At 38.2% G+C, this 72,089-nt stretch overlaps 3 protein-coding genes across 5 annotated transcripts in view; 1 reads left to right on the plus strand and 2 right to left on the minus strand.

Moving 5' to 3' along the window:
- Nucleotides 1-18,510: 18,510 nt before the first annotated feature.
- On the plus strand, nt 18,511-41,610 carry LOC137388811 (poly [ADP-ribose] polymerase 2-like). Its single transcript, XM_068075263.1, has 12 exons — nt 18,511-18,677; nt 31,375-31,471; nt 31,575-31,646; nt 31,976-32,060; nt 32,148-32,286; nt 32,714-32,777; nt 33,356-33,487; nt 34,254-34,372; nt 35,758-35,857; nt 36,227-36,335; nt 40,714-40,828; nt 41,166-41,610. Exons 1-12 carry the CDS (start codon nt 18,511-18,513, stop codon nt 41,317-41,319), a joined length of 1,353 nt encoding a protein of 450 aa, XP_067931364.1. The 3' UTR covers nt 41,320-41,610.
- Nucleotides 41,611-46,421: 4,811 nt separating this feature from the next.
- On the minus strand, nt 46,422-56,638 carry LOC137388868 (frizzled-5-like). Its single transcript, XM_068075340.1, has 4 exons — nt 56,401-56,638; nt 55,083-55,700; nt 51,952-52,086; nt 46,422-47,878 (listed from the first exon to the last, which is right to left on the minus strand). The coding sequence occupies exons 2-4, from the start codon at nt 55,630-55,632 to the stop codon at nt 46,746-46,748; spliced, it is 1,818 nt and encodes a 605-aa protein (XP_067931441.1). The 5' UTR covers nt 55,633-55,700; nt 56,401-56,638; the 3' UTR covers nt 46,422-46,745.
- A 15,409-nt stretch (nt 56,639-72,047) lies between these two features.
- The window catches only part of LOC137387711 (G-protein coupled receptor 157-like), a 14,567-nt gene continuing 14,525 nt past the window's right edge, over nt 72,048-72,089 (minus strand). For all 3 annotated transcript variants that reach the window (XM_068074207.1, XM_068074205.1, XM_068074206.1), the window contains one exon: nt 72,048-72,089. This exon is cut by the window's right edge and continues 1,341 nt beyond it. The gene's annotated coding sequence lies outside the window, so the exon portion shown is untranslated.

Genomic DNA, 72,089 nt, shown 5'->3' on the forward strand with positions numbered 1-72,089 from the left:
AGTGCAGTGCATCCAATATTTGCTGGTGGCCTAGCCCTGATGTGAATTTTCTGCTAATAAATGGCTCCAGTGATTGTTTTTATGAGGTAAGGAAGACAATCCAGCTCATGGAACTAGGAGTAGTAGTTGTAGAAGTTTTAGTGGAATCAGTTGCATGCATGAAATACTAAATACCATCATCCTTTACGTTGCATTTATGTTAGGATGTAGGAGTTGACCATGGACCAAGAGCCTCAACACCGCAATTAGATAATTCTAGCAGTCATGACGAGAACATGGCAGATATTAGTAAGGTGGATGAATCTAGTGAAAGATCAGAAAATGGTACGTTTTACATAAAATGTTTGTTCCAATTGTGTGACTTATGGTAGCACCTCCGTGATAGTTTCTTATATCAGTTTCAAATTATAATACAGGTGATGGTGATTGCAGGCGTGGTGGAAGCCGTGGTAGAAGCCTTGGTAGAGGTTGTGGTAAAGGTCGTGGTAGGTATTGTGGAAGTGGGGCTCTTGGTGGTGGGCAAGGTGGAAGGAGAGGGCATGGTCAAATAAGTGCAGATAGAACTCACGGCGGCGCTGGAGCTCCCCAAACTCAACAAGGTACACACACATTGTATGATTGCTCACCTATAATGGTTTTCATGTATAATGTGTATAATGTTTGACTATGAATGCATTATTACACAGCAGTTGTGTTAGTAATTTTCGCTTTTGATTTAGGTGGATGGCAATGGCAGAAAAATACTCCCCAGCAGAACCGCGAAATGCTATTTAGTGGCACTCCTCGTCTGAAAGTTTGTTTGCCTCAAGATGCATCACTTCTAGATTATATCAAGCTGTTTTGACTGATGAAATTATCAATTTGATCCTAGTAGAAACAAACCAATTTGGAAACTCCAAACACCAGAACTGGCAGCATATCAACATGAATGATCTTCAAAGATTCTTTGCCCTCATCATGCTGACTGGCATAATCAAGAAACCCACAATTCAGTCGAATTTCAGCATTGATCCCAAACTGGCCACACCACTTTCTAACAGCATGATGTCACGAGACCAATTCATAAAAGTCTTGCATGTCCTGCACTTTGTGGATAATTAGTTGGTGCCCGCTAGTCTTATCCATCGCATCTCGCCAATAATTCACGTACTAAATCGTAGATTTGAGACTGTGTATAGTCCTAAAAGGCACATAGCGATTGATGAGACATTGCTGCTGTTTAAAGGTAGCCTGATTCTTAAGCAGTATATACTAAAGAAGAGGGCAAGGTTTTGTATGAAATGCCACGTTTTAGCAGAAAGCGACACTGAATATGTCTGTCTGATATTCACTGTACCAAGGTCGAGATAGAGAAAATGCTCACATTTCATAAGGGGTAGCACACAGAATCATCTTGGATATGATGGACGGGTTTCTCAACAACGGCCATGAACTTTTCACGGAAAACTGGTACACAAGCCCTCAGTTGCTGAAAGAATTGTATGAACGAGGAACGTACGCTTATGGAACTCACCGTTTCATAAAAAGCATGGTCTGAAAGATATTAAAAATTTTACAGCAAATCAACCACTCGATAAAGGCCAGTCACAATACTTCACCTGTTCAGCAGTGCTGACCGACTGCTGGCGAAATGAAAACTTTATTGTATTTGGCTCTAACAAACATTCTGATTTTATTCTTAAAACCCTAGAAAGAAGAACATGGAATGACAGGGAGAAAGTGAAACCTAAGTCGATTATCGACTACAATAAGTACATGGGTGGTGTATATTTGGCAGATCAGTACATCAAATATTATAACATGGATCGTCGTAGTTTAAGGTGGTGCAAAAAGCGTTTTTTTTCATCAATTGTACACTACCACACACAACACATATGTTGTTTACAAGCAGAACACTAGTACAATAATTTCTGCGCTTGATTTTTGGCTCAAATTTGTTGATCTCCTCCTGAATGAAGCTGAACCTGATGCTACATGTACTGGAGGCCAGCGCGGAAGACCGGCACTGATCTGGCTGGTCTAAATGCTTCAAGGCACAAAACAACCAGAAGCACTGATCGAAAACAAGTGGAAACTATATATTGTTGTGCCAAGTGCGACAATATACCCCTGTGCCCAGTGCTATGTTTCCGGCGCTGCCATACTGAACGTGATTTACAATGAATGTTTTTGTGTAAATGTTTTTTATTGTAAAGAGAATATGTGAATAAATAAAAACTAAAATCCTTTAAAACAATCTGCTGTCAGTAATGTTTGGTAAGATGTGATAACTCTGCTAATTGGCCAATTGAAGTTTTTGTACTTATTTTGCTGTATCCTTTGATCTAGTATATATTTTGCTGTGATTTCTTGTGAGCTTACTCATAACATATCTAAGCAGTATCTGACAAAGCCTCACTGTGATGTAACACTTTTGAAAAGCATATCATTCTTGCAAAGTTGGCATACTTGAAGCTCTGTATGAAGCCTCCTGTCTTATCTGTAATTTTGTACAGCGTTAAAAAAGAATTATAGCTCAACAAGCAATACGGTCTGGTGGGAAAATATAACAGCTTTCTAATGCAAAAGACTAAAACACAATTTGACCATCCTAGACTAAGCAATCAGTTTTGATGCACACTTGTCTTGATATCGTCGATTGCATGAAAAATTAATAAAGCAATTAAATAAATTAAATTAAATAAGCATTCATAACTGGATTGGAAAGGGTTAATGGACTGTTAAGTTCTAGCCTCCCTGCTGATGCAGCATAAATACTGTCACAATTGTTAGACATATCAGTTTTATTCTTTATTAGTATTCGTTTATTCGGAGAAATATTATCACTTTCTGATATCATCATCAACTGATGGCAAGCTTGTAGGAGGTTGCAATGATGAATAGAACTTAAGAGTTGCAACTACCACCGAATTTAGTCCCTCTTGTCGAATCCAGCAGGTTGTATCCTGGATAACTTCGGGTTCGAGACACTCCGCTGACTTCAGCGTAGCACAAGTGAGTTAGTTTCAGCTCCCTCTTGTTCATTTCTGGAGGTTGCATTTTAAACCGTTGGGTTGAGCGTTCTCCGTTGGTTTCAGTAGAGCCCTAACAGTCGGTTTCAAGAAGGTATTTGATACGCAAAAACTGAGAGTTGTCCCCGCTCCACACAGTTTTTCTTCATTATGCTTAAACTTATCTTGTTAATAATCTTTTCATTTTGTTAATAACAAAGTAACAAAAAGCCTCTATTTGAAGATAGGCCTATATTATCAAATAAAACGAAAACTGTAAAAGTATCCTGAATACAAGAATACTCTGAGGATCTATTTTAGGGCCTTTACTTTCTAACATGACGGTTAACGACATGTTAGATAAAAATCCAAATGCTTACTCCTATGCAGATGATACAGTAATTATTTCTGCAGCAAGTACTCAGATAGAGTCTCAGATGCTATCAATAGAACAATTTAATAAAATGCAAAACTGGTACCTATCTAATGGGTTATCTCTATGTGTTGAAAAAACACAATTTATTATTTTCTCGAATCGAGCAGTTGATTATAATAGAACTTTGAAGCTATGCAACACTGAAGTCCAAATTGAATACAAAATAAAATTACTTGGGGTCACAATTGATGCAAATTTTGGTTTCAATACGCATTGAAAACTAACAGTGACCAAGGCAAAACAATGCTTATTTCGACTGCTTTTGTCTGTTGAAGATGCTAAATTAATATATACTTCAATAGTCTGAAGTCGTCTTGAATATTGTGCGAATTTGTTTATGTTTCTTGGTAATTGTCATTCAGACCAAATTGAGGCTTGCCAAAATAAAGCGGTGCGAATAATATGCAAAGCACCCAAATCCTTCTCAGTAACTGATGGTCGTCGATTATTAGGCCTACCTACTCTCGCCAGTCAGCGTTCTTTCTTTTACAGGCAGTTGATAGGCAAAGTAGAGGTAGCTACAGTGGCCAGTGCTTTATACAAATATGTTCAACAGGATAGTGAGAGACACCAAATAAGCCTAGGATCACAATGCTCATTAATAACACCATCTATTAATAAGAACTATGGCAGACAATCTTTTAAATATAACGCTATCAAGATTATGAAAGAAGAGATATTAGATCCTGTAAATGAGCTGTCATTTGATATTGATTAACTGGCCATACTGTGACTACTGACCTTTCTATATTTTATTTACTAAGACTGGTATACTAACAACATTGAATTAAAATTATTAAAAACCATCGGTTGTCAATTTACAACCATAACAGACATAAGAATAGTAGAGTATTGTGTCACCCGCGTTAAAAATTTTTAAAAACCGACTACTAATTACTAACTTGGAATCTAACTCTTTCCTCTCATCTCAATCAATTCAGCTTATATATATATATATATATATACACTCGGCTCGATCAACGACCTTATTATCCTCTTATAGAAATCATATTATTGTAGCCATTATCAATTTTATTCTCAATTATCATATTATACCACATTATATTAGCTTTAATTTTCAACTATGAGGTCAACAGAACACTATTTTCTCATAAAAACCTCAAAAAATAATATTCACAAACAAGTAGGTTATACGAAATAAATTGAATGATACTATATATATATATAGTATATATATAGTATTCCAATGTAGTGTGTTAAAGCTGCCAAATAGTGCTCAATGAGTGATCAGAGCTCAAATATAAAATTTATTCATGTAAAACCTTAGATAAAAAACAACTTCTTTACTATTAGTTTCATGTCTGTTACGCAGACATGAAACTAATAGTAATGAAGTTTTTTATCTAAGGTTTTACATGAATAAATTTTATATAGTATATAGTATATATACTATATACAAGTGTTCTTATTAACTATAAACTATATATCTACTATCTATTATAAACTTATCTACGGTGAAATATTAGCACGCGTTGCAAAATTAATGGATATGAATATGCATGAGTACATTGTCTATAAATTTAAATGCGCCTCAGTAGAGGTGGAACGAGACAGGTTTTTTAAACTCGAGACGAGACTCGAGACACTGTCTTGTAAAAATTCGAGACTCGAGACACGAGACAGTAAAATAATGAGCATTTGGTGATGATTTCACTACACAAGTACTAGCTACTTGGTATATATAAAATTAATAAAACTATTATTAAATTGAATTTTCACCTGGTGTAAACGATTTAAATACAACATTTTAATAGTGATATGCATGTAGTTTTTGTAAACAAAAGTGTCACAAACAGCTCTAAAATACCGAAGTTATATATTCTAAGAATTTTGAGCTTGATTGATCATAATTATTATAAACATATTGCTTTGTAAATGTATATTTTTATCATCTAATGAATAGGTCTTACTTTTTAATGTACATGTAATGTGTAATGAAACCGATAGCCGTCGCTCTACAAGGAAATACCGCAACTAAAATAACACACGATAACACTTTCATTCTTATCGTTTCATTAATGTTCAATTTTGTTTGTGTATTAACTGTACTATGTGAATTATATTTAAATCGTACTCATGAAATTATATTAATTACTGTATACATGCACATGTATATTCTTATATTGAGCGAACAAAACGTCATTGTTAACCGAACACGGACTATGGTCGACACGGCCTTTCGTTCGTTTCTCCGTGTCCGGGCAAGTTTTACCCGCGATTGGTAGTATATACGTAAAAAGGCCCGAATTTTATGAAGGGAAGTTGGTGTTTAGACACGATACGATAAAAACGGTATAACTTTAAAGGCAGTTGCCCGCAATCCATTACGATATATGGAGTTGTTGCTACCGCAAGAAGCCATGTTTTAACAACCGTGCGCAGGCGCTTTAGTTCTATTTCCTGTCTCGAGTTTGGCAATAGTTAAGTCGAGACGAGACCGATACGAGACAGGTCGATACTCGAGACGTCTCGTGTCTCGTTCCACCTCTACGCCTCAGCAATGAGGGGTTTATGTCATTGGCCTCAGAGAAACCAAGAAACATTAAATGAACAAATAAAATGGTGTGTAGTCTGAGAATCTTAGCAGATGTATGTTTGATACATAATACAATACAAAACACTACAAATTGTATAATAATGTTTTACATTACCTCACATCAACACGTGGTTCAGGCAACTTTGCAGTTAAAGCACCACCAAATAGATCGACAGATGACATTATATTTTAATGCGTGCATAAGCCTTCAAGGATTTCGTGAAAAACAGAAAAATAAACTAATGGTGTGTGAACTTCTAATCTGTTTTGTTGATAGTATGTACGTACACTTCAAAATTTAGGTAGGCAGACACGTCTACTTCAAAATACACCCGACACTTCGAAATTATAAGAATTAATACCGTTAGCTCCTTTTAGTATTCATATGGCAAAACTGGATTCGCTAATTATAGCCCACAGCATGTAGTGTGGTTGAGTCGAGCTTACCTAATCGCGGCAAGCCAAAGTTGCGCGCATACATTTTATGAAGCTACTTTACGGCTTACTTTACGTGTTTTGATTAGTGAAAGTTAATATCATGCGTTGCACGATTTGGAGTTTTCATAGGTATATATATCTATGGGAGTTTTGTACTAAAAAGAATTTTGGCCGGTCTTCACTTAGGCACGATCTAGCTTGCAATAAACTAAGAAAATGGGTGTGGTTTTTTGTTCGTTTTTATTCCGAGGGAAATTGTAACATTTTATGTATATTCTATGCATCCGCGGCATACCTGCCAACTCTCACGCATTGGGCGTGAGACTCACGCAATCACCCAAAGAAAAAATGAAAATGCGTGAGATTTTTGCCCCAATTTCCACAATTTTATATATACTATCATTGATACATCAATTGCCCCAAAACCAAATCTCACGCATTGCCCCACTCTTGGGTTGGCAGGTCTGATCCGCGGCTTCTAACTCTACTAATCACGTGGCTCTAATTATAATATTATGTGTTAGCTTTATCAGCTTTGTATAATATTATGAGTTAGCTTTATTAGCCTTGTATTATACTGTGTGTTAGCTTTATCAGCTTTGCTTTATCAGCTTTGTTTATAACTACGTGTCTTGTACTGAAACTTTCTCTTCTGGTCTAGACCTGCGAACAATAAACTGCGTTTCAATTCTCCAAGCAATATTCCTTACTTGAGCAACTAAGAACCAACATATTACATGGTGTCAAGAGTCTGCCTACTAGTCAATCATGGACAGTGGACTGAGGAGGCCACAGCAGCTATCATTCGAGGGAAATGTGTCCAAAAACTGGAGGAAATTTGAGCAAGAATATGACATTTATGTCAATGCCATATATAATGACAAACCAGAGGCTGCCAGGGCGTATATGCTGCTCAACTTGGCAGGGCCAGAAGCAATAGAGAGAGAACGGTCGTTCACGTACAATGAAGCTATAACAGAAGATGCGGAGCATGGGATTGTAGCTGTACCTCAAGAAACAAGGGAGCAGGTAGCAACTTTAAAGCGGAAGTTCAGAGAGATCTGCAGGCCGATCACCAATGTAATCCTAGAACGCCATCGTTTTAATGCGCGCAGCCAAAAGGAAGGTGAGCCGTTCCAAACTTTCTTAGCAGACATTAGAACTAAAGCTGCGCAATGTGATTTTGGAGACTTACAAGATGAGTTGTTACGTGACAGAATCGTATCCGGTATTCGTAATGATAATGTACGTAAGCAACTACTCAGAAACAGTGACCTAACACTAGCCAAAGATATACAAACTTGTCAGATATACGAGTCTTCAGAGCAGAACGCAGCCGAGTTCAGTAAACCAATCGTAGACGTAGTAAAACGCAAATCGTATGCGCAACACCTGAGTAACAGTAACACTAACTGTAGTAGTAATAACGCTAAATCATCAACGCGACCCAGAACTGCAAGTAGTCATAACACTTCGTCATGCCGTAACTGTGGGAAACGGCACCCACCGAAACAGTGTCCAGCATATGGTCGTAAATGTAACAATTGTGGTAAACTCAATCACTATGCAAAGCTGTGCAGGTCAGGTGCAAAGCAGCCAAGAACTGTAGAAGAACTCACAGAATCGTGTCACGAAGAGTTCCGCATCGAAACAGTATCACTGCCGGGTAACAATCGTGGAGATATACGAACTCATTTTACTGTCAATGACACCACGCTAGAGGTTAAGATTGACACAGGTGCAAAAGTAAATGTAATCTCGCTCGATCAAGTACGCCGTATAGGACTACACAGTAAAATTGACCGATCACGTACTAGCACGCTACTAGGCTTTGGAGGTGCTCAGACAGTAACAGTAGGATCTGTAGTTATACCGCACCCTCAGGTGAAATTGCGATTCGAAGTAGTCGATAGTGACGCCAGATGCCTACTAGGACTTAGTGATAGTATACGATTAGGACTTGTAACACTTAGTCAGGAGGTATTCGAAGTAGAGCAAAAGCCGCAGGCTCCAGCCAAGCTACTAGAAGACTATCCAGAGTTATTTGATGGCAAACTAGGTACACTGCCATGTAACTACAAGATAACGATAGATCCGGAAGTAGCACCAGTCATTCGACCTGTCCGCTCTGTACCAGCGCCTCTACGTGACAAAGTAGAAGCAGCTCTAAACCGACTAGAGGATTGCGGGATTATCACCAAGGTAACCGAACCTACCGACTGGGTATCCGCACTCGTAGTAACCGCCAAGAAGGACAGTAACGACGTACGTATCTGTATCGACCCGGGTGACCTGAACAAGGCTATCAAACGACCTCATCACCCACTTAAGACAATCAAACAGGTAGCAGCAAACATACCTGGAGCTAAGCATTTTACGGTAGTTGACGCGAAAGAAGCTTTCTACCATATACCACTAGAAGAGAGCTCGTCATACCTTACCACGTTTGGTACACCGTTTGGCAGATACCGATATCTGCGTATGCCGATGGGACTCTGCTCGTCCTCAGACGTATATCAGCGCGCTATAGAACAGCTGCTGACCGACTATCCGTGCCAAATAATAATGGATGACATTCTTATAGCTGGTAAGACTGAGGATGAACACGACTCCAACGTCAGGAGAGTAATGACACGACTGCAGGAGATAAACCTCAAACTGTCGCCACGTAAATGCAAGTACAAGACGACAGAAGTCCGATATGTAGGGCACGTACTAACTGATCAGGGACTGAAACCTGACCCTGCTAAGGTCAAGGCAATCACCGACATGCCAAGCCCAACTAATGTAGAAGAACTACAGAGATTCATGGGCATGGTCAAGTATCTCGCCAAGTTTATACCGCACCTGAGTGAGAAGACTGCCGTACTAAATGACCTACTCCGTAAAGACACAGCGTGGACCTGGGAGTCACAGCAGGCACAAGCGCTGAAAGCCATAAAATATGAGATCGCTAATGCAACGACTCTTACCTACTATGACGTCAATAAGCCAGTGACACTTACCTGCGATGCCTCGCAATCTGGGCTGGGGGCAGCCTGTCTTCAGGACAACAGGGTCGTCAGTTTCGCTTCTCGAGCTATGACGGATACCGAGAAACGCTACTCTCAGATAGAAAAAGAACTGCTGGCCGTAAGATTTGCCTGCAACCGATTCAGAGACTATGTATTCAGAGACTTTACCGTAGAAACCGACCATCAGCCGCTCGTATCGATTATGAATAAGCCGTTATCCGCAGCGCCTAAGAGACTTCAGAGTATGTTACTACAGCTGAAGCCATATCGTCTAAACATCATATACAAGAAGGGCAAGACACTATACCTCGCTGATACAATGTCTCGCGCTTATCTACCGGACAATGACAATAACGAACACATAGACTTTGACGTACTCGCAGTAACACCGATAACCGACCAGAAGTATCTCGAGCTACAGCAAGCCACAACCAGTGATCCCGTACTCAGTAAGATAAGTGAACTCATACTGGCTGGATGGCCCAGAAAGGAGGCCAGTGTAGCCGAAGATATCAAGCCGTATTTCGCATTTTGTGATGAACTCGCTGTTGAGAATGGTGTAGTCTACAAAGGTGAGCGTGCTATTGTACCTCAATCGCTTAAAGACGACTATATCCAGCAGCTCTATCGAGGACATATTGGCATCGAAGCAACCAAGCGACGTGCCAACGACATTGTATTCTGGCCAGGCATGAGTAGTGACATCGACAAAGCACTAGCTCTCTGCAGTATATGCCAGACATCTAGAAATCACCAGCCGAGAGAACCGTTACTATCGTATCCTGTACCGTCGCAACCGTGGAGCATCGTAGCCACTGACATGTTCTACTGGAGATCGATTACGTATTTGGTGACTGTAGACTCATACTCAGGCTGGTATGAAATCGACACACTTCGTGACACCTCTGCAGCGACTGTGATTAAGAAACTTAAAGCCCATTTCGCAAGATTTGGTAGACCAGTGACTCTAATATCAGATTGTGGTCAGCCGTACAGCTCAGAGGAGTTCAGAAAGTTCCTGCGAGCGTGGAATATCGAACACGTAAGATCTAGCCCCTACCACGCATCCAGCAATGGTCTGACAGAGAAATCTGTTCAGACAGCCAAACGCCTGCTTGAGAAGACGTTCAAGGAGGGTGGAGACATCTACATGGCTCTACTTAACCAACGCAACACGCCGAGAAAGGATATGGGCTCGCCAGCTCAGAGAAACATATCTCGCCGAACTCGCACACCGATACCGACAGCTGAGACGCCCCTACGACCCACAATCATAGACTCTGAAGCAGTACAACATAAGCTGTCACAAGAGCGTGCTCGTCAGAAATCATACGCTGGTCGCTCTGCTGTTACACTCCCGACACTCACACCAGGTGATACCGTGCGTATGCAGACCGACAAAGGCTTCTGTGACACCACCGCCACTATTGTCGGAACAGCCAACCCCCGATCGTATGTTGTGCAGCAGAACGGCAAAACATACAGATGTAACCGTCGCCACCTGCTACACGTACCGACTCCTGATCTCGCTGATACTGCGGTTCCGCCACCACCTACTATGTCTACTACCTCAGATGACAAGCCAGGTGACCCGCCAGCTCGCTCGACACCCGCCGACTCCGCCGTCGCAACTGACACTCCTGTGACAGTGACTAGATCAGGGCGTGCAGTTGTTAAACCAGTTCGATATCGCGACTAGGGGAAGGATGTAACATTTTATGTATATTCTATGCATCCGCGGCTTCTAACTCTACTAATCACGTGGCTCTAATTATAATATTATGTGTTAGCTTTATCAGCTTTGTATAATATTATGAGTTAGCTTTATTAGCCTTGTATTATACTGTGTGTTAGCTTTATCAGCTTTGTTTATAACTACGTGTCTTGTACTGAAACTTTCTCTTCTGGTCTAGACCTGTGAACAATAAACTGCGTTTCAATTCTCCAAGCAATATTCCTTACTTGAGCAACTAAGAACCAACATATTACAGAAATTCCATTAGTCATGGAACTGCGACCACCGATCTGCCCTCCTACCTATACCTATAAGAGTAAGAATAAATAGAGTCGCTAACGCGCTGGCATGGTTATTGTTCAACTAACAAATTATTAGCGATACAATAAATAATAAAGAAGGCAGACACCACATGCAAAATATATATGTACGAGTATTCATAAAAGTATAAGTTTTAATCCGATAATTGTGGCTCGGTGTTCATCACAGTACAACACTATTTCTACTATTATCGCATTTTATGTATGTCTATTGTTGTGGAAGTCGGCGCTGACTAGCCACTAGCAAGTGGGTTCTGCGTACAAGTTGTCTTATACCGAATAAGTAATAGCTCTCATGCACAACTGTATTTGTTGCAAACAAAGTGTCTGGTGAATAATGGCTTTCATTCACACAAGCTCTTTAAGCGTGAGAAGATAGAACAATTAAATACAATTCACTACAATCAAGCGTAATGCTAAAATGAGTTAAAGAATAAATACTCAAAACAGTTACACTTGCAAATGTAAGAATGTTAAGCAATATATATGTTACCAAAGATATACAAAGCTGCACAAAGGTAGGTTAATGTTACCGCACTGTTCTTAATGCAGATTAAGAACGTAACTCTCAGTCTTTAGTTCTGTCGTTTATACTCTGTATCGCTAGCTCTGTGCTCTTTGTTTCCCGTCTTAACACTGAAGCACCTTGCTTATATAGCGAGGGCTTAGTGTTAATCAACGGGCTTTCCATGCAAGCTGGTGTTGCTGATAGTGATCAAAGACCCATCTTAAAGTAGGTTATAACAGCGTAGACCATGGTTGCTTTTAATTTGAACCGTAATGGGCAAAGATTCATCTCTAACAGCGTACACTACCATGAAACCTCTAATTTAACGTCACCTCCATTTGACCACCACTTCGACATTCCTTGATCTTTACGAACCCATAATAGAAAGTGATTTGTAGAAAAGTGTCCACAAAGTCTGTTTTTCAACTTCAAAGCTTTTCAGTTTTTGTGCTAAAACTTTGAAAGCAACACCAAAGAAATAATTTATAACTGTATCAGGCTATTAGTAGTCTCTTGTTCAACATGGTTTTGGTATGTGAAAACGGCTTCCAGGAACGAGGGTATATGAAGAACTAGTTTTAGGCTGAAAGTTGCGCTTAGCGCCCATCCTACGAAAAGTTCATCCTCATTATTTTTGCGCAATGCAAAGTGGAAAATTTGTGCTCTGGTAAACAATTGGATGCTAATATCGACTAGTTCAGCAATGCAAAAGAAGAATTAAGGTCAGAAGACTTTGTGGAAAGTTCTTAACAGCTAGAACAGTGGTTCTTAACTTTTTTTGCCTCATTTTCCCTTTTCCAAACTTAAAGACAAAAATTCCTCTCACTCCCAACTCCTTCAAATAATGCACTGCAACTACATGTAGATAGTGAACTTTATTTACATATTTAACTTATATACATATATATACATGTATATATGCATTTATTACAGTCATATTTACATGGAATATTAAAAATGAATGTATATTGAAACTCAATTTATCTATCATTGTAAGACGGTCAGTAGACTAGTGCGATTTCTGTGTTTGTTTGGAGCTGGCCAGAATTTTGTTTTTAGGAGTTGTTGTAGATAGGGGACATCGTAGGTCAGTTTCTACTTTCAAACGGTTTCTAGATTTGTTCTTTATGGTTAGCATTGCTGAAAATGCTGGCTCGCAAAGATATGTGGAAGCAAATGGTGTGAGCATCTTGAAAGCTGCCAGGCTTATGTTGGGATACAATCTTTGGGCCTGAACCCAAAAGTGCTCTATTGATAGCTCCTTGAAGTCATCTTTTAATGCAGAGTTGTTTGTCAGCTTCAAGAACTCCTCCTGAAGCTGTTCCGGAATCTCATGGACATCGCGCCTGAAAGGGTTTCGGGTCAGGTTCATCAATTGCTCTGTCCTAGGATCTAACTTTGTTAAATATCTCTCAAACTCTGCTATCAAGCTGTTCATGTGATGCTTTATGTCGGTTAGCAAAGAAGCGGAAGGAGCTTTCTTGTCAACTAATGAATGCCGAACTGGAAATGAAACTCTTACATTCCCAGTAGCCAGTCTTTTCACCCAGAGTTTGAGCTTGTCCTTGAATGCATTGATACTAACAGTGACATTCAACACATTTCTGTCTCTACCTTGCATCTTTGTTTTCACTTCATTGATTGAACCAAATATGTCAACCAGGTAAGCAAGACACTTATGGAAGCCTTCCACCTGCATTGAAGCCAGTAGTTTGTGTTTGTTATGAGCTTTCAAGAACTCATTGACCTCTGCTCGTAGATTGAAGAAACGCAGAAGCATGTTACCCTTTGATAACCATCGAACTTCGGTGTGGAACCATAGTGATGAGTGCACAGCATCTATATCTTTGCATAACTTGTGGAAGATATGTGTTTGCAAGGCAGAGCCTTTGATAAAGTTTACTACTTTAATCACTGAAGAAAGATGTTCTTGCAATCCTTTAGGAAGAGTTTTTGCTGCTAGCGCTTGTCTGTGAATGAAGCAATGGGTACTCAACACTAAAGGATTCTTTTCTTTTACTAACTGTGCAAATCCAGCACGACAGCCAAGCATGGCTGGAGCCCCATCAGTGCAAACTCCAATTAGTTTGCCCCAGTCTAGATGTTCTTTGCTGAAGAAGTCGGAAACCAGGTTCATAACATCAGCAGCTGTGGTGGTCTCTGTTAGAGGACTGCAGAACAGAAATTATTCCTCAATTGTCTCTCTGTGTACATAGCGTGCAAACACCATCAGCTGTGAAATGCTAGCAACATCAGTGGACTCATCAAGTTGAATGGCGAACATGGGAGATGACTTGATCTTTTCAATTACTTGCCTCTTTATGTCCGCAGACATATCATCGATCCTTGATTTCACTGTGCTGTCTGAGAGGGGTAAATCAGCTATCTTTTGAGCGGCTGTGTCTTCGAGAATAGTCTTAGTACACTCCAGCAGAGAAGGTTTAACTAATGTTTCACCAATGGTGTGTGGCTTCTTATCTCTGGTGATATGGTAAGACAGAGCATAGGATGCCTCGGTAATGGTCTGTGCCTGGATATGAAAGCTGCCAGTGGAATCCAGTTTTGCCCGCTTGAGTTCTTTCTCTTGAGCTTCAAATAATGGCTTTGATTTATCCATGTGTTCTGCATGTTTATTTCTTAAGTGTTGCTTAAGTTGATGTGGTTTCATGGAGTCGTTAGTGAGCACTTTCATGCACAAAACACATTGTGGTACTTCGATGCCGCTTTTAATCATACAAGTGAATCCATAGTTAAGGTAAGAATCATCATATGTTCATCTTTTTGTCTTTGACATTTCTAACACCTACAATATGGGATATGCAATCAAAATATTTGAATACGTTCAATATCTACATGAGCAAAACATCATACATCTGTTAGGCTACAGAGCAAATTTTCAAAATGTTATACGTTTATGCAAACCAAATCGGTAACTGAACAATTAATATTGCAGGTATGTATATGCATGTATTGTAGCAATCCTTACCTTTTCCACAGTTTTAGATCTTGGCTTGGTTGAAACTACTGAAATTCATTCACTCCTCGCTGCCCTTTATATAAGAAAAATTGGTGCCACGGAAATCTCCTTTGGCAAACTGCCAAATTCCTCCTAAAATCTCAAAATTCCCTCCTGGGGGGAACTCCCCCCCCTGGTTAAGAACCACTGAGCTAGAAGATGTTCATTCCATCGAATGCAAAAAACAGATCAGAGTTCAACTAGCCGAGCAAACATTTGCAAATATTTCTGTTTCATAAATGTTAACTTTTGATTCTGCATATACTATAAGTGTGATTTGTTTATGTTACATGTTATTGAATATATAGTTGTAGCGTTTGATGAATTATTATTATACAACTTATAAATTTGCAGGTTTATTGCATATTATTTAATAGCATCCTTGTATTTATATAAACTCAGCTTACAATAGCTCGCCACTGATAACACCTTTTCTATTGCACATAAAAAGTCGCTCTTGACTGCAAACTGTAGGAAACATATCACTGAGTGCAATGAGCTTTTAAGCAACATTGTTGAATATAGTCATAAAATGAAAATATGCCTTCAAATTCAGTATGAAATACCAAATTTAAAGCTCCAACAAGTTGCAATGCAGGTCACATGCTATAATATCATCGCAGGTTAATTGAAAGTAATAAATATCAACTGGTAAAGATATTTCTCTCCTCCCCAATGCATACTTATTTAGAGATCTTTGACAAGTTCGAGGTAAGTTAGCAGATTTATTGCATCCAAAAAGGTCAATGTCGCTCCGCTCAAAAAAGAGTGCAAAATATAGGCAGCATTCGCTTTGCCCGAAAAAGTGTTAACGCAATCTTCTTAAAGATGTAGTTGCGTCAAAAATGAAATTAGGACCCATAAAAGGCTAAAACATCAGCTACAATTTGATGCCATTTTTGTCTTTGTAGACCAACCCTGTCCAGAGATATATGCGTTTGAATGAGGCCCTCTTTTAAAAAGCTCACGTTCCAGCGGGTGGCTATTTCGTGACGTCACAAGCTTGTTATCTGAAACGAAACCACAAGCGATAAATATGAGGTCGCTTCGTTAGCCAATCACGAGCGCGAAATTTTTATATAGGCCGTAATAAATTTTATCACTCGTAAAACGCGTTGTCTGTGATCTCGAAGATTCTCATCGCTAGAGAATTCATTATCATCGTTACTGATTCAACGCGTTTCAACAATTACTAAGTTATACATAGTTTTAAAATGGCTTCAAGTTTGAACGACCGCTACTCAGAGTTATCTGAGCAACTTTTAGTAAAAGATTAGAGTAGACAGCCTATGGCCAAAACCTGACAGGCGTCAGCAGCGTTTTGCTGCAGAGGAAGACAGAATGGAGGTAAATTAACTTAGAGTCTTCTATACTTTAGTAAATGTAATATTTTTTATAGTCATAAATACATATACTAATTAATAAAATGATAATTCTTTGCTATTTCCAATCATCGTTTCATAGCTTATCTGCCGTTTTACCTAGCTATAATATTTTTTCGAATTTTCTTTGGTAAATTAGAGTCATGATTACAAATTATTTTCACTCGTAGAAAGTGGGTAAAATCGATTGATCATTGCAAATCTTTAATTTCCAGAACCAAAGCTTCGAATCGTTGGCTTGGCGAACTTGTGCCTTTATTAAATGTTTATTCGTTTTTAAAATTACACTCGCAATCTATTTAACTCCCAATTTGGAAGCTGTCAATAGATACGCTTCAAAATGACATATCTATGAATGACATATATAATGCATCTACTTTGTTTACATTTACTTGTTTTACTGATTACAGAATGTTTATGTCGTCCCACCAGCCGAAGAAGCTTTGTCATTGTGTGGAAACTGCCATAAAGGAGAAAGCGAGACTTGAATGCGTGCTGGATGATGTTTTGTTTGAGTTTGTTGCAGTAGATGAATTTGTCTTATTGTATCAGCTAATACTATGTGAGTGGCCACGACTTGATGAATATTTTTAATAAAAGCTTTATGCCGAGATGAAAATATTTTTGCTTGTAAAAATTATATTATAAAATAATATTGTTGAAGATAATGCAAAACATGATTTGCAGAATATTGTAGTGAATCGGATATGGTATATGGGTGTCCGCAGAACTGGAGAATGTGAGTTCAAATCCAGTTTGCAGCAGACTTCTCATCCTTAAAACTCTATCCTTGTCTATATTCTTTTCAAAGAGGTGGCTTGCTTATTTCAATTATTTAGCATTCGGTAAGAAACTAGTACATAGGCAATAGATAATAGGCGACATAATGTGGGCGGGGCTTATGGGAGGCTGTATATCATTTATATGGGTAGCTGCATAACTGTGCTGATACAAAGACCGCGTTCTACATAAAGTGACTAGACAGAATTACCGTAGACCGGTAGAATTGGTAGTCGGTACCCAAATGTTTACACAACATTTGGAGAAAGTGAGTAGAACAAACTTTCAATTTTCGTTATTTGAGGCCTTTTAAACATTCATAATAATGCATCTGTAGCAGGATTTAAAATTTTATTCTAGCCAACACGAGCAAATAAAAAATAAGATATATGCCAATAGAGCCGTGTAAGACTAGACTTTTATCGCAAATAGCCGATGTGAATACGAGAGATAGAGAGAGGTTGCCAAACGCGTGACATCATTTTTGGCGAGGCTGGGCACGTTTTTGTGGCCTGAGCGTTTTTACGGTGATCAGATTTTTTCGGTTTTAATCTTCAAATATCTTGGCAATGCGATCGCGTAACACAACAAACAACATATCAACTGATAGAGAAAAAAAATGCTTTCTTTTAAGATCAACTTAAATTTTGACGCAACTACATCTTTAAAATTCTGATGATATGTTTAAATAATACAACACTAGCCTCTATTTGAATGCCACCTCTATTTACCCACTGTTATAGGGTAGGAGTTAAAAAATAAGCGCCATGGCATTCAAATAGAAGTTTTATGGTATGCTAGCTCTCAAGTGGGTTTGTAGTAAGCGAGGAACGTTCTTGAAGTAGGCTATGTCAACATAGACTATGGTAGCTCTAAAGTGGGACTGTAACAGAATTAATTTACAATAGCTGTAAATAAGCTGTATTGTAAGCTTCTATAATGGGAATCTACTTCACAATGCACTCAGTATTTGCATAGTATGAATACAAGTGATTTCTGATTTGATGCTCTGCAGGTCAACATGTATTCCTTGACAGGAGCGCAGGATGTAGATGTTGACATGTTTTTAGCATAAGCATGCAGGTGTATCTGTGTTGCTTGGCTGAAGCATGCAGGTTTGCCTGTATTGTTCGGCTGAAGAGTACATGTGTGCCTGTATTGTTTGTCAGTAGCATACGGGTGCGCCTTTATGGTTTGGCAGAAACATGCAGGTACGCCTGTATTTTTTGGCAGAAGTATGCAGGTGTTTCAGCATTGTTTGGCAGTAACACTCAGGTGTGTCTGCATTGTTTGGCAGAAGCATGCAGGTGTGCATGTATTGTTTGTAGACATACATGCAGAATAACAACAACAAGTACTACATAATTCAATTGCTTGAGTCTGACTTATTGGATAAGTACACTGTTTGGTCAAGGTGGGGTCGTGTGGGCAAAGCCGGTCAGACCGCTGTCTATCCGTGTGTGCCAACATTGGAAGAAGCAAAGAGGGTCTTCTGTAACAAGTATGTAATATTTCCTTTCAGGATAGTTTTAGGACAGCTATTTCTGTATGATGATCCTATCAAGGGAGAGTTTAAAATTCACAAGTGTTATGCATTGTTGGTAATGTTTGGCTCATAACTATCTTTAACGTCGTGAGAAAAGAATTGCTATCACTTTTCTCTTTCAAGTCAACCAAACTTCAATAAAATAACTAGAAATTCCACCGTCATACAGCCATGACCAAAGTGATATTGGAAAAAAGAATGGGTACTGATGGTTGAGAAATGCAATATTTGCAGTCAAATGGCACTGCAGTGCAATAGGATAACTGCAATGGTAGCTGTAATGTACTGGGTGTGAGTGCTATTATGTACAACAAACGGCAATAATCAAAGGAAAAGATTATATGTTTATATATCTCCCCCCGCAATAGGAGAAATGCAATATTAGAAGTAAAATGCACTGATATTATTAAAATAACCAGTATTATTAATATAGTAATACAGTAATAATAGAAAACCAATCCACAATTTTGTTTCCATTTCAAAACGTCATAACAACCAATATCAAGAAGTTGTGATATTTATATACCCTAGGACACTTATATTTCGCTAGTATTTAGTTTCGTGAGTAGCACACAGAGTAAAATTTCGCTGCAACTTAATTTCGTGGCTCTGATGAGTGCGAAAATATAGTGGTGTGAAAATAAATGCAGTGGGAAAAACATTACATTCCTCAGGTCCAGTTCACTAATTAGAAAAAAATTCAATTTGGGAATGGTTCGTATTTGTAAACCACAGGTTGAAATGTGTGGGTGAGATCGACAATTCAATTTAATCACTTGCTGCCATTTGTTTCTTAGACTATCAATGACGTCTAGGTCCCTCCTGCCGTGACTTTCACACTCGAATCCCAAGAAGAAGAAAATAGATAGGTAACAACCAACTTCACAACCAAAACTGTATAACCCTTACGCTGCCATAAACGCATTTATGCGTTTTCTAGGGGCCACTGACATAAACGCATTTCCTGACTTTCTCAGCAATTGTCTGGTAACCTGATTTTATTATTTGTTGACCACATAACCCACGGTCTTTAAGTGTTTTATGAAATTGACTGTGTTGTCCGAAGATTTCTCTATAAAATCAGCCTAAAACAACGAAGCAATTTTGAACTTTTGTTTGAGAATTTCTAATCTAAAAACGAACATTTTTCTGTGAGTTCATTAACTACCCCGCGCGAGTCATAAAACAGGTAATTAGTTGTTGATGACATAACAGCCAGTTTAGATTTTCGTGATTATACAGATAATTAAAGTAGAACTTGAAAAGTACTGTATACATATCATGAAGCAATATCGGCAATTTCGGTAAAATGGCTGGCACTAGGCCGGTAGCGAATTTGTACATGATTGGCAGTGAAAGAGATAATGTGGTTGGACCTGATGAGGGTTGATATTGTTTTTGGATGGTAATAGAATTCATCACTGCAATAATTATTCTTCAATTTTACGACTTCACCTACCAGACTTTCATCCTCATCAGTTACAAATTCGGTGACTAAACTGATATTGCTTTGCCATGCTGCTCAGTTGGTGTATTAGCTATAATGAGTTTACCAGAAATTTCCCATTTATCCTAACCACAGACGAAAGTTGCCTGCATTTCTAATATTACGATTTTATTGTGGATATCAATGGGGGTCCTCCCATGTTTTGTGACGATATTGACGACCCGACGACAGGGATATTTAAAAAGTGACAGACGAGACGACCATTTATCAATGTAGGTGACGAGGTGACGATGATTTTGTAAGTATGATTGCTAAAGGTACGGCTGCACGTAACGAATGTTTCGTCGGTTCTGAGTTCTGACCGAAATCACGAAAAACGCAGAATTACGGTAATCGGTCGAAATTCAATGAGTTATTTGAGCTGTGCATGCCCACCGAGTTTGTCGACGAAACGCTTTTAATTAACAGATTAAACAAATTATTAGCGAGCACGATTCTAGCAGCTTTAGCAATTAGTATAGTCCAAGACATATATCGCGACACACAATAAAAATACATAAGTATTTCAACATAGAACACACGATGTAACGGTTTAGGTCGCGCTATTGTTGGTTAACGAGCACGACTCTAGCAAATTTTAAGATATATGTAGTCCGAGAACATAATGCGACACACAAGAAAAATATTACAGAAAGTTACCATAGTAAATACGATGCAACCGACTTGTTTGCGCTAGAGATGTCAACATTTTCTACCACAAAACTTTTGCTGCTAAAAAGGAAATATAATTAAAAAATAAACAATTTGTAGCTATAGCGTCCAAACAATAAATACATTCAATAACGCAATCTAAGCAGTTTCATCGTGTGTACTATGTTGAATTGCACTTATACTTTTATTGTGTGTCATTATACGTCTGTGGGACGTCATCATACGTCTCTCTAATTGCAAAAGCTGCTGGAATCGTGCTCGCTAGCACGATTCTAGCAGCGCAGAATAATTCTGTGTTTCAATCATTTCGTGATTTTGGTTAGAACCAACGGAAATTTTGTTACGTGTAGCCGTACCTTTACTAACTTTTTATTTGTTCATAAATCACCACGGTCAACCGAAACTTAACTAGTTTTGGTTTGAAGCATCTGGCCCAGCATTTAGACTGCCAAAAAAAATTAAAGCAATGAAATGCCACGACATTGACAGCAAATCCGTTTCCAAGTCTGTGACTGACAGTGATTATTAAAGACAATCTCGGTCTATTTTCAGTACAAGAAATATAGCCCTAAAAACCTAACACGGCTGTCACTCTTCGCGGAGTAATCAGCAACGCTCCCAAACATCACTAATAAGTTTGTGAAGTTCGCTGGTTGAGCCATGCTTTTGGTTAGCAGAAGTTCAAACTGAGCGAGTTTCAGATTTTTAACGCAACCCAGTGCCACCAGAATAGATATTTGTATTAAAATAACGAATGTGAAGAAAAAGGTTGATTTGGTTGCCAACTGAAAAAGGTGACAGTGATTTTAAAAGTGACGACAGTGATTTTAAAAGTGACGACAGTGATTTTAAAAGTGACTATTCTGACGACAACTTTGTGTGGTAGGACCCCCATCAATGAACAAAGCTATTTAACTTTGCGTTTTCGCTCGTTCGTTATGACAGTTTAGTTTCGCTCATTAATTTTTCGCGAGAGGATTTCACCGCGAAAACGCGAAAGTTAGATGCCGCGAATACATAAGTGTCCTAGGGTAGATTTAAAAAATTTTATTTAACAAAACTATTTAGAAAAAATAATAACAGTAACGTATTACCCAACATCGGTCACTATATACTTCGATCTTGTAAATTCGAATGCTTGTTCTTATAATTAAATTTTATAAAATCGAATAATTATTCTTGTAATTGAATATTGTAATAATCTCATGAGAATCGTTAGAAAAAATATCATCGTCATTTCCTTTATTTTCACTGCTTTGGACATCAGTTGGAATACCAAAGTATGTAATAAATTCTACTCGACAAGGATAGACAACTCCCAACTCAAGAGCGAGTTCACACAACTTGATGAGTCAATAAACAGACTTGTGGGTGAGCCGATAAACAGACTCGAGGGTGAGCCGATAAGCAGACTCGAGAGTGAGTCGATAAACAGACTCGAGAGTGAGCCGATAAACAGACTCGATGGTGAGCCGATAAACAGACTCGATGGTGAGCCGATGAACAGACTCGATGGTGAGCCGATAAACAGACTCGATGGTGAGCCGATAAACAGACTCGATGGTGAGCCGATGAACAGACTCGAAGGTGAGCCGATAAACAGACTCGATGGTGAGCCGATAAACAGACTCGATGGTGAGCCGATAAACAGACTCGATGGTGAGCCGATAAACAGACTCGATGGTGAGCCGATAAACAGACTCGAGAGTGAGCCGATAAACAGACTCGATGGTGAGCCGATAAACAGACTCGATGGTGAGCCGATAAACAGACTCGATGGTGAGCCGATAAACAGACTCGATGGTGAGCCGATAAACAGACTCGAAGGTGACTTCTCTCAATTGTTACACCCTAGCAAGCCAAGCGCAATAATTCTTGATGTTCGGTCAATAGCATTTATAGTGAAAGCAGCTATGATACGCTGGCTAATATCACAATGCTAAAGGCAGAAACAGTGACAAGAATTTTATACCCTATTTGCTTTTGAAAATCAAACAGAGCTTATTATAAAGAACGCAGTATCTTTATTGGTGTTATATCTCTCAGTACCAAGCAGTAACACAACAACAATGATCAAACTGGCAGGTTATATAGCAATCCCAAGAAAAATCCACAAATTGATTGGCTGCACAGTAATCAGGTCAACCAATTCCACAATAACATATTTCGAATACAAAAACGATAACATTTGTCACTAACTAATCACGCAATACGAGTATTAATAATTTTTTTTGTGTCTGTATAGTAACATGCAAATCTTAGAACAATATGGTAATAAATGGTTAACATAAAAAAATTGCTAGTATCACACATACATACACTCTACATTGAACAAGTGTTAAGCGTGCGCCTTATAAATGACTATTCAAATTTGTCTGAATTGCGATGAACGTAATATAGATCCGTTGAGTTAGCAATTTGAAGCTGCCGGATTATAGGCTTAGAAAAGACGTCATCAACTCTTGCGCATTCTGACGTCTACAATTACGGGTACACACTGATTGACAGCTCATTCGCTTTTACAAGCATGAAGTCGGGTCTAAGACCATTCGCCCATCGGTAGATCCTATCGGGGACGACAGTGACCCTCTCGGGCTACCAGTCAAAATCGATTTTTGAGTGCCAGTAGTCTCACCAACCACCTCAGCCCTTTTTAGGGCTATCATTTCCGTTTTAAGGGTTTTGTTCTGCGACGACAATGGTGGAAACTCGGTGTCGTACTTATCCTCCATTTTTTTTATTACACTGTCCCCTCCTAAGACAGAATTCTGCCCCAGAATAGCTGATAGCTTATCATTGTCTGTTTGCATTCTGTTGAGCCAATAATTTTGTAGATGCATTGGCTTCTTGGTTACCCTAGAAGGTCGCTGCTTTATGTCAGGGTTGGTTGGCTTCACCGACGTTTCCGCGGCAGGGGGTTCGGGCTCAAAACTAGTTGCTACATCTTCTGCACTTCCTCCAAAGCTTGGTCTGCGGGCCCGAGCATTCTCTCCTGGAGGAGCGCTTGTACCGGCTCCCTGGTACAGTTTAATCCGGCCTTCGTGCTGTACAGACAATTTTCCATTTCGCTCCATTTCGTACGTTTGATAGGGCAGAGATTTTGTAATGCGGTAAGGCCCCACATACTTGGGTTGAAGTTTTGTTCCTCTACCTTTTGTCTTAAAGTATGATTTGAGCCAGACTTGATCACCTTTGACAAATTTTGGCTCTTCTTCACTGTCATCCGTCCGAGGTTTGCATTTTTGATGCTGCCGTAGTTTTATGTATGCGGTCTGCATGTCTTTTTGTAATTGTGCAGCATACTCATCCTCTGTAAAATCCAACCCGGTTGGGTAGTTGACCAGGAGGTCATGCGGCAGTCGGACATTTCGCCCTAGCATCAATGAGTTGGGCGCCTCTCCAGTGCTTCGATGTGGCGTAGCCCGTATGACCCGCATGATTTGGGGCACTAGGCGATCCCATTCCTGGTGTTCTGACTCGGCCAGCATAGCCCTCAAGGAATTTCCCAGTGTCCGGTTCAATCTTTCCACTATCGAATTTCCCTGGGGATGATAGGGAGCGCAACGGGTTTTCTTGCAGTTCCATAATTCACAGCAGGCCCTAAATAGAGCTGACTCAAACTGTGCTCCTTGGTCCGTGTGTATTGTTTCAGGGATCCCAAAGTAGCTAAACACTCGCTCATCTAGAACCTTAGCTACTGTTGAGGCCTGCCCATCACGGATTGGAATGGCGTCGTACCATCTGGTGAAATGATCTGCGAGGACTAAAATCTGGGTGTTACCGTCGGTAGTCTCTGGCAGGGGCCCACATAAATCTACCGCAATAACCTGCCAGGGTCTTCCGGCCCCCAGCTTGTTTTGGGGATTAGAGTGTCGGTGGCGTGCTGGTTTTGCTTTCTGACAAGCAACACATCCATTCACCCACTTCCTGACATAACTCGTCATGCCAGGCCAAAACCAATTTTGGCGGATTATGGCCAGGGTCTTATTAAAACCAAGATGGGCAGATTGGTGCGCAGTCTGTGTTACTTCTGCTTGTTTAACACGGGGACATATCACCCTTGAGACTCGTCTACTTTGATAAGGCAACTCTACGTGCAGCACACCAGATTCGTCTAATTTTAGGTGCTCCCATAATTTAACTAGTTTTTCTGCCTGCCATCCCAGGTACCGGTCTGAAGGGGGTTTCTGTTCCCGGACCCCATGATACACATCGCCAATGTGCTCATCCAACTCCTGAGCCTTGGCCAAATCAATTTGCTGTCCCGCTAGATGAGTGGATACTGTATCAATGCGTGCTGGCTGCATTTGGGATGCTTCGGGAACAAGGTAGCGTTGGCATTGCTTGCAATCTTGGCAGAGCTGCCGACTTAGTCCGTCTGCATTATTATGTTTCAGCCCCTTGCGGTGCTTCAAGGTAAATTCGAATTCCGAGAGTACCTCGAACCATCGGGCTAGCTGACCTGTCGGCGTTGAAGCTCGCAGTAACCATGGCAAGCTGGCATGGTCAGTGCGTATCTCAAATCTCCGTCCATATAGTTGCGGACGGAAATGTTTTAGGGCCTTCACAATAGCCAGTAGCTCCAGCCGCGTCACACAATAGTTCGCTTCTTCCGGTGAGTGCATCTTAGAATAGTATGCAATTACTCTCTCTTGACCACCTTGTTCTTGTGCCAGGACCGCTCCAGAAGCCACTTGGCTTGCGTCCGTATCTAGAATGAATGGTTTCGAGTAGTCCGGATAGGCCAGCACCGGCGCAGTTGTCAGATGATTCTTGAGAGTCTGAAAGGCATGCTGACACTCGTTGTCCCAGCAAAATTCTGCTCGGGTAGAACACAACTGGCTGAGTGGTCGAGATAACTCTGCATAATTTGCAATGAACCTGCGGTAATACCCACAAGTGCCCAGAAAGGCCCTGACATCAGACTTATGCTTGGGCAAGGGCCATTCGCTAACAGCTTCAATTTTGGTCGCATCGGTTTCCACCCCATCAGCGCTCACCACATGCCCCAGGTAATGTACCCTCTCCCCGAAAAGCGTGCATTTAGATGGCTTCAGCTTTAATCCGGCAGCCTGGAGTCTGTGAAAGACCTCTTCTAAGCGTTCTAGGTGGGTGTCAAAATCGGCAGAGAACACAATTATGTCATCTAGGTAGATCAACAGTGTGCGCCAATGCAAGCCCCGTAGAACTGTTTCCATTAATCGTTCGAATGTAGATGGTGCTGAGGTAAGGCCAAAAGGAAGAACTTGCCACTCCCAAAGACCGGATCTAGTAGTAAAAGCGGCAGCTTCCTTGGCAGAACTTTCTAGCTCCACTTGCCAATAGCCACTGGCAAGATCTAGAGTACTGAACCACTTGCTACCACCCAAGGCATCCAAGCTATCATCAATTCTAGGGAGAGGGTATGCATCCTTGGTGGTGAGTTCGTTCAGCTTACGGTAGTCCACACAGAAGCGCCAGCTGCCGTCTTTCTTTTTCACCAACACAACTGGGGAGCTCCAAGCGCCATGGCCCTCCTTGACTAGGCCATGTTCCTTGAGCTCTTGCACTTGCTTTTCGATTTCTGCCTCTTGAACCGGGCCATGCCGATAAGGCCTTTGTTTGATGGGTCGTGCATCTCTAACCAAAGGAATGGTATGCTGGACAACAGCTGTCCTTCCGAGATCATACTTGCCTGTACTGAAAATTGACTGATTTTTCTGCAATAATCCCATTGCCCTTTTTACTTGGTTATCGTCCAACCTATGGCACCATTGTTGAAAAGCATTCTCAAAGTCTTCCGGAAGCGCTCCGTTGGTCGGCCCCATGTTTGGGTTATCTTCCACCGCCCCAACTATGGAACAGCTTGCGATGACCTGTCCCGACTTCAGCTCAATTTCCGCCTCTGAATAGTTCATTATGCGTATACAGACATCTTGATTTTTCGGTTGATGTATGGATGAGGCCACTACTAGCCCTGGCAGCCCACCAGTGTGCTCTATACACGCTGCCCCATGCCTCCAAACGCGATTCAACCTAGCTTGAACGAGCTTCTCACTACGGGGTGGAATGGATGTAGTGTATTTGGCCTGGACCTTGACCTGCAAGGGCTCTCCGTTGGCAGCGCAGCAATCGATCTTCTGTCCTTGGCAGACCAGCTGATTGTTCTTGAAATCAATCTGGCAGTTAAAGTTCTTGAAGAAGTCAAAACCCAGCAGGATATGGTTATCTATTTCGGCAATGATGAAGTTCGTTACAAATACTTCATTGCCCAACTTCAATGTGACTTTTGTTGTCCCTTCCAATGGAATTCGTTGGCCATCTGCAAGCACACCCTGGCCTTCAACAGGTAGGGGGTGGGTGAAGGAAGACGGGGGTAGCTGTTGTAGGACTCTTTTAGGAATTATGGATCGGGAACAACCACTATCGAGAAGAAGCGTAAATTTTGTCTTTCCTACCTGAGCCCGAACATAATACGATGTGGCCTCGGAAGGTTGACAGAAACTAACTAGTGTGTCACCCCTTAGGTTTGGTTCAGCTTGTCCGGGGCCTATGACTGCTGAACTGATTCGTTTCCCGCCTTCTTTTGTCTGCAGTCACGAGAAATATGTCCTAAACCCTGGCAATTGTAGCAGCGTATGTCCTTGGTGGTTCGAGGCCTCCGGTTAGCCGCCAGTCCATTTAACAGCTCACGCTGGGAGGTTGCCAACTGTCTTTGTGATTCCACCAATTTCTGGGTTAGTTCCATTTGCATGGAAGCAAATTTATCCAGCATTTCCTTTTGAGAGTTGCGAAACTCTTCAGCCTGCAGCTCTATTTGCTTCTTCAGGTCTTGGACGTCCTCTGTCTCTAACCGGTGGATCCCTACATCGGCAGTTGTCATTGAGCGATATTTATGGATGATATCGACTGCCTCTGCGAGAGAACTTGGTGGTGACAACCGTAATGTCCATGCCAATTGTGGCATTGTTGACACTGCACACAGAACTTCCTGTTTCGCTTGTTGATCCTGTTGATCAGTCGTTAAATTTGGGTACGCCTTTTTCACCAATGTCATTACTTTTTCCCCAAATTTATGAACGCTTTCTTTAGGTTTTAACTTCAACCCCCGCAAAAGAGTATTTGCCATATCTGTAGTGAGTCCATACTGCGATTGTAGCTTATCGTACACTTCCTCACATGAGTCGCCATTAGTTCCCATTGTAGCAGGGCCCTTTAGGGATAGCCGAAGACGCAGCTTCTTCTCAGCATCACTCCATCTATTATGTTTAGCAATGGCTTCATAGCTAGTGATGAATGTGTCTACATCTTCTGTTCCATCAAATGTTGGTGCGGGGATTGGATGATGTGGTGGGAAAGCTGCCTTCATGTGTGGTCGCCCTATTTCTTCCTCATCACCACTGTCACGGTCACGACACCCCCGTTCCATTTCTAGCCTCTCTTTCTCTAACCTTTCCTTCTCTAACCTCTGTCGTCGAGTGCGTGTAGGCATTCTGGGTTCGTCTAGATTGCTCTAGCAGAAATATCCCACCGCTGCCACCAGTGTAATAAATTCTACTCGACAAGGATAGACAACTCCCAACTCAAGAGCGAGTTCACACAACTTGATGAGTCAATAAACAGACTTGTGGGTGAGCCGATAAACAGACTCGAGGGTGAGCCGATAAGCAGACTCGAGAGTGAGTCGATAAACAGACTCGAGAGTGAGCCGATAAACAGACTCGATGGTGAGCCGATAAACAGACTCGATGGTGAGCCGATGAACAGACTCGATGGTGAGCCGATAAACAGACTCGATGGTGAGCCGATAAACAGACTCGATGGTGAGCCGATGAACAGACTCGAAGGTGAGCCGATAAACAGACTCGATGGTGAGCCGATAAACAGACTCGATGGTGAGCCGATAAACAGACTCGATGGTGAGCCGATAAACAGACTCGATGGTGAGCCGATAAACAGACTCGAGAGTGAGCCGATAAACAGACTCGATGGTGAGCCGATAAACAGACTCGATGGTGAGCCGATAAACAGACTCGATGGTGAGCCGATAAACAGACTCGATGGTGAGCCGATAAACAGACTCGAAGGTGACTTCTCTCAATTGTTACACCCTAGCAAGCCAAGCGCAATAATTCTTGATGTTCGGTCAATAGCATTTATAGTGAAAGCAGCTATGATACGCTGGCTAATATCACAATGCTAAAGGCAGAAACAGTGACAAGAATTTTATACCCTATTTGCTTTTGAAAATCAAACAGAGCTTATTATAAAGAACGCAGTATCTTTATTGGTGTTATATCTCTCAGTACCAAGCAGTAACACAACAACAATGATCAAACTGGCAGGTTATATAGCAATCCCAAGAAAAATCCACAAATTGATTGGCTGCACAGTAATCAGGTCAACCAATTCCACAATAACATATTTCGAATACAAAAACGATAACATTTGTCACTAACTAATCACGCAATACGAGTATTAATAATTTTTTTTGTGTCTGTATAGTAACATGCAAATCTTAGAACAATATGGTAATAAATGGTTAACATAAAAAAATTGCTAGTATCACACATACATACACTCTACATTGAACAAGTGTTAAGCGTGCGCCTTATAAATGACTATTCAAATTTGTCTGAATTGCGATGAACGTAATATAGATCCGTTGAGTTAGCAATTTGAAGCTGCCGGATTATAGGCTTAGAAAAGACGTCATCAACTCTTGCGCATTCTGACGTCTACAATTACGGGTACACACTGATTGACAGCTCATTCGCTTTTACAAGCATGAAGTCGGGTCTAAGACCATTCGCCCATCGGTAGATCCTATCGGGGACGACAGTGACCCTCTCGGGCTACCAGTCAAAATCGATTTTTGAGTGCCAGTAGTCTCACCAACCACCTCAGCCCTTTTTAGGGCTATCATTTCCGTTTTAAGGGTTTTGTTCTGCGACGACAATGGTGGAAACTCGGTGTCGTACTTATCCTCCATTTTTTTTATTACAAGTACTCATAAGTGTCCAAAATGTCAGTTACTTTGAAATCGGCAAAAAAGAAACGATTACTTTTCAGTCCTTCTACGTTAATTACAGAAACCTTCGGCAATTGGACAATGCTATAGACTGGAGAAATGTGCATGTTTTCTGTGTGAAATGCACAAGACTTAATGGTTCTATTCTCTGTCGTTTGGCATTTCGTTTGCCGGTCTTAATTTTGATAAAAATAAGGCTTGTCAAGTTTTAATAACGATTTTGGGCTGACTTAATCTGTCTATTTATGTATAATCCGATCAGATGAGTAAGGTTTAGGAAATTTTCTAAAAATAATTTAAACTTGGTAACATATTTAAATATGTTTATATGTGTTTTGTATCGTTATTATATTTAAACGACTTCATTGAAAAATGGTTAAGTTTGTTGATGAGATTTCGGTACAAGGGTTTGCGACGGCCGTTGATGAATAACTTTCGTGAGTTGTGTGCACATGCATTTATCATAAATCTCCCAAACAATCGCTTCGCTTGTGTTTGGTCGTGGGATTATAGCTTTATTCACTTTTTATATATCAGCTCATCACTTTTACATTTCCTCTTAAAATTATTGCATTATATTTGTAAAAGAGGTAACTTCTTGGGTATGTAGATTGTAGAGTGTCATTTTATAAGTTGTTCACATTGACATATCGCTATGGTTTTGTTCAAGATCACGGTTGCTTTCCTATGACTAACAATTATCAATTGTTGTCTACACAGTTTGCTTATAAAAATTTAACAATGGGTTTCTATTTTCATTCAAAGCCGCCTGTCATCCGAGATTACAGTGAACATTTTAGTGGACATTGTAGCAGGGCCTGAAAGAAAGCGTGTATTTTGATTTTAATTGAACTCATAACTATGTCCCCTTTATATGATACGGTAGATGGGAACCCTAAAACATGTGCTATAGCTGATCATAAGAGCAACTGTGGTTCAGTTGTTAGTACGCTGGCATGTAATCATTAGGTCAGTGGTTCAAATCACTGAAGGACTATTGGTGGTGTTAGGTGGGTATACAGCTACAATTGCTCCTGTCCTCAGTCTGTCATCCGTAAACAAACCGGCCCTCTATCCGCTTTCTAGTGTTGGTGAGGAGGGTGGCTAGCATGCTGCAGGACTATAAACAAAACCTGATAAAGGTTGGAGGCGTTCCTGTGTGAGCCAAAGGTCTGCTAGTAAGAGACTGTCTCAATAAAAACACTCAACAGAAGGCAATGACAAACCACTGTTGAAACCTGCTAAGAGCAGTCATGGATACAGGAAGAGTGGAGATCTATGATCGCTTTCATTCTCATAGTGCATGTTATTTAGAGAGAGATAATTTATTACTCCAGCTATGTTTTCTGTTAAATTACGCAGTAGAAGGAAAGAAGAGGTTCTGGAATCCTTTTTTAGTTCCCTCAAATGTTGAAGCAGATGAATTGAAAAAGTAACTTTTTTAACACAATTCTGATGTTCTTACTTTAAATGATTCTTTCTAGGTTCAGAGATAAAACCAAGAATGATTGGTATAAAAGAAAGAATTTCACCAAAGTTTCTGGAAAATATGACTTGCTTGAGATGGACTATGATGCTGGAGTATGTTTTCTTTGCTCATACCTGCAACTTGAGCAATATGGTTGACTCTCTTGAGTGCTCATACCAAATATTAGTATATACACCTGCATATTTATACATACAGGCTGAAGATATGGATACTGATGCTGTAGACAGTGCTAATGTTCCTGATTGCAAACTGGACCAGCGTGTGCAAGTATGCTTGCAGGTTTATGTTGCATTATCTGGTGTAGTTTCTTCTCCAAATGTTTGCCTAACAAGCTTGGTCTTCATTCTCAACATACAATTCATATCTCATTTAAAAATGTGTATTAGTTTTTTTGACAAGCTCAGACCAAAGAAATGCACAAAGTTATGAAGCTAACATGTAGGAGCAGACAACTTACAGTGTGAAACTATCATGTGTGTGCAGTAGTTATGATAGGAACTAGCTAGTTTATATGACTAATTGTTTTATAAGAAACAAGAGTATTTATCTGGCGCTTCTCTGGTTAATCCGATTAGAATCATTATGCTTCTTTACAGGACCTGATAACTCTAATAGCTGACGTAGGGGCCATGGAGGCAGCGGTTGTTGAAATGAAATACGATGCTAAGAAGGCACCTCTTGGTGAGTTCCAACCTTTCTATTGTGCCACCACTCATAGCACTGTTTAACACAGCACAGTCTCACAGCAATCTGACTCGCTGTTGGCAGGCAAACTTACTAAAGCTCAAATCAAGCAAGGTTACAGCGCTCTTAAGGACATAGAGACACTTATCAAGGCTGGCAAGTTTGGCTCTGAGCTTACTGAAGCCTGTGACGCTTTTTACACACAAATTACTCATGACTTTGGGTGAGTCTCTTTCCAGCACTGTTTATAGTAATCCCTCACTTTTAGCAGTCAATCAGGGAGTGCATTAGTTTCCATGATTCATAAGTGAAAATACGCGAAATAGAAGTAACATAGTCATAACATTTTGCTTAATGTTTTTCCAAATATATTACCAGTTAAATTTAAAACTGGCAAGTGGCAGTACACCACAGCAATGGTGGCTGTCTTGTTATGATTAAAAGCGCCGTCGTACGCTTGGTATTAGTAATATATAGTGCACTAGCTGCATTATTCACCTACAGGAACAGATTCACGTGCAGCATAAGGTATATTGAGGTTGTTTTTCAACTCTGTGACAGAAAACGAAGCAAACTAACTCATGCCCTATTGTTATAAGTATTTTTTAATGCATGATGTGTGTAATGTAACCATGATATTGTTTTTTCAGGATGAAACCTCCGGAGAGAATTGTCTCCCTTGGAATTCTCAAAGCAAAGATGGATTTGCTAGAGGTATGTCAATACACGCAACGAGCCATGCAATGTACATAACATCACTAGTAACTGAGTCATGTACCATCACTAGTAACTGAGTCATGTAATGTACCATCACTAGTAACTGAGTCATGTAATGTATCATCACTAGTAACTCAGTCATGTAATGTACCATCACTAGTAACTGAGTCATTTAATGTACCATCACTAGTAACTGAGTCATGTAATGTACCATCACTAGTAACTGAGTCATTTAATGTACCATCACTAGTAACTCAGTCATTTAATGTACCATCACTAGTAACTCAGTCATTTAATGTACCATCACTAGTAACTAAGTCATGTAATGTACCATCACTAGTAACTAAGTGTGTGCTACCTTCTTGTCTGCGCTCACAGAAGGTAAACAATGAATCGCAAATAGATGGATGTAACATTTGGAAGGTTTTCTTGGATAGATACTTTGTTTAAGGATTTTACAAATAAATGAAAAGTGGACAAGTTTTGCCTGCTCTTAGTTGTTTGGCTCATCTACCAAGTTGACTTAGTTAAGTGATAGAAAAGTTAACAAGTATGCGAAGCGTTTGTCTGTCTAGGCGTTTGGAGATATTGAGATTGCCGTGAACGTACTAAAAATGGGAGACTCGAACATTCATCCAGTAGATAGAAAGTACCTGTCACTTGAGTGTGACCTTGAACCAATGGATAAATCTTGCGATATATACAAGGTAATGCTACTTTCACCTCAACAGCTAGCTATATTATACTCCTTATATTAACATATACGTACATTGGGGCGGTATGAATGTTTCTCTCTTTCAGTAGTAAATTATTATTTTCAGCCTTTTACTTGTATTTCATCGTTGATTAGATTATCAGTGCTGTTAACCCTACTGGTTATGCCATATATTAGTGTATAAACATCAGATTAGATGAGACTCAACAACACTGGTCAGCTGTTTAGCATCAGTAGCCAATAGGTGCTGGCCCGCTGTCACGTTTTAGCCAATGGAAAACAGAAATGTATTAAGGGTGCTCCTTAGGCTAAAATCATTGACACAACCAATTGGCTCGATGTAGTGCAATTTTTACTAGTCTTACAGCCAATCAGTTACCTGTATATGCATTCCACTTTCTACTAGCCAATGAGATGGTCGCATTTCTTTTCTACTGGCCAATGAGCAGGTTGCATTCCTTTTCTACTGGCCAATGAGCTGGTCATATAACATTTCTACTAGCCAATGAGCTGGCTGCACTGATCTACTCAATTGTCCAATTTTATTAATGTTCAACGCATTTCATTGATAGACGGCAAATTCTCAAGCCTGCCTAGTCTTGTAAACCGTATGAAGTCTGCTTATAAATATTACATTCTATCTTTCACCTTGCTTATTGAATGTTTTGGTTAAGTTTCTCGGGTAACATTAACAGTTTCAATAGAGTTATCACTCATCACAACTCTTTATTAATCACATGTTTATATGATTTTGTTAGTTACTCAAGAGCTATTTGCTAAACACCCACGGTTCCAAACACAGCCGATATTCCATAGAGTTGTTGGACATATTCCAAATCGACAAAGATCAGCCATCGGGACCAGATGTTGGCAATAAGTTAGTTGTATCTCCAATACTATTAGTTGTATCTCCAATATTGTTAGTTGTATCTCCAATATTGTTAGTTGTATCTCCAATATTGTTAGTTGTATCTCCAATATTATTAGTTGTATTTCCAATATTGTTAGTTGTATCTCCAATATTGTTAGTCGTATCTCCAATATTGTTAGTTGTATCTCCAATATTATTAGTTGTATTTCCAATATTGTTAGTTGTATCTCCAATATTGTTAGTTGTATCTCCAATATTGTTAGTTCTATCTCCGACATTGTTAGTCGTATCTCCAATATTATTAGTTGTATCTCCAATATTGTTAGTTGTATCTCCAATATTATTAGTTGTATTTCCATTATTGTTAGTTGTATCTCCAATATTGTTAGTTGTATCTCCAATATTGTTAGTTGTATCTCCAATATTGTTAGTTGTATCTCCAATATTGTTAGTTGTATCTCCAATATTGTTAGTCGTATTTCCAATATTGTTAGTTGTATTTCCAATATTGTTAGTTGTATCTCCAATATTGTTAGTTGTATCTCCAATATTGTTAGTTGTATCTCCAATATTGTTAGTTGTATCTCCAATATTGTTAGTTCTATCTCCGATATTGTTAGTCGTATCTCCAATATCGTTAGTTGTATCTCCGATATTGTTAGTCGTATCTCCAATATTGTTAGTTGTATCTCCAATATTATTAGTTGTATTTCCAATATTGTTAGTCGTATCTCCAATATTATTAGTCGTATATCCAATATTGTTAGTCGTATCTCCAATATTGTTAGTTGTATCTCCAATATTGTTAGTCGTATCTCCAATATCGTTAGTCGTATCTCCGATATTGTTAGTTGTATCTCCAATATTGTTAGTTGTATTTCCAATATTGTTAGTCGTATCTCCAATATTGTTAGTCGTATCTCCAATATTATTAGTTGTATTTCCAATATTGTTAGTCGTATCTCCAATATCGTTAGTTGTATCTCCGATATTGTTAGTTGTATCTCCAATATTGTTAGTTGTATTTCCAATATTGTTAGTCGTATCTCCAATATTGTTAGTCGTATCTCCAATATGGTAGCCACATTTCCTTACAGAAACTCTGTATCTTTTTCATTTACTATAGGAACACTTTATGTTGGCTATTGTATGTAGATCTGTCATTTTCAGTTTTTGTGATTTCTTATGATTGCTCAACTCTATGTATTACGTGCATGATGACTCATTCATATGTCTATGTATTGCGTGCATGATGACTCATTCATATGGCTATATATTACGAACATAATGACTGATTCATATGTCTATTTATTACGTGCATGATGACTCATTCATATGTCTCTGTGAGCTCATCATTCTCTGTCTAACCTGTACTGGCACAAATTGTGTAGAATGCTGCTCTGGCATGGCTCCAGGCTTACCAACTGGGTTGGAATTCTGGCTAAGGGATTAAGAATTGCACCTCCGGAGGCTCCTGCTACAGGTTACGCGGTGAGTGAATGACGGTTTTGTCGAGGCTGTGACAAAGATTTGTGTTACACTAAGAACCGGGTATAAATAAAGTTGCCATCTTATGCAGGTGTGACTGTTTCATCAACTAAAGGGTCTGGTATATTATAAAGTGTAACCCTTCCGGTAGCTCAGTGTTCAGCTATTTAAAGTTGTTGCAGTCTCCAAGAAGTAGAAGAGATTAATTGGAGCTATGAACAATGATTAATATCTTACCTATCAATGTCTCATTCGCTATCAATGTTAATATCCAATTTTACTTCTAAAATTTACTTATGTAACCCCATCATGTCTGCTGTTCACCTGCTTTTGATAGCCACTACCTTTTTTGCATTTCTTTTTGCTTCATAGTTTGGCAAGGGTGTCTATTTCGCTGATTGTTCCAGTAAAAGTGGTAATTATTGCTTTCCATCAGAAACCAAGAATGTTGGGTTGCTCCTGCTAAATGAGGTTACGCTAGGTAAGTTATAGGTATGTTACTACATGTAGGTAAGTTAAGTGTTCAAAGTCTGACTCGGGGGCCAAATGTGGCTCGTGGTCAATTTTCATCTAGCCTGCAGTCTTCGTCATAAAATCAATAACGTCTGGCCTGCCTGTAGAATTAACCCTTTGAACCCTGCCAGCCGGTTTTCCGGCACTGCATTGGGTCTGTCAGAATCTCTAACGGCCAGTTTTCCGGCATTCACATAATGCAGCTTTGTTTACAAAACTGTTTCTGATCAACAGCGTAATTCAATCAAATTAATTCTTGCACAGGATGTTCGACCAGAAACTTCACTTGCATTTGTGACAGTTTTCAAATATCGCTACCTACTTCCTATGTCTTAATAGCAAATTTTATTAGAATGATATTGCAAAAAAAACGATGCGACTCGTTTTTTGGTAGGACATAAATGATTGTGATGCAAATAAGGAATTTTATGACATTAACTATATTTTGCAGTATATTTTGAGTCATGAAATGATGATGAGCATGTGCTCAATGAATATGATGCTACTGCAAATGTTTTACTAGTTTTTCAATATAATACGAACGTTTATAATTTTTGTGCGTTAATAGTCATGTGGTGCTTGAGGGAGCTCGTAAGAGTTTGTGGGTATACGCCACCGGATGCAGAGAATCAGCCATGTGGCATTCGGGTAAATGGCTTCGTTCAGATAGTTTGTGATTTGTGATCTTCACTTAACCTGCACTCAACCTAATCTTGGACGTCTGCAAATGTCGAGGAGAACTTTACTCTCTGGAATACGTCTTGAACCAGCTAGGCTGACTAAGTCAGAGCTTTTCTCGTTTTGTGGCCAACTTGTCGGTCATTACCCAGTGGCTGGGGGGTTGTGGCCTTATTGCAGCTTTTTGAAGCAGCTGGGATGCAACGGAACTTGGGATGCCCCCGTCGAAAAGGAGGTCGGCGCACTGGCTAGTGATATTTTCGCGAGGGTATGTCGAGAAAACCCTGTTAAGGGTGCGTAGCATGTGAGGCCGAATGGTTCGGTTGTTGTGTGGATGCCCAGGGATGTCAGCTCCCTGAGCCTTGGTGTGGCAGTGAAAGTCGATGACAGCATTGTTAAAAATCTGTCGTGCTGAGGAAGGGGTCAGACCATTTGCACAGCAATGTTGCCGTGTGGGAAGCTGTGGGACCATGTATTAACCTGGCCATCAGATGGGGTGTAAGACTTTCAATTTGGCGGTTGATTCTCTCACAGTTGTCAGTTTAATGTCACATACAAGTGATGGGTGCCATCGTATTTGCACGAAAGGTGCCATGGAGATGCTGGTAAAGTGTCAGCTGGGGGTGATCCATGGCACGATCACCGAGTATCACCAAGCATCACGCACAATGTGCCTTGTTCCTTCAGTAAAGAACAAGGTGGCTAGAATGACAAGGGTGCTCAAGAAGTAGCTTGAGCATCGAGAGATGAGTGAAACTGAGGCTGTTAGCATGTCTGCTGCCATCCTCACCGGCAAGAGTTGTATAGAGTCTCATCGGCAAGGAGGCTATATGGGCGTTGCATTTGCCTCACTATTTGGGCGTTGAAAGAACGCTGTACCTTGCACAGCAAGTCCACAGTGATTTGTGGCTGAAACAGGTTAAGCGCGTCGACGTGGCTCTGAGAAGTGAGAACCCCTTGGAAACAGGCAGCTTGGCCGTCAAGAACTGGTGCCGGGTAGCCATAGACGTGACTCACTATGGCGGTCAGGTGTTTCTGTCCAAGATGGATTCTGCGCCATAGCATTTTGCTGTCCGGTGTCTCTTGCCAAGTGAATCGGCGGCGCACATCGTGGCTCAGTTACGCACTGTTGTAATTGAGCAAGGGCTGTGTGACAAGATGTTAATGAACAATTCTATGGCGTTTAGGTCAGCAACTATCTTGCTGTTTGCTGACGAGTGGGCAATTTTTCTTAGGTTTCTTGCTGCCAACGTCCCGAGTGGCAATGGAGCGGTCAAGAAGAATCACCAGCCAATCAAGAGGATTGCCGAGAGGGGGGAATTAGCCTCGAACAGGCGACATTTTTTTATAACATCACACCTCGCAAGGGTGCTCCCAAGGTTTCAGTACCATGGAATAGTAAGTATCGTTATCAATGGCAAGTGCCTTTTGATGTCAAACTACGTGGGATAGACAAGATCAGAGAAAGCAAATTTGCTGTCGGTGATGAACTGTGGGTGAAACCCTTGCCCCATTTATGTATTAGGCAGTGGGCATCGGGAGTGATAACTCTTGAAAGCACAATTTGTTTGTGGATGGCGTGCCTAGGCATGTTAGGGATGTCTTTAAACGGCGGTTTGGCACTAACCGCAGTAGTGAAAACGGCATCTATAAACAGGTCGTAGACGGCCGGGCTAATATGGACAGATTAGATGGTCCTGTCGTTCCCTCACTGTCTCAGCTGGGCGTGGAGGATGGTCCTCAGACTACCGAGGATAGAGTTCGAAACATGGAGGGTGAGCCTCGGGCTGCTGAGGCTCTGCCCGGGATTTAGATCCTGTTGAGCCTGAGCTTCAGCCAGTGATGCTCAGGCGGTCGCAGTGGGTGCGACGACGTTCTCAGTATTTGGATGACAATGAGAGATAGCTTGTGAGCTTCTTGAGAAGCTGGGGAGATGTGACTTGATAGTGTCGTGGTGCTCGAGGGGAGCTCGTAAGAGTTTGTGGGCATGCGCCAATGGACGTAGGGAATCAGCCATGTGGCATTCTTGTAAAGGGCTTCGTTCGGATAGCTCGTGATTTGCGATCTTCGCTGTGTTTTTACGCTGTGTTACAGTTCAACTATATTCTCTTGTCTGTGTCGGTCTTGGTGACTCTAAAACTCTGTAAATATTAAACTGCCATAGTATAGCAGTTTGGGTCTGCTAGACACCCTGCAAGCTTAATTGGAGAGCGTGGAACTTTACTGATGCTATCCAATATATAACAATAAGAAGCAGCTTGATTTTTTTGTTGATTGACGCTGTTTCTATATTGTATTTTCCTATTAGAGTCAGCAACGTGAAGTCTATAAGAAAATGGTTAACATGTATAAAGCACAAATCATGATGCTAGAATATAAATTGAGACATAAATGATAATTGAAGCAAAGATTATAGCAGCAAAAATCAGATCTCAACAATTTTCCCAAAAGCAGTGACAAGATGAGACATAATCCATTGATAAACAAAATAAAACGAACCTTTTGTTCTCCTTGGCTTGCACTAAGTAAATAGTTGTTGGTGAGTAGACTAATTTAATTAAATGTAACCACTCAATATATGTAAGAGTGAAATAAAATGCTGGTGATCAGCTGAAGATATTGATGCCTACTGACCAGGAGAGCTTACCATCTACCAGAGCTTCAGGGAGAATTCAGTAAACAAAAACAAAACAAAAAACAAGGGTTTTGTCTCATTGGTTATCGAACCTGGGCCGCCAACCCCAGCCAATCTCTAAGCAGAAGGTTCAGATAACTTCCTGCGGAATCATCGTCAAACGATTCTTTTCTATTTTGCAAATGCTGACAAAACACTGCCTGAATCATATTCTGTGGTCAACTGCGCTGTGCTTAGAATTGTTTATGATGATGTGATTATAGCGATATTTGTACTTTGCACCTTGCTGCCAATAACATTTCGTAATGAAAATAAGTTGATAGTGTGATGCGTATGATAGGTATTAGGTGGAAGCGTGATTGCATGCTTGTAAAGTAAACAGGTATGATTGTACACAGCGCAACAGTTTCAGCTGTTGCAAAATTTCAGTGGAATCCGCTACACATAGTGAGATATTGTTTTGTTTCGAATGTAAATTGTACCCTAGAGTACAATTACTTCTGCGCAGCTGTTAAAAAAAGTTAGTGTTATAAAAGTGAAGTGAAGTTAATATTAAATTTCAATTATAATGTCAATGCAAGTTTGATATGCATGTCTTAAATGAACCAAGACACATGCTTAAGATAGCTGAAATAACAATAAAAAAGCAAACATGAAGCACAGATTGGCTCGTTAGACTGTTTAGATGTACACTAGGTAAGTTATACCAGCTAGACTGTTTAGATGTACACTAGGTAAATTATACCAGCTAGACTGTTTAGATATACACTAGGTAAGTTATACTAGCTAGACTGTTTAGATGTATACTAGGTAAGTTATACCAGCTAGACTGTTTAGATGTATACTAGGTAAGTTATACCAGCTAGACTGTTTAGATGTACACTAGGTAAGTTATACCAGCTAGACTGTTTAGATGTTTAAATTCAGTCTGGTGGCCATTCATGAGATTCTGGCTAATCTTTCAAAGGTGCCTGAGGTTTCGCAGCACGACTACCAGGTCAGCATAGTTGGAGGGTTTATTGTTTCTGCGCAGGTCAGCAAAATGAGCTAGCCTCTTCAAACTGTGATGCTGACAAGTTGCCGAAAGGAAAACACTCTGTGAAAGGTTGTGGGAAGATGGCTCCAAACCCGGAGGACAATACTGACCTGTAAGTTCCTCTCATAGGGTGCCACTATTAATTTCCTGCTAAATTGTTACTTAATATATAAAGGAAACATTTAACACCGATAGATCTTTTGTGTTTTAAAAATGCAAAGTGTTTTAAGCAAAGTTCAATAGACACAACACTAGAGGACTATGATAGAAAAATTACCAAATGCTTTAATATCTTCTATTATCATATGAAGGCTGTTAATATTGAAGCAGTTTATCACTGTGATCATCCAGTAGTGATCGTGTTCTTGTTGACTATAAATCTATTGGTCATGAATTTAGATAGCTCTACATATCGGTTTATTATAGCGTATGATATCTGAATCCCATAGGGATGGCGTGACTGTACCATGTGGAAAGCTTAAGGAGACAGGAACAGTCAACTCATCAGGTTATACACTCCAGTACAATGAGTATATAGTCTATAGCACCAACCAGATCAAGATGAAATATCTACTCAAGGTCAAGTTCAACTTCCGCCACTAACTCCTACCATAGCAATGCCAACTAGGCTCGCTTGCTCTAGTTCTTTCTTGTCAGTTTTCTTTGAATTGTCTCGTTGTTATGATTTTAGGCTTAGTTATTATATAGATTTGTAGTTTTTAACTTTTTAAATTATTTCTCTTGACACTGTTGCACATTGTTCTATTCTTTACTGTGTAAATGAGGATAACAGTTGGCAAGTTAATGTTGCTACTTGCCGTTAGTTGCCACTTGCTGTTAGTTGCCACTTGCTGTTAGTTGCTCACAGTAAATGCTATCAAAAGTTCTTTCAAACAGCCAATCAAAACTTGCAAGGAACTCTTTACTAAGTTTTCTTATTATGTTGTATCAAATACACGTGTTTGTGGACTCGATACACGGGGCTGGTTCATTGCTGCCACAAATAGTGGTTAGTTTAACATGACCTTGACCTGCAATCTTCCTTGTTAATGGTCACACTATGAGCTCTCTACCAGATATGAATTGGTTCGATGCCAAAAAGTCAAATTACCTGTTAGTGAAAATGTTACATGAATTCAAAACCTGTTTTTCAGTAACACGAGTGATGGTTCTTACTTCATAGACAGTTTTCAATAACGCTAAATGCATTTATTTGACTAAAACTTATGACACAGGATATATGCACACAAGGAAAAAACTTACTCCTATTTTGTTCTGTTTGGACCATTTCTCCCCTTCCAGTTTTGTTATGACACGCTTACAGCTTTTGATCTACTTGCAGCATGAGAGGGATGACAGCCAGATAATAAATGCGTTCAACCTAAGCTATGACAGCACATGAACTGATATGGTGGAAATCTTTCAAATGTTATTTACAAATCTAATGTTGTTATTTGAATGCCACTTTTAATAGAACGCAACTAAATGGGAAGGGTTGAAAAATACAGCGTCACCCTTTAATTGAACATCGCTTCTATTATATTAGACCGCCACATTGACATTCATTGTTGGATCTTTACCATTCTTTACCATCTTTACCATCTTTTATCATTCTTTATGTTTGATCTCTACGAAACCGTAATAGAAAGATATCAGTAGAAATTGTACACCAAATGCTACTAATAATGACTCGATCACATCAATTGCAATTAGTTCTTTGGTTACTGCTGTAGTGGCTGCCATGGTTTCAGTGGTTTCATGGTCTCTGAAGGCAATTGATCGAATTTCGACCTTACTGACTTCGAATAAGAGTGTAATTCTGATGATTGTGAAGATCAATCTTCTTTCAACCAGAGTAAATCAAAACATGCAGGGAACCCTCAGTCAATATATTAAATTGTATCAAATACATGTCTGTTTATACTCAGTACAAGTGACTGGCTCAATGGCACTCGGACTAGTTGTTAGTTTAACATGATCTTGATCTCTAGTTTTCATTGAGAATGATGACCAATCGGCTTTCCATTAATGTCTTGCAAAGTATGTCTAGTCTGCAAAACCTGTTACCATATAGATTACACTGGCAACCAAGTTTCAAAGAATTTTGGCTCACCGAACCAAATTAGCTATGTGCTGTCGAGTTTTTTGTGCCAAATCCAAACATCGCCATAGGAAATCAAGAGGATTTTGGTTAGCAGGCTGAAGGAGGTTGTCCAACTCCAAGGTTATCGCAACTCTAAACCTGCTGCAGGGAAAGTACCATTTTTTCTGGCAAGTGAAAAAGACTAGGGAGACACAACTGTTCTGCTGGTGCAAGATGGTAAACTCTTGGGAAGAACAAGCCAAATTGGTGCAATACACAAGATTTCTGACTTAGTCACATATTGAGGATGATACTTGCCAGTGCATCGTAATGCTGATACAATTTACAATATTGTGAAGGATTTTACTGTGCCACCTTCACTTACTTTATCTACAAGCCAAGTAAATAAAGAAAACTGACTTGTTATCAGAGCATAAACATATATTTACAGAATAAATATATTTGCATCATCATAACAGTGGTCAAAGCATGCATACATAAATAATAAACAAGTACTAATGCACAATGTCTATCATATGCTGGGAACTGCGATGCTCTGCCTGCTTCTCTAAAACGCTCTTCCTTTTATAATCTTCTCATCATTTGGCTTCTCTTGCAGTTTATGCTTCCCGCCGTAACGCTTTATTCTTCGTTCTGCCTATGTGACCCATGGACTGCTGAGTCATCTTTGCCCTCTCTCGTCGGCCAGACCGCTGAGCATAAGGGAGAGGCTCGGCCCGGCAACCAATCATCACGCCGGCACCGGCTTCGTTCGCGATGCTTTTCCATCACAATATTGTCAACATAGTGACTTATGAAAGATGACGCTCGTTGGTGCATTGTACATGTAAATTCTGGTACTAGTGTAGACGAGGTAGTGCTAGCTAAGTATTGCTTGTAAAAAGATGCAGAGGATGTTGTAATTTGTTTTGTATTGTGTATAAAAATAAATATAATCATACATCCAAAAGCATTTATACCCCAGAGGGCAGGCCTTAGAAAGTTCAAGGAGGTAAAGCTGATGTGTCAACTATTATGATTTGCAGTTAGTAGCAAACAGGCCCTGCCCTCAACACTTGATTACATAAATTCTAGTCCTATTATACACATCTAATGGCTACACGTAAACACAAAGGAGATAAATAAGGATATACATTGTATTGTTTATACCAGTTCACATCAAAAAGGCTGATTGACTCTCAGTTTTGAGATATAGCAATTTTAAAAGTATGGGTTTTATGACAAACTACAGCAGTAAACCGGGCTTCAAATACAAGATTCGACACGAGTAGGCAATCATTCCTACATATCAGATGCACACTAGTACCAAACACACAATAATTGTAGTCCTGCTAACTCATTGGTTATTTATTTTAGATTATTAATAATGTTATTTTAATTAGAATTATTATCATTGATAATATTAATAAGAGGAGAAAACAATTGCGGACAATAAAATATGAGGTGGTTACATCAACGTAAGTATTCACCTTCTTGCTTAGGCTCCCTAACTCAAAAATGAATGAGTAAAGTAAAGCAACATACACCCGTGTATCTAATGACCCGACTTTGCTATTGTCCTTCACCTTTACAGAGTTTAGTGAAAAGTAAATTACATGAATGGCGCGTCAACTTTTTGTGGTACACATTACGGAAATTTTGTTTTGGTGATACAGTACGGGTGATGGAAGAGCAAGATAGAGCTTGAGAGGAGAGTGTCATATCCTCTTTTTATATCTATTGCCTAGTTCTACCTGTCCTTCTTTACCTCTTACTGCCGCCGTACCTACCGACCTGTACATTGTGCCTTTCATGGTAAACTCTTTTGACATCAGTGCCAATGTACAGCAGCAATCTAGGTTGCTCTTGACGGAACAGTTCAAAATAATTCAATTAAGACTAGCAGCGAATGAGTATTTTGTAACATCGTAGGGTCAAACTCTCCAGTTTTATGGCTCTATCCTGGTACACGAGATTCGCTGGCAGTTTTGTGTACAAGTTACAGGCCTTATTACCGCAGTAATTTTATAGGTTCATATCATTTACATCTGTTTTATGCGTTATAATTATGTGTGCAGATGTTTACTCAATCATGTTTCCAACTGTCTAAGTATTTTGCTTGCCTACTAAGAGTTATCTTATCTCATGGTACCCTTCAGTAATTACTTTGAGGCTAAACAGGTGATTGCTGTAATGCAAAATTCATCACACCGGACACCTTCAGTTACGTGGAAGCAAATGTATGTTGGTTGATAGGGCAATTTTGGTGTATTTTATCTTAATTCACTTTTTGTGTGAATCACATACATTCGTAATTAACAGATAGCCTGTTCGAACAAATACAAGCCTGTTCAATTACTTCTATAACACAGCATTGTCCTGACTAAATATAACCTCAACTGAATATCGTCTGAAATAGGCAGAGTATTGAAAAAGATGATATAAACTCAAAACCATATGATTACATAAGTTATTTTAATGCCCTGTTAGCTCTCAGAACCCAAGCTATTCGTTGAAAGAAAGAAATGGTTTGTAATCATAGCCGCAATGTAATCAGTTGCGTAAGTGCTTCAGGAGTGCATACTTTAACCGATGTAATGAATATGGCCACAATTAAGCTATTTTATAGAAATGTAACCGTTTGACCTAACAGTTTCAAATCCAGTGCAACGCAGATTTTTCATTCCAAAAACTATCGCTATAGCTAGACACACAAATGACAGACCAACAACAAACACTGAAATTTGTATAACTTATATACGTAGCCGATTATTTTTATTTTGTTGTCATATTCTCTTATATGGTAAGCTAACAAGGAAGAAACCAAATCAAAAGTCGGCCAACTGCTGTTTTTTTGACAAATTGTGCCTCACAATTTATTCAAGCATAGTGAGGCCGAATCTTGAATACGCCTGTCAGGTTTCGTCACTATGTAATAAATCCTTAATAGATAACCTAGAAACTATCCAGAAGCCTGCTATTAGATGGATTTTTAGACTAAGGCAATTAAAAAGTTTCATTAGCTGTATGAAAAAGCATGCTATATATACACTTAAGGCTCGTCGACACGAGCTAGATAAAAAAATAAGTGTGGTTGAATCTGGTCAATATGACATTGATTATGATTGAATGATTATTTCTCTTTTAATAAATCATATTCTCCTTGAAAAGGTATTGTCGCTTCTCATTTAGCTTGGACCAATTCAAGTTCTCATTTTATAATAAAATTGGAATTTATTAGATGGAATGGTGCAAGCATCATCATAGTATATTGCAAATAATTTCTTGTTTCATTCTAGTGAAAGAAAAAAGTAGGCCATAAACGCAAATCTTTTTTTTTGATTTATTCATTTTATTCAAGTAAATATCTATGTAGTGGTCATTAGTGTTTCTGGTACTTATATAAATGTAAAAATTTGTTGGTTTCTTATCAGAAACACCCTGAAACTAAAAGGGTAACCATAGATCTTTAAATGCTTGTTTTTGCAATAGACAAATGAACTATTTTATGAATCAACAGGTTCCAAGTTGCTGTCGGCCTGACAGTTTTGATATTGATATGTTAGGAATTAACTGAAAATGCCTCCCATCTTTAACCACTATTGTTGCTCTGTTGCATCACTGTTACGCCATGGAGTACTTGAATTGTTGACATATATTAACAGTTGATTAGGCAGCTCTTCAGCAGAGAGCAAGTTCCAACTTGCTGTATATAAAATAGTATAAGAATAGTATTAAATACCTTGTGAAAAACACTGGCAATTCATACATTGAGAATATTTTAAAATGACAATCTCAAAATGCAATTCTGTTATAAGAGCTTGAATAAAACAGCAGAGAAATTCTTAAAATACTATAAAACTGCTGTGAAAAAGTTAGTGTAGTCAATGGAAGAGTATTCAGTTAGTTTTATCAGAGGAAAGATAACTCCCACACTGGGTGTAACTTATACATGACTAGGAGTATGACTTGGAACAGTATAAGTACTTCCTTTGTTGCTAGCGAGTGGAGCTGAAGAGGGAGCCAGCATTGTTGTTGTTGTGTAAGTAACTGTCGCATACTTATTTTTGTCGGCTGCTGTTCGGCAGCAGGCACATTTCGGCGAAATATTTCTCCAGGAGGTGAGAGTTTTTCCAGACCATACCCAAAAGCCCGAAGTAATACCAACTGCTAAACACATGAAGTATTTGAGCATGTACACTGAGTACTCTGGTTTGGCACTTGAATTGTCACACGGGCACGTAATAGTTCTGTCCCATTCGGCTCTATAATGTTGCTCATAGAAATGGCACGCTATCACAATCGTTGCAGGAACAGTGTACAATACAGAAAAAATGCCGATTCTTATCATCAGCTTTTCTAACTTTTCTGTTCTAGGATGACCCTGCTGCCGGATCGCATCTCTTATTCGGAAAAGGCTGACGAAGCCGGCAACTAAAAAGGAAGTACCAAGCAGAAGATACAGTATAAGCGGCCCTAAAACAAATCCTCGTAGATTAGTCATGTTTTGGTTTCCAACGTAACATATCCCTGCGACATGGTCGCCGTCGATGTTGTTGGTAGCTATGATCGCAATGGCCTTAATAGATGGCACTAGCCAGGCGATGAGATGGAAGTACTGTGAATAGCTAGAAATTGCTTCTTGACCCCATTTGAGGCCTGCGGCAAGAAACCAGGTGAAGGTCAGAATCACCCACCATATGGAAGAAGCCATACCAAAAAAATAGACTAAGAGAAACACAGTTGTGCAAACAGCAGGGCCTGTTGTTTCATATCTAATAAGTTCGCCATCGCATGCTACAGCCTCGTGTCCAATAATAAGACGAATGATGTAACCAATGGAGACCATGAGGTAACACCCGCTGAGGAATATGATTGGTCTCTCCGGATACTCAAACCTCTGCATGTCTATAAAGAAGGTGATGACTGTGAGAAGAGTTGATACACAGCAGAGGATGCTCCACGAACCGATCCAGAATACTGCGAACTTTCTTGCTTCATCTGTAAAATAAGCTCCATGGCAGCCCATGGCGCAGTTGGATATTCCTGCTGTGCTGACTTCATTATAGTAGCGTGACTCTACAAACAAAATTAATATCTTACATACATCTGCACATTTTACCCAACATTGACTATTTCTGATGTAAGTATTTTAAATAACATTCTTTTTTCTGATGGCAATTGTGATGTCATTAATTAAAAGTGCGTCTTATCGCCCTTTACTTTATATTCTATTTTTAAATAATCCATCTGTAAAATTGAACTTACACCAAAGTTTAGTATTTTTTTATCAGTATTTTATTGTCAATCGCGAGTGTTTATGATATTTGAGGTGATCTGATTGTCAGGATGTTTCCAATCCATCGTTTTTTTACGTCATCAAGCCGTTTGCACATGCGCTCGTTCACAAAAAATCCGCCAAATTTGTAGAAACCATCGTTTTTCTTTTATTTACTAGTACTTTTTGGTGTTGTTTTGATACTATAATAAAATAAATTGCAAACGAAAGCATCGTTTTCAATTATTTATTGCAAAATCCTTATGCTTTAACGATAAAATTGTTTATAAAGATGACCGACAAAGATAAATTACGTCACAAAAAACCCAAGTTTAAAATCAACAAAGCTTGGTCATAGCTAAAACACTCAGATCAAGCAAAATTTTATTATGCTGCAAAAAGCATTAAAGTTGCAAAGAGGCCGATATAATACAGACGTGTAACGCATCAACTTGAACGCAATAGCCGATATTAACCAATGATAACAACTAGTCATGTCATTTGGCATGTACTTATTTTTTAAGCATTTGAATCGCGATAAAGTTTGAATGTTTTAAATTTGTAAATGTTAAAAAGTTTTGAATGTTTTAACCTTGAAACATTTCGACGGTCAGATCACCTCAAACAAAAAGTAATCACAAATGATAGAAAATACCGACCGACACTTTCTGATAAATCTACTAAAAAATCATGTACAACTTCATCTTTAAGTAGATGCTTACGTATTTCATGAACATCACTGTGCAAATGATGATTAATAGTCCACACAGTTTATTGCTGTGTTCTTAATATGGCTAACACCACTGTTTATGTTCTACATATTGCAGCTATTAGGTTATCAATTACTGGATAAGTAGATCATGCTAGTGAACTAACTAATTAATGCACTAATATGTTAGCGTGTTAGTGCATTAATGCTTTATTGAACTGATGCATTACATGGCTAGTACATTAGTGAGCTAAATACTAATGTGCTATTTTATTAACTCTTCCCCTATTACCGTGAGCCGACCGCCGTCAGCAATCACCTATCAGCAATCACCTATCAGCAATCGCGGTAATAGAAGTTCAAACTGTCAGCCGATGATTCGGCTAGTCAATAGAGTTTCACTTTTCTTTTTATTACGAAGCCTACGCATTAGCTAGACCAATCAAGTTTTGTCTCCAACGAAACAACCTTGTTAACAATCATGTGCAACTTATCAAATTATTTTTGCTAAACATATCCATTTTCTTCAATTTTGCTACCAGGAAGACCAGATAACTGCCATCGTGGCAAATTCACCAAGTTCGTTCAATGCAACGGAACCATCAAAAATTTTGCGAGAGTGGATTACACTAAGCTTATTTATAGTTTTCTTGGAAAAAATTTTGTTCTTGCTATGACGTATGTTACATTAAAACAATATATGCATTGATTCTCGAGATGTTGCATAAATACTAGCGGTATATTAAACTTTCAAAAATCAATTTAAATTAATTGGGTCAGAATAGCGAATTTAGCGCAGTGGTGAAAAAGTTAAGGCTCCCGTTTGCTAATGCATTAGTGTGCTAATGCATTAGTGTGCTAATACATTAGTGTGATAATGCATTAGTGTGCTAATGCATTAGTGTGATAATGCATTAGTGTGCTAATGCATTAGTGTTTTAATGCATTAGTGTGCTAATGCATTAGTGTGCTAATGCATTAGTGTGCTAATACATTAGTGTGCTAATGCATTAGTGTGCTAACGCATTAGTGTGCTAATGCATTAGTGTGCTAATACATTAGTGTGCTAATGCATTAGTGTGCTAATGCATTAGTGTGCTAATGCATTAGTGTGATAATGCATTAGTGTGCTAATGTATTAGTGTGTTAATGCATCAGTGTGCTAATGCATTAGTGTGCTAATGTATTAGTGTGCTAATGCATTAGTGTGCTAATGCATTAGTGTGCTAATGCATTAGTGTGCTAACGCATTAGTGTGCTAATGCATCAGTTTGTTAATATAATAATTAGTTTATTGGTGTGCTAATGCGCAAGAAGCAGTGCAAACATCTGTTATCTAAAAAGCTTCTTAGATACAATGACAAACATAAAGAAGGTATAAAAATAGGCAACTTAGTTATATAAGTTTTAATCTATGGTAATTTGTTGATAGGTGTCGTTAAACGCATATATAAATTAGGCAACTCCAGTGTGCCTTTTATTACAATATGCAAGCTGCTCCAGTCTGACCTTTAACTGAATATTAAAACTCAGTCTATTTGACAACCTTAGAGTCTAATTAACTCTGATGTTATTTATCAATATTTTATATAAAAAAACAAAATTGACGAAGAAGCCAAAAAGAACAAAAAAAGTATATAGGTGCAAAGTTCATGTTTATTTCGTTTGGAAAATAACATACCTAGTGAGTTTGTCTAATACACTAGAAAGATTTTATAGAACATAGCAATTGGAATGTTATGATAAAAAACATATTAATTTTATACACCTTTGGGTTTTACTTTTTTCTTGCAACTTATAATAATAGTTTTAACATAAAAAAGGTGAAAAGAGTAGCTTAAAATTGGCAACAAAAATTTTTTTTTATTATTCAATTAGGACTAAATAAAATTTAGACTTTCCTTCTTTTTGATCAATAATAGTTTCAAGAGAGAACAGCTGATGAATGTTCACAGTGTAGTTATATCAAGACGCTGTGGAGGGGGTCATAAGCATTTTTGTGTAAACGCAATAATGCTGTCTGCCGTCACAGCAGAATGCCGTCAAATTGAGACATACTGGTAGAAATGAAAGTTGGTATTTAAAACAAAGCTGTTTTATTTTTCCATCACTTAGTATGACTCAGTGTGAGGGGCTCATCAAATTTGGCAGCAGTTTTGAGCCTACATATTATATGAGTCCGGTATTTTTGGGGACACAACAGACATCTGTGCAAAAATTCTGACTGTTATTTTAACACCTAATAGCCTTTACAAGTTGAAAACAAAGTTGAATTAACAAAGCCATTAAGTTAGCATCACAAAAACTGGCTAGCTTGAATCACCATGTTAAACTAGCCTGAAAACGTGTAGCCTGTGTACCACAATACACTTTCCTAGATTGTTTAAAAGCAACTTACTTTTAAACAATCTAGCAGATGTCACCTCTATGAAATAGCAGAATTGTCTCAAACAATTCTATTATTTTATAGGTGAACAATTTTGTATGCCGCAACTCAATTAAGTTAGAAGAAACACGTTTAGGTACTGGTGACAGGTACTAGTGACAGGTACTAGTGACAGGCACTAGTGACAGGTACTAGTGACAGGCACTAGTGACAGGCACTAGTGACAGGTACTGGTGACAGGTACTAGTGACAGGTACTAGTGACAGGTACTAGTAACAGGTACTAGTGACAGGTACTAGTGACAGGTACTAGTGACAGGTATTAGTGGCAAGTACTGATGACGGGTACTGGTGACAGGTACTGGTGACAGGTGCTAGTGGCAGGTACTAGTGACAGGTACTAGTGACAGGTACTAGTGACAGGTACTAGTGACAGGTACTAATGACAGGTACTAGTGACAGTTACTGGTGGCAAGTACTAGTGACAGTTACTAGTGACAACAGGTCCTGGTGAAAAGTACTCGTGACAGGTACTGCTGACAGGTACTAGTGGCAGATACTGATGGCGGGTACTGGTGACAGGTACTGGGGACAGGTACTAGTGACAAGTACTGGTGACAGGTACTGGTGACAGGTGCTAGTGGCAGGTATGCAAGCAGACATGGTTAGCTTCTGGTGGCATAACATTCTCAGCATTCAAGATTTACTTGAAGTTGAAAAAATAGCAGTACTTTTTCATAAACCTTTTGCTGAAAAATAGCATAAGAGTTTAGAGGGTACCTTTCTCCAAGTATAGAAGTGGACTCCAGCAGGCACATTTCTTGTTGCAGGTCGGTACTCTAGATATCGCATTAGAGAGTCCGTCTATGTTTAAGATGTCAGGAAATTCCTTGTTTAGGTTCTTTAGATCAAAGTCTACATGGAAACAGACATTTTCTAACATGCTATGGGTTGATAAACACTGTAAATATTTCATACATCCACAAGAGCTCACGGAGTGGGAAGCTAAGGATAGTTTGTCAGAGTAAAACGATTTTCTGCCATGTCTTGAAAAGGCTGTTGATCACGCTGTGACAATGACATTGCGTGTTACTTTAACGGAGAGCAGACATGCAATGTATTTGCCTCTTACTATGGTGTGAGATAATAAAGCGGTTCTCCAATTTAAGATCATGCAATTATCTTTAGTTTTGTGAAACTCCCTTCTCAGGTTTAATTGATTCAGTCATAGTTGTTTGGCTGACCAATAACGGGTTTATGAGAGCACGTGCTTCAGCTGCTTAGCTAGTGGAAAGGCTTTAATGAACTTGCCAGAGCACAGGCTTTGACTAGACTTCTAGAACGCAGATTTTGATGAAATTGATAGACCATAGGCTTCAACTGAATTATTAAAACACAGGCTTTAATATAATTGCTAGCTCAACAAAGCTTCTAGAGCGCAAGTTTCCACTAGATTTCTAGAGCACAGAATTTGATGAAATTGATAGACCACAGGCTTCAACTAAACTAATCTGCAACTTGGCAGCTGAGAGCATCTCAAAAACAAGTATAATCATATTAAACATAACTGACTGATCTGGATATTCAGTTACAATACGCATGTTTATCATTTGAACTTTGAAATGATTGTAAATGTTCCTTTAGTATTATGTTCCTCTACATATTCCAAGCTATCGCCTTCACACGCTCAATATACTGTCCAAGGTCTTCCAACTGTTTCAGAGCTTATTAAATATTATAAAAAAGCCAAGTGTCAAAAGGGTCCAGGCATGTCAAAGGTATATGGTTTCCATCTGACACAAAAATGAAACACCCAGTTTCTCTAGAGTAGTGACACTATAGTGGTAAGCCAAATGAATGACTGATTAAAATATTCAGGGGATGTGTGAAGGCGCTATGAGATCACATTCGTACATTTTGAAAAGAATACTTTGTAAATATATTTCTATCTGCCTTTTGCAATTTATATTATTGTTATTACTAGTACCCTGGCATTCTGGAGTGCTATGAAAGATCGGCAAGTGTAACAACTATACATAACTCATCGAGAAATAACTCATCAAGAAATAACATAAAGAGCTTCCCTGTATGTTAAAAAAATATACATGTATGCTCAAATTTCACATCATATTGTGAAAAAATTTGCATGTAGAGGAGGTCATAAGTTTAAAGGAAGTCATAAGCTGAGTTTTTAAAGTGCCTGTTAAAATATATATATATTGTATGACTGTCAGCACTAGATGAGTTTTAACTAGTACTTGTTACAACTTAAATAGCTTGCACAATATTGAATGGTGGTATAACCAAGAAAAACATTAATTAACTTATAACAAGCAACAGTATTTTAACATAATAATCTGTAATAAAATATAACCATAATTGTTAAAAGTTGGGAGTAAAAAGTGGATGTAACTTTTTTGGATGTAACCTTTTCGGATATAACCTTTTTGTTAATCTCAAAATGTGGCTTTGAAAAGAATGAAAGACAAATGCAGCTCTTATTATAATAAAGATTATGTTTTCGTATTATTATTATTATTGCAAATATTGACATGCTAAATATATGATAAATTACGTATTAGACAGCTACAACCAAGTCATTGATACTTTATACTTCTGTAAACACAAATTGAAAATTTAAATAAATTATGCAAAAATACCCAAAAAAATCCAATCAAAATGTCATCAATTACTAACAAGAAGTATTGTGGGCTATGCTGAAAGCCTCTGGTATCTCATATCAATTAATAAACAAAACATTTTTTTTAAATGTCATTGATTGCTGCATTTCGAATCAACACCCAGCTGACAAAACACTATTTATAGTGCCAGTCTGTTTATGTGAGCCCTGGCTGTATTAGGAGCAATTGTTTTTAATGCATCTCGCAGGATTAGAAAAACAAATGAATTGACTAACCCTCGCTGAGGGGACAGTTAAACTGTGACACAGCGGAGGGTCAGTCTGGAACAAAGGCTGAGCTTACGAAATATTTTGAGTAGAGAAGATAATTCTCACCAATTAAAAGATAAAGGCGACTGGCAGCTGGGTTGGGTAGAAACTTTGTAATTAGAGGGAGTAATAGCCAAGTCATTTAGTACAAAACAAAAGAAATTATAGATTGTATGAGTGCAGGAATGTATCATACGTTATTAAAAGATTTCTGTTTTAGAGAGTTCTTAATAAACATAATTTTAGTAAGAAATTTAAGGACAAAGTCTATGAGTGTATTAGTTTAACTAGTTCCACTTTATATTTTGACCAGTAATCATAAAGAAATACACGTATAATATATAGAAATATTATACATATAGAAATATAAATAGTTTGTTATTTTATGCTTACTTCCAAAAGCGATTGTACTACTAAACATACATAGGATCTGTTTTACTGCGTAGCAAACCAGAATTGAAAGTTTAAAAAATTTGCTTTCCTGATAAGTTTTTGTGTATATATACTTGTTATATTATCCAATTTTTTAAAAACGCGTTCTCAATTTATTGCTGGTTTGTTTTTATCAACTTTTTGTTTTATGATTGCGTTACAACGAAGAATAAATTTTTTGATAACTGTGGAAAGATTACAAGATCGATTAATTTTAGTCAAAGGCACTCTCGGTTGAATTTTCATAAAATCTGACTGAGTATGAAAATGTGATAGCAACATTTAGCATTTCAGCATATTAAAGTATTTTCATTCGTATTAAAGCTCAAACATACCCTTGAACATTCTCTATCTTTGATAAAAAGACTAACAGCTTTAAAATTTCCATGATTTGTACCTTCATACTGGAACTCAATTTCCTCAATTTCAATGTGAGATGTTCAAAAAGTTCTCAACAATTTTCACACGTTTTAAATAGAAATTGAACCATTTCAAAGAGATACTAATAATTTAGAAAGAATCAAAATACCTGGAAATAGGTCTGAGGCTATGCCACCCGGTTTCGAAGGTGCATCTGGTTTGCCCGGTAAAGAAGGCGGCAGAGATACGAGAGGCTTTTCCGTCGTCTGCGTTGAGGATGAATTAAAATCCATACAGAGATTCTCGCTGTCTCCGTATTCAGGCAAGTCTTCACACCTCATTCTTTCTGGCCACACAAACCCATATTGTTGCATCAGCGGAGCACAGCCCGACTTTGCTCTTTCGCAAACGCTCCGACACGCTGGCAAGTTCTTCTGGTAGTTATCCACACAAATGGGTGTGTAAATGCTGCATAGAAAGAACTGCAAGTCTGCAGAGCACTGAATTTCAACGAGAGGCCAAAACTGGTGAACCTCTAAGCCAGCTTCCTCTTGGTTGTCGTGATTAAACTGGTTTGGCATGTACGTTTCATTGTAGCCGATGCCCTTACACATGGGAATCGTAATTTCTTCACATTGTCTTGGAGAAAATCTGTCACTTCCTTCTAGTGTAATCGGGAGGATGAAGATGGACAACAGCAAAACTGTCTTTTTAGCCATTTTCACTAACTGTCAGCATGAGCTGTAGCGAGAGAGGGGCAGGAGTTAGGGCGAGGGTCTGTAGTGCTCTGGAATATATGGATTGATTTGCTAAGTAGCACTCAATTACAAGTAGAGGTAATCAGATTTGTACAGACGTGATCAATAGTAATACATTTTCTCGGATTTATGACGCAAAAACTAACGCCATTTGTATTTTACAGCAATCGATGTTTTTGAAACAAGCTGCCAGTCTCCATGTTAATACCAAAGATGAGCTAAAATAATTATTACTAAAATGGTCGAGGCAAAAAATGAATAAAATCAAAAATAGCTAAAATCTAAAATGGTCAAGAATTTAATGACCAAAGCCTAAAATGGTCTAGAGCAGAAAATATTAAACTCATTTTTGGTCACCTTGAAAAGACCAAAATCTTCGCAATCTGGATGGATCCAAAACTAAAATGGTTGAGGCAGGAAATGACCAAGTTCTAAAATGGTCGAGACTGTACAGTTGGTAAGGCCTATTCCGATCAACTCCAAAAACTATCGATACCTAAAAAGGTTCAAACTGGTCAACATCTGAACTTTTAGAAATAGCCTTCAGAGTTTTAGCTCATAAACAGTAATGACATTGTAATGAAACTATTTACCAAGTAGAATTCTATGATATAATCACCTGCAGGTTAAAAATGAAACAAGCGCTTTGGCAGTGTCTAGCATTTACACTAACACATTCAACGGCTGAACATAGTTTTACTATACTGCATTCCTTATCATTCTACTCACCTCTTTGTATCCGTAGCGGTGCTCGTGCTGCGTGAGAGCTAAATGCAGATCCGGTGGTCAGTGAATACTCGTCTGTTGACAGCTATACGTTATTTACTACACGACAGCGGGCTATATTCAATGTATGTCAGCATTAGGTTTAAATTAATCCATAGACAAATTTGTTTAGGTTTTGACGAAACAAACACTAGAACGCACTCAAGGCAGGCGCAGGATTTGCTGAGCCTAGTGTCAGAGTCGTAGCCTGATATGTGCCAAGTATAAATTATACACGAGAGAATATCGAATAGCGACGAGAGGATGTGAAGAGCCAATGGGCAGCAGCTAGCCTGAGCAGGCATAGATATACTGCAAGCACTTGAATCTAAGGGCAGCCAATGGCGAGGCTAGGCAGGTACTCTCAGCTATTATGCACACAAGTGTCAGCCTTCTGCTTTGACACTTTTGCATTATTCATTTCTGTCACAGTTGAAGATTATAATTAAACTTGCAGGCTATACTGTCTGCTCTGAACACTGCCGTTCCACTCTTATGCAATATTCCCATTGATCTGATGTGAAATTTGAGGCTGGTGTTTTGCCCTCTCCGCAAGAAGAATAAAAAACTGAAGCTATTTTTCATGTCAGTTGTCATCCAAGATACTTCATCAGACCATTAATAAGCAAAGATGACAATATAGTGAAGATGACAATATGCAGCAAGTGCTTGTCTAACATGCATTTACCATATGAGTAAGACCGTACTCATGGAATAACACCAAACTAAATACCATCGGAAGTTTTCTGGATTATAAATAGCTCTACTCAGTTGGCAAGATTTTATCTTACTGGTTGGCAGTCAGCCAATTTGCTGACTTTCCAACTTTTAAATTGTTTCCAGCAGTCTAGTGTGCTGCAGAAATCATTAGGCGGACGATAAAACAGACAGAGATAATAGCGATATGCACAATTATTCAGACTGGCCGAAAGGCTGTCAATTGGTGCAGGTGTTAGAGTGTTAGACTAGCAGGCTGGATGTCACGAGGTTGATCCCCACACGAGGCAATGTTTCATCCTAACTTCTAGCCGTAGATTCAACCAGACGGATAGACGAACAATACTTCTATTATAGCCAAGATTACATTGGAAAGTTCCCCATGATTATTCATAAAAAGCTGACTTCATATCTGGTATTTTAATATGAATCACAGATCCACTGGCAACTTTTGGAGACCAATCCTTGGGTTGGTCTCAAACATGTGTTTGTCATCAAAAAGTTAAAAAAGTAAATGCATAAACACCCAGTAGAATTTAGCTGAACTTTTTGACAGCGCAGAAGAGAGCTGTGCTGGTTATACTCCATCTTGGCCAAACCGTTACATTATAACAAACTATATAACCGTTACAATATAACAAACTATATAACCGTTACAATATAACAAACTATATAACCGTTACAATATAACAAACTATATAACCGTTACATTATAACAAACTATATAACCATTACATTATAACAAACTATATAACCGTTACATTATAACAAACTATATAACCGTTACATTATAACAAACTATATAACCGTTACATTATAACAAACTATATAACTGTTACATTATAACAAACTATATAACCGTTACAATATAACAAACTATATAACCGTTACAATATAACTATAACTATTATTATTATTATTATAATTATATTAATCAAAAGAATACTTGTATTTTTGTTGTTGCATACAGGCTTTATTATACCTTTAGACATCTTTGAATGGAAATCATTTGATTTGATCACTCAAGCCTTGGTTTTTGCCTTGCATGTTCATTAGTTATGCCAGCGATGACTCTATTTGCCATGCCTGTGACCACCCTACTTGCAATGGCAGAGACTACCCTACTTGCAATGGCAGCGACCACCCTACTTGCAATGGCAGCGACCATTCTACTTTCTTTACGGTAGTAACAAACTTGCCAGTTTCTCTGTGATCAATAATTTATATTTTTATATTGGAGGTTTTAGAAGTTTTGAAAAGGCATTCTGATGTAGATAGATAAAAGGTAAACAAAAACAGCTCATACATTAATAATAACGAAAGTGAAAAGTTACATTGAAGATACGCACTGACTCATCTGCAGTCAAACGGGTTGATAGACAGCGCGTGATCATAGTTCTACAAGTGTGTGGTAAGACAAGCTCAGATACTCGCAATGTAGGTAAAGAGCTTATGAGCAGAGGTGCAGAGATTAATCAAATAGGTACACAGATTAGTAACATAGCGCAGAGATTAGTAAATGAATCTCTTGACACGCTCGCAAGCTAATGATGTTATTCATTTTAATTATATGTGTGTTACAAATTCATCCATTGAATTTAGTGCTATATATGGAGAAGCTCGTTGATCCTACATTATACAGAAATCTTTGTAAGACAACTAGGAACCGAGAGCTCAATGGAGTGCTGAGAGGTCAATGAAGTGATGGGTGCATTCAGTTCAGCATGAAACGCTCGAAGATGCTCCATTAGTTTCACACATGCAATTCTGAAGATCCGACTGAGGGACAAACATAATCAGGCTAATTTCATGTATAATTAACTTTGTAGACTCAGTGACCTCTTCTGAACTCCTCGATAGAGAAAGCCAGTCATCCCCACCCGACGTAATGCTCAACTTAAGCAAAAGATCAGTCCATAATAGCTTTAGTTTGACATTTATTGCTTGCGGGATAGTGAAATCTTCCGTAATTGCAAGAGCTCACATAGTGTGACATAATTTCCTGCCTTTAACAATATTTTTTTAACTTGCATATAGTTTCAACCGACCACCAGGACAAGAAGTTTTGTGTAATTAGCCTATTCTGTTTCATAGCTTGTCTACAGGTGGGCATGTGTGTGGTCAAGTGGACTATTTATTGTCCTTGGCACATTTCCCATTAGTAATATTTTCAAGTTGGTATTTTCACCTTCACCTAGTCTTATGTCCTCACCGAGAGACATAAGACTAGGTGAGAGAGAGAAAGAGAGAAATCAGGCAGTCTATTGTTCTGTGTTTTTGCTGCAAACTAACCAAATATGGTGAGGCATGTGTACAACATCTGGTTACTCCAACTTCCGTGCCATCTCCTTCTAGATGACAACGGCAACAGGTGCCCAAAGAGTTGAAGTGTTTACATGGCTGATTGACCGTAATGCATAAACAGTCGCTGATAACAGAATGCTAATCACCGGGAGGTCTTACTAATGCTTGTCATACAAAAACACAAATAATAATTTTAGCTCAAGTTAGGAATTCATTCTTTGTTCATTCTTACGCTTATCTAACTTTCTCCTTTGTTGACCTTTATTGACCTGGCTGTTACCACGAAGATTCTCTTTCTCGATTTGAGCTAATATTGTCTAACACGCTTTCCTGCTTGGCTTCCTGTTCCACTGCCGGGACATTCGCTGCTACGAAGGTCAGCCCATATATTACTGACAGGAAATTTGTATTATCATTTATCAAATAACATCTCCCGCAGGCAAATGACACTTATAGTTTACTTTAATGAAAACACAGGAAAAATGCCAATTTTCACTAATCCAAAAATACAACAGAGAAAGAATGCGTGTTTTGTCATTATCTACCGATCAATTACAGGCACTAGTGTAATTGACATTCAACCACATGAGGTCATTCGAGATGTTTATTTACAAAGCAACTGACATCATAGCAGAATTTATTTTTTCTATGAATAAATCCGTAAAAATAATTGATATTTAACTGAGATGGTAATGAGTAGTAGATGCTTTTATCAATGAAGACATGTATTTCAGCAACTGCTTGTAAGGGCATTGTACATGCATTTCTGATTTACCGAATGCTGATTTCAAAAGTCTAATTTCCTAGTTTAGGTTTGCACAGTGCAGTCAACAGCATTATCAATATTGCCTCAAGTCAATTTTGTTAAGGGAACCAGCACAATTTTACTCCTATTTAACAACACAAATTCAGCAAGTCAAGTTCAGCAAGTCAACTTCAACAGCTCAAGTTGAACAACTCAAATTCAACAACTTAAGTAAAACGATTCAGCATTTTAACTGAAGTAATGTTTGTTTGTCCTTTCAACTACATAATGCCCAGCTTCGACTACATGCCTTGATACAGCTGCATATTGTCCATGTTCAGTTTCATAATGTCCAGGATCAACTGCATGACGTCTAAGGTTGTATAACACAAGGACTCAGGCTTAGCTGCGCAGTGTCCCAGGTTCCCCTGCACAACACTTCATGCACAGCTAAATAATTTAATAAGTTCAACAGCACAGTGCCCCAGGCTAGCAGTTTTCTGTCCCAAGCTCAACAGTGTGATGTCACGCATACAAGTTGGGGAGCTAAAACGAAAAGCGAATCTACAGTCTAAGCATTGTCTTACGCTTCAACAAACATTATTAAAGACACTTTCATAATTTCAACAACTTTTGGCTGGTACATGATGTATTGTAAGTGGGAGTGTTGTGAGAGGACATCTGGTACTCGGGATGATAGCTAGGGGCTTAACGCTGGAGTGCTCCAACTAATTGTCCATAATTGATGTAAAATACAGGCAGCTCATTATCAGACCTGCGGGCCAATATGCTTTGCGATAATAATGGATTGAAATAAAGTAGATGGACTTCGGTTAGAAAAAGCAGTCAGGGTAGTGATGGTACCAACAGCCACCTGCTATACTAATCATTGTACGCTTTGGCATTATGAGATCATGTCATTATAACACTGATCATAAGCAATAAGGAGGCTTTAAAGGTAAGGCCACACGAGACAAAATTCTCACGAAATCTGGACGAAACGATTTGTACGAATTGACATTTGGACAAATTCGTCCATCGTTGGTTGCGCACGATGAACGAATCCTGAATTGGACGAAACGTCAGAAATTCCTACGAATCGTTGTTTGATTGGTCAGTTGAAAAGGTTAGTTGAATGTTGAAGGTCGTTTTCTTTGGCGCGTGTTTGTACTGAAGCAAATGATTGAAACGGAATCGGCTTTATTTTATCACCGCGTTCTGATTGGCTAGTTGAAAGTTAGTTTCGTACGAATCCGTGGTGGGGAAACTCCGTGTGGCAGGTCAGAAATTTTGTACGAATGGAATTTCCCAGATTAGTTGAAATTACACGATACGTGTGGCCTTACCTTTAGAAGTAGAAGTTATCTCTAGTCATCATTGAATTGGGAACTTACTTGTTTATAAATCAACCACAAGCGCGTTACTGATTAAATGGGCATGTACAAGACTGAGTAAATGCCACAGCTTTCTTTAATTTCAAATCAATTATTCATCTTAAATGGTTTAATCCGCTTAACAGAAGTAGCGCTGCCTTTATATTCAAGACCTTACTCAGAAGACGCTCTCCTCTTGTCAGCATCGTCTAATGAGAGGCTTTTGAATCATGGAAGTGGAGATTCACTAATTATTTGTCTAAGACTAGGCACTAAGTTTGGACATAGACATAGAGAGATGCTTACAAATAAGGGTTGAAGCTAGTGTGGAATAAAATCATTTTTGGGTAATCTGCTCGTGTTTGCTATAATAAATGATGATCATTTCTTCACAACTGCAACCCAAACTTACAACTAAAGAATTTTATGTTAAAAAACTGTATGTGTTAGTATATATTTAATAATTGTTTGCAATAATATGATATATATTTAAAAGGCGGCTTGTATAGTCAGTTATAGTTAGGTAAAGCTAATATGGTTTTTGTACTAACTAAAGAGCTACTAATCAAGTCTGCTTACAGTTCTGTTAATTTGAAGTTTTAGATCTTATTCATTGTACAACTCAATTAAAAAAGGGTGGTGGTGCTTCTAGAGATGTGAAAGATTATTTTTAATTCCCAGTTCTAATTTCAGATTCACAGCTATTTTTAATATTTTAATAACACTCTCATTCTTAAAACCTAGTTTAATGATTGAAGACCATCCAGTTTCTTTTAAACAAAGAAGTTACAATGCGTTTTTTTTAACAATTTGATTGCAAACAGTAATCATTTGTATTGTTTTTAGAGTATCTCAAAAACCAAAAAGGTGAGAAAATTCACAAAGATATGTTGGATGCTGATAAACAGCAATTTTTTACATGAAGAAGGAGCTTCATTCAGATGTCTGGTCAATATTCTATTCTGACATCCTGCAGAAGAATAGTGCTACTGCCAACTGGACCACCCATACATCAACTTGAAGCAGACTATAAATTAAAAGGTGACAAGCACCTGCTTTTGGCTGGCAAGTACCTGTTGCAGCTATTTAACACAAATTAGACACCCTCCATGGTGGGGTGTAGAGGAGTTAATAAGCTAATAACCCTGACGCTCACACGCGTGCTTTGATACTATCATACAGGTTTCCTTATACGCAGCTGCACTGCCTAATAGCTGATTTGCATCCTAACATATGGGTACAAAGATAGAGTCTTCAATACTGCCTTCTTCTTTATTCTCTTTGGAAGCTATAGAAAAACTGAACCATTAGCGAAAAGTTAAAAGATTAGAGGTCAAGGGTCACTCGCATCAAATTTTAAAAGATATCATCAAAAACTATAAATATCTTTCTAAGATTTTTAAATTTGGTTGGTTGTTTTAGGTGATCGAACTGCTTGAAGTTTGCAAGATTAAAATTGATAAAACTTTATTACATTTAAAATGCTCAGAAGAAAAAGACTCGGCATAATACTCTTATTATGCCGAGTATTACATCCAAGTTGCACCATTATGCGGCTTTATTGATATGTATTTTAATTTTTATTTGTCAATATTGTTGGAACAAAACTTTAATTAATTGTAGCCTTGGATTTATAATTCTATTATTAAAAGAAACAAATACCTATGTTACTAAAATATATAAATACAATAAAGGAATATAATAACATAAAATATAATAATATAAAATAAATAAAAGTAGTTTTGCAGTTTTTAGTATAATATAGGACTATTTATTCATTGTCTATTATTATATTTTCATATTACTACACTTCATTGAATTTTTGTTTATCATGTATTATTATTTATTATGTACTTTATTAATATATAAGGAATCTATGTAACTTTAATAAAAGCTGCAAAACTTAAAAACAATTTTTCCGAAATTAAATAAGAAGGAGTTGTTCATCAGACGCCATCTTGTCACTATCGCATTTAGAAGAACTCTTTATTTAACTCGTGTATGTATACTGATCTATCAGTGATGACAATAAACATAAGGAAACTGTCACCACCTAAGGAATTGTAAAGAGTGTTCCCGTTCTATGTACTAGCACACCGTGAGAGATCGTCATGAGTGAAAACTTTGTGCAAGGTGGTGGAGTGGTACAGTTGGTAGCCTGCCTGACTGCTAAGCCAAGTATCTGGGTTCTGTCCCTGCGCGATGCTTGTCTTTTCTAACTTCTAATTGTAGCTTTGGACAGATGAACAGATAGATGAACAGGCAGACAGATAAACGAACAGACCCAGCTCTTATTATAGTAAAAAGTTGAAGGATATTATACAGTAAGTAATAGACAAACATTGTTATTTGTTGCTAAAAAAATATGACGTAGATAATAAACGTGTGATACAGTTTAAGTTACCTAAAAAAGGCATAAAATCGTTTCCTTGGTTACTTTGAATAGATGTATTCAATAGATATATTCAATAGATATATTCAATAGATATATTCAATAGATATTCAGTGGTTTTGCTTGACTTCATCTTTTTGTATGGCTGTTACAGTAAGTTACAGTACTTACAGTTACACTAAGTCTCTAAGGAGGTAATTTCTCATATTTGGAAAAATTTAACATGGTTTGAAACTGAGAGAAGTGATGTCTATATTAATAAATTGCAATTGATCATTGCTTGCGTGCATGAGTGCGTATGAGAGTGCATGAGTGTGTATGCACATTCGTGCATGGTTAGGTGTGATTGCGCGTGTCCGTCTGCACATTTCTGGCCCAAGTTCATTCAAACTTTACACGCTTACGCTCTGTGCTTTTCGCAAGGTCACTAAAATAGTTGGCTTTAACTCTATTCGGTTGCTGAGAATCAGTTTCTTGAGCACCCACCTGATTAGATGCGTGTAAAGGACAATTGTCTTCTATGGATATGTACATGGATTGTTGTTGTTAAAGCAGCGCAGCAGCTTGCATCGAAGCTACATGCATGCTGCCGGCTATCTTATTGAGAATGAAAGAAATGTAGGAGAAAAGAATCCAGGCTCAAGGCTTAATATATGTAGAGAAATACATAGAGATGGCTATCCAAATAATAGCATGGTGTAGAACTGAGGAATACAAAGTCTACAATATATGGTAAAACCTCTAATTGAGCACCACTTTTTTTACTGCCTTGATAGGGGAAGGGTTTCAAAATAGAGCGCCATGGCGTTCAAATAGAGATTTTACGGTATTCTTGAAAAAGGTCTTTTGTTTTTTATTGCTTTTGGGCACAGCTAGAAAAGTACGGAAAATCTGCAATATATTATTAATAATCTATTTACACAGATTGTTGTAAAGGAGAAAGAAGATAAAAATAAAAGCCCTAAAATCAAGGAAATCTGTAAAAGCAGGTATCAAAATGCAAAATATGTTACATATTTTACATTTGTAATGTAATACTAGTAATACATATAAGATATATATATATATATATATATATATATATATACATGTACATATATATGTATATAGATGTATACATGTATATATATGTACATATATATACATATATTAATATACATGTACATAAACTCAATAAATGTAAAAATGTATTCAGATGATGCAATGTTTAATGATTATAAAAAACCACAAAATTGAAACAGCAAAAGTTTTTTACTCAACAAATATAGCATGGTATTGCTATCTTGTTGTACACTCTTAAAACATAGAGCTGAGCTTTATCATTTTTAATTAGTACTTTTTATAGTCCCTGCTATGCACACTCAATTTATACACTCACATTGTATCTGTACACCCAGTTAGTTAAAAGTAACATACTTTCATATGATGTTGTGGTGTTTACACCTGTAACACCTGAACCATGACTGCTATTGGACTGATAATAGATATATTTAACTAAACTTTAGATAGTGAACATGAGCACTGCGTTGATATCTGACATATTTTAGATAGTGAACATGAGCACTGCATTGATATCTGGCATATTTTAGATAGTGAGCATGAGCACTGCGTTGATATCTGTTATAGTTTAGATAGTGAACATGATCACTGCACTGATATCTGTCATATTTTAGATAGTGAACATAAACACTGTGTTGATATCTAGCATATTTTAGATAGTGAACATGATCACTGCATTGATATCTGTCATATTTTAGATAGTGAACATGAGCACTGCGTTGATATCTGACATATTTTAGATAGTGAACATGATCACTGCACTGATATCTGTCATATTTTAGATAGTGAACATAAACACTGTGTTGATATCTGGCATATTTTAGATAGTGAACATGAGCACTGCATTGATATCTGTCATATTTTAGATAGTGAACATCAGCACTGCACTGATATCTGTCATATTTTAGATAGTGAACATGATCACTGCACTGATATCTGTCTTATTTTAGATAGCGTACATGAGCGCTGCATAGATATCTGTCATATTTTAGACAGTGAACATGAGCACTGCATTGATGGATCATTAGCAAGAAATTCTTGAACAAAGCACAGCATCCTGATGCACTAACTGTTTTGACAAAGTACAGCAAATTTTTACATTCCCAAGAAACGGAAAAATTTTCGAGACAAGAAAGCTTATCATTTGTTGGCCAACAAGACTCCACTAGCCGACAAATTGGTTGTTCATAGAAATATATGAAAGCTTGTCTATTATGGTAAAGCACCCTTGATCATAAAAGGCCATACAAACAGAAGAGAGAGGCTCGGCGAGCCGCAGTACTTAAACTAATCAGTGATTGATAAACTCAGGGTATTGATCTCGAAACAAATAGGAGACAACCTGAGTGGGGGAGGGGGAATGTTTGTAACACAATCAAGATGAATGACTAGCTAAGGCTACAAAATGCAGCTGTTAGCTAAAAATGACTTGTTGCCTTTCTTAAAATTCCTTCATCTGCAGATCACTAAATATCAGTGATTTTGCATTTGAAGTACTTTTATGTTCATGGGTATAGATGGACTACATAAATAGGTATTAACTTTGTTTACACCGGTTATTTACACCTTAGAGCAAATTAGACCATGAGACAAAAACAAAAGCAGTAAAGTAAATTATATGTATTGAGAGAAAAATCACTTTTTACATCACCCTTTTATATGATGTACGTAAATTGGCAAGGTATTGGTGTCTGGTATAAGGTGTGGTGCTTTTTTTGGGAAGTAAGAATGTAATGGAGAGCTAGACAGATTGGAGATACATTTTGAGTATTTTATACAGAAAATATCTAAAACACATTTAGCTCATCAGCTTCAAGAAGCTGCTTATAACTGTCCATATCAGATAGCAAAACCTTTAAGCATAATTTTTGGATATGTTTGATTTGTGTCATAGATATGCACATGTAAATCTACAGGTACAAGTTGGTATGTACTTGGAGTTGCATGAGCTTATATGTCAGCCTGTGAGGGTGCTTGATTATTCAGGCAGAATTGTCGAGGCAACAGCAGACGGTAGACGCATATGAGAGACGTTTTATACATCTACACCTTAATAAGAGCTGACCATCTGACTGTCTGAAGCCATAGTTGGAAAAAAATTGTATCACAAGAGGATCGAACCCAAACATTCCACTCAGCAGACAAGCATGCTACCATCTGCACTGTCTGCACCTTACAGCAGTATGATATAATTGTAGAGATGGTTGCTAGACAGTATCCCTTATGGCACACCAAACTACCAGTGTACTAGTATGTATAATATACTCAGCAGAATCTCCTTGTATTTGAAAAATATCTTTTGTCTTTAGCAAAGCGAGTGAACATTGAGGTGAGCCTAGATCTACATGTAGGTTTAAAGAAGGGACTACAGGGTAGTTGGTCTGTAGTTTTTGATGCAGGAAGTCTCCATTGGAAGGGCCAAACGTCTTGACAAGCTTTGGTCGTGCCCAGTTTGGTTTGATAAGGTATAACCTCTGGTGGAATGTAATTGGACAATTTAATTTTAATGATGTAATTGTTGGATTTATTTTTGCTTTATGTTTGTTCTTGTTGTTATGCTAACAAACAATTTTTAAAAAATAAATCAGAAAATATCAAAATCCAATGAAAATTATTTTATATAGTAACTTCAGAACTATTATTATTGTATTACTATTATTATTATTATTCTATTCCTGCCATCATTGTTTACTTCTCTATTCATTGTTTACTTCTTTATTCATTGACCTCCTGCTTTAGTTGAGTTTTGTTACATACATTCGGTTTGGTTTTTAGGTGGCAACCCGATACAGTGGGTAGAAGTTGGAGCTGTGAAGTAAAAGTCATTCTGAAATAAAAACTGGAAGTCGTAACAAAATAAAGTTAGCTAAACCTATTATTATAATTGAACATGTTCAATGGAAGAAAAAAGAAACTAATCGGCGCTAAGAAGAATGCAAATCTAAAGCAGAACTCAAACGCAAGCCAGAAGAGAACTCACGTGTATGTTTTTTTGTAGGTTTACTCGCTAATACTCAGTAGTATAATTTAGTTTAAATAATTCAGATTTTTGGCTTTTCAGGCTAAAATATTTTTAGCTAAAGGCATTCTCTAAGGCTGTAAACTGCACCAGCTGCCATAGTTACCATCCTTTGTTATGGCAACTTTCAATATATGATTATTAAGAAACAAAGGTGTGACTTCTAGAAAGTAAAAACATACTGTGAAGCAGTGCCTATAGTTGAACTGCTGGCTGGGCCTACATTTCTAACATGATGTAAAAATTCGCGTTTTTCCTTCTGTCTGAAGTAAAAGTGGTCATTAAATAAAACTAACATAGTCCAGTTGGAACGTAGAGGCACTTATATGGCGGGTATTCTCACAATTAGGGTACCACTAACTGAAGTACTGAAACTGAGGTATCACTAACTGAGGTACTGAAACGGAAGTACCAGTAATTGAGGTACTGAAACTGAAGTACCACTAACTGAGGTACTGAAACTGAAGTACCAGTAACTGGAGTACTGAAACTGAAGTACCACTAACTGAGGTACTGAACTTGAAGTACCACTAACTGAGGTACTGAAACTGAAGTACCATTAACTGAGGTACTGAAACTGAGACTGAAGTACCACTAACTAAAGTACTGAAACTAAATTACCACTAACTGAGGTACTGAAACTGAAGTATCATTAACTGAGGTCCTGAAACTGAAGTATCATTAACTGAGATACTGAAACTGAAGTACTACTAACTGAAGTACTGAAACTGAAGTACCACTAACTGAGATACTGAAACTGAAGTACCACTAACTGAGGCACTGAAACTGAAGTACCACTAACTGAGGTACTGAAATTGAAGTACCACTAACTAAAGCACTGAAACTAAGGTGTCACTGCTCAGCATACCACAATTAAAGGTGCCACTAATGGAGACATCACCCATAGACGTACTGCCAGTCTAAACAATACCAATAAAGGTACTGCCAGTCTAGATATCACCAATAGAGGTACTGCCAGTCTATACATCACAAATAGAGGTACATGTACTTCTAAACTAGAGACCACCAATAGAGGGACTGCCAGTCTAAACACTACCAATAAAGGTACTACCAGTCTAGACACTACCAATAGATGTACTGTTAGACTAGACCCTACCAATAAAGGTACTTCTACACTAGAAGCTACCAATAGAGGTACTACCAATCTACGCACCACCAATAGAGATACCGCCAGATTAGACATCGAAATGCCCTTGGAGCATTTTTACACTAGCAGAAAGCAAGGTTTCAGACAAGATCGCCCTAATGAGGCTGACATAATGAGAAATAAGCAAACTTTAGCTGAGCTGCAAAACACAGGGCATCGCTTGAGTGGCTCTTTCATCTAAGTTAGCTCTGAAACATAAGATTTACCAAACACTCTAAAACCTCTCGACACACTCAGCCGTTGATTGCCTCCTTTTAGCTCCAATTCAGCTGCGCGTGAGAGAAACGGTGGAATAGAAGTTGCGTAGCAATAAACAAAACCTAATTTCTCTGTGTGTTTATTTGTTACGTAACACTAATTACATAGTTTATCGGCTCCAATAGCACAAAGGAACAGCAGTTATTTCCGAAACCGGTTCATTACAGATGGAAATCATCTCCACTGCAGACAAGCGACTCGGCAGGGTTCTTGTTGGTATATTTTGTTGGTTTCGGTCTTTTGTTGTCTGAACTGCACATAAAAATGATTGGCTATTGATTTTCTGTGCTGGTTAAAAAACAATCACTTTTTTTGGGTTCAATGCAGATATGTATGAGTAATTTTTTATTGGCATTGTTAATCCTATTGGTAATCCTATTGATAATCCGATTGATAATCCTATTGATAATCCTAAGCAAATTGCTGTTTTTCATTACATGCCAAAAAGAAAGAAAAAAATGAAAAACAAAAAACGGGACTTATTGGTTAAGTTGAACAAACATGTTTTACAGTTGAAAATCTAATAGCATTGCGGAGGAGTCGGGATAGTGAATTGAAGGTTGTAGTAACATAGTTCATAAACTGAAACATAGGATGCTGGATGTAGTATATTGGTGTCACAAAATAGAAAATGTGTGGAAAGTTAAATACAAATATTCTAGGCAAGTTTATGCAGGATTTTGAAACCTGTAACATAAATGCAAAAGTGAGCATGTTTGGTAATAGGCAATATGTTCAAGGGTTTTCTGATGTGATTGGTGGAAGTGTGGTATGCTGGAATATATGATCAATATTATACAAGTCGTGTAGTGTAGTCTAGTGTAGTCTAGTAGTGTAAATTTCTGTAAAAGAAATATTCTTTTTCTTTGTTGATATGGTTAGACAGCGACAATGTTTTGAATCAATGTTTTTCAGCTCTCTCATTTCACCGGTCACTTGCGTTCTCAAACTATTTGCATCGTGAAACAACTGTTGAGAACTATTCAGGATAAGATCGGTTCACAGTACTACAGGAAGAGAGTCAGAAAAGTAATGTAGATGGGCGAGGAGGCTTAGACTGGATATACAATGGCAATAAATAAGGAGAGTCAAGTACCTGTGTAACTCTGTAACAAAAAACTGCAACATAAGTTAATCCAAAAAGTTAACATTCCCCTAATCATTGCGTTCTTTCAGCTGTGCCTATCAGTGGTCACTACTACAAACGATGACTACCCCTGGTATATGATTTATTGTGAGCATTGCCATACGTTTTTGCTCAAGTAATTATGACTGGGTCTTCTCGTAACCATGATCCTTTCGGAATTCGATCCAACAGCCTACGGATCAAAAGCTGGGTTGCTTACCACTGAGCTACTGTTGCTCCTTAATGAATAATCATTGTAAAGACTCAAATTAAAAAGTTAGGATCAGACATATTTCTGATTTCACATGTAGAGTTATATTCAAGGAATCACTTGACTATTTTTGGTTTTTGTCTCATGATCTAGTTTGCTTTAAATGGCATTATGGGTGTAAATGAAGTTAGTATCTATCGATTGTTAGTATCTATCGATTGTTAGTATCTATCGATTGTTAGTATCTATCGATTGTTAGTATCTATCGATTGTTAGTATCTATCGATTGTTAGTATCTATCGATTGTTAGTATCTATCGATTGTTAGTATCTATCGATTGTTAGTATCTATCGATTGTTAGTATCTATCGATTGTTAGTATCTATCGATTGTTAGTATCTATCGATTGTTAGTATCTATCGATTGTTAGTATCTATCGATTGTTAGTATCTATCGATTGTTAGTATCTATCGATTGTTAGTATCTATCGATTGTTAGTATCTATCGATGGCGTAATAATCTACTGAAACCAATCATACTCTTTTTTATTCCTGAAAAAAACACTCTTAGTCATATAATATGACTAAGAGTGTTTTTTTCAGGAATAAAAAAGAACGAATTGAAATAAGCAAGTTCCAATTGTCTAAATATGACTCGTATTTACACAATTGGAACTTGCTTATTTCAATTCGCTACTTGTTTTGCCAGATGCTTACCTTACCCTTAAACTTGGAACATTTTTATATACATAGTAATTATGTAGCCTTAGTGTTAAAAAGTAGGTTGGAGGAATTAAATTAAGCCCAATACCAGCCTTGAGTGTGAATTTTATTCTAGAACCAAGGCTAAATAAATTCATAAAGTAATCTCACCTTTTTTGCGGCAAAGATAAAAAGATCTTCAGGGGCCTTACTAAGTGCAATTTTGCTATGTGAAGTGAGTTTTCTAAAAATATTGTTTCTTTTATGCAGTCATACAGACATCCAAATATCAGCATAACTTGATCTTTTCTTTGAAAACTTAGGCTTGTGTAATCAGAGAAAAGTCGGCCATGTTCTATTGAAAAAAATAGTACAATCTTGTTACGATCAAGAAAGCCTACAATTATAGAGCGAAGTGTGATGTCATAAAGTTTTTATAGTTCATTGTTGAAGGCCATATGATATTTATTAGTGTTTATGTATAGCTACCTACAATCTTACAAAAAATATAACAGTCTTTACTATAATAAGAGCCGTGTTTGTCCATCCGTCCAAAGTCACAGTTGAATGTTGAGAAAAAG

Source organism: Watersipora subatra, chromosome 2 (genome assembly GCF_963576615.1).
Source record: "Watersipora subatra chromosome 2, tzWatSuba1.1, whole genome shotgun sequence".
In the NCBI taxonomy this organism is placed as follows: domain Eukaryota; kingdom Metazoa; phylum Bryozoa; class Gymnolaemata; order Cheilostomatida; family Watersiporidae; genus Watersipora; species Watersipora subatra.

Bases quoted from the DNA above. Each gene is read 5' to 3' on its own strand.
- LOC137388811 (XM_068075263.1), top strand. From the start codon at position 18,511: ATGCAGAATAACAACAACAAGTACTACATAATTCAATTGCTTGAGTCT. The intron at 31,647-31,975 runs GTATGCTTGCAG...GCTTCTTTACAG, and splicing joins AACTGGACCAGCGTGTGCAA to GACCTGATAACTCTAATAGC. The intron at 32,061-32,147 runs GTGAGTTCCAAC...CGCTGTTGGCAG, and splicing joins TGCTAAGAAGGCACCTCTTG to GCAAACTTACTAAAGCTCAA.
- LOC137388868 (XM_068075340.1), bottom strand. From the start codon at position 55,632: ATGGCTAAAAAGACAGTTTTGCTGTTGTCCATCTTCATCCTCCCGATT. The intron at 52,087-55,082 runs GTATTTTGATTC...GTTTCCATGTAG, and splicing joins AGCCTCAGACCTATTTCCAG to ACTTTGATCTAAAGAACCTA. The intron at 47,879-51,951 runs GTACCCTCTAAA...TTTTGTTTGTAG, and splicing joins ACTTCTATACTTGGAGAAAG to AGTCACGCTACTATAATGAA.